Source organism: Vombatus ursinus, unplaced genomic scaffold, assembly GCF_900497805.2.
Source record: "Vombatus ursinus unplaced genomic scaffold, bare-nosed wombat genome assembly UNPS02014775.1, whole genome shotgun sequence".
In the NCBI taxonomy this organism is placed as follows: Eukaryota; Metazoa; Chordata; class Mammalia; order Diprotodontia; family Vombatidae; genus Vombatus; species Vombatus ursinus.
The window spans coordinates 11,987,170-12,058,910 of NW_020954553.1; the positions used below are offsets into that span (position 1 = coordinate 11,987,170).

Sequence of the window (71,741 nt, forward strand, 5' to 3'; positions counted from 1 at the left end):
GAAACCAAAGTCTGGAGCCCAGAGCCTGGCCTGGGACAGCTTTGAGGGTTGGGTGTTTGGCCTGCCTTTCTTTCTTCTTCCTTTTTTAAAAAATGCGACAAAATAAAACAAATCCAAACCCCCAGCGCCTGGCTTGGCTTATTGGGTGAGTTATGCAAGTGTATAAAAAAAATAAAATAAACATTTGAGTTTTCAGCATTTGGGGCGATTTGATTAGCACAGGGATGGGGCCAGCAGCCAGAGAGATGCAGAAGCCAAGGAGACAAAGAGAAGAGCCCTGGAGGACAATGCAGTGGTTCGGTGGGAAGGGGGAGAAAAGAGAGGGAGCCAGAGCGGGGCTTCCTCCTCCCAGAGAGAAGGCTGCTCCTCTTCTCCCTCCTCTCTATTGCCCTTCTGCTGGACAGAGCCCACACCGTGGGACATTTTGTTCTCAGCTGTCCATCTCACAGCGAGGACATTCTCTCCAGCATTTCAAAGGGTCATAGTTCTCCATCCCAGCTACCTCCTGGACAGCATTAAGATCCCCCAAAGGTCATTCTAGCCATCCCTCTGAATCCCAGCAGCATCATAAGCTTACAACATTTAGAGTTAGAAATAAATCTTAGAGATCATCTTTTCTGACCACCTGATTTTACTGATGGAGAAACTGACACCCAGAGAAGGCAAAAACCTTTACTCTACCCAGACCCCCCCACTGCCACCTATAAGGACAGGCTTCTTTCTTTCTCTCTTGTAACCAGGGATAGATTCTGCAGCCTCCATCCGCTAGCTGTTTCTGTGGGCCACCCCCACCCCTGCAAGTCAGGAAGTCCCTCTTAACATCTAACCTAAATTCTGGTAGGAAGGAGGAGAGAGTGAGGATGGTGACTTTGCACAGCTTTGCTTCACTTAAATCAATTCACTTGCAAGTCATGACATTTCTGATGTCAAGAGCCTCTTTGAGAACAAAGGACAAACAACAACAAATTCTGGTGCAGTAAATAGAAAGACTGCTGAATTTGGAGTCACAGGAACTGACTTTGAACTCTGGCTCCATCGCTGTCTGTGTGCCTCTGGGTAAGTCGTTTAACCTCTTCAAATCCTCATCTATAAAATGAAGGGGTTGGACTAGAAGACCTCTAAGGTCCTTTCCAGCACTAAGGTCCAGGATCCTCCCGGCTAGAATTTCAGCCCATCTTTCTTTGTTTGGTCCTTAGCAGGGATAGATTGATCATGATATCCCCATGCCTACTGTGCCAGTCCATAGTCTTTGTCCTCATAACACAAGATTTCGACTTGGAAGCAGTCTCAGAAGACAACCCCTTCATTTTACAGATGAAGAAATGGGCCTGGAGATTAAGGAATTGGACATATTAGGCCATTACTAATTGATCATTTAATTGAATTGAATTTTCCCAAAATAGTACTACTTACTAGTAGAAAGGAGTGGAGCCAATATTCGCACGCAGGTTTTCTTCTGGGGACTATGAGGCATCCCGACTCCAGATCATATATTTAAAGCTGGAAGGTACCTTAGAGGTTATCTCATCCAATCCTTGACTTTTTTAAGTCCCAGAGAAGTTAAGTGATTTCCCCAAGGTCATGTAGCAGTAAGTTGCCCCTCGAGTATGTGACTTCAGAGGTAGAGCTTTTCCCATTGTGCCATGCTATGTACGTATGTGAGGGTGTATGTGAGCATGTGAAAGACAGTTGGTCTCCTACAACATCCTTCTTATTGAATGGGTTGATCCATTGGAGACACCATTCCTACATCCTTGGGAGTCATTCCATTAATGAAAAGACATGAGGCTCCCCAGACCCCAGGCAAAACTCCTCTGTGATCTGTTCATTTTCCCCAATCCAAGACTTGACGTGGGTTCTCCAAAGAGCCTGTAGAAAGGATACTGGCTTCTGAGGGCCCACTTTCTGCACTTAGGTTAGATACTTAACTCTGATGCCAACTCCTTTTGTGTCCTTGGTGAAGTCTTCTCCCTTTGGGGGGGACTCAGTTTCTCTCTCTGTCAAATATGGGCATTGGAACAGAGGATCTCCAAGGTCCCTTCTAGAAGGAACAAAGGATCATAGAAGAGCTCAATGTGCTGATTCTCAGTCCAGGGCTTCCCAAGTTGGGTCATTATTCCACTGGGCGTGACCTGGAGGGTGAAGACTTAAGCAAGTACATTTAAGAGTGTCTTTGTGTTCAAATGAGACATGAATCATAGAACACAAAACGTCAGAGCTGGCAGGACACTTAGAACTCCTCTAGTCCAGCCCCCTCATTTTACAGATGGGGAAACTGAGGCCCTGGAAGAAGGGATTTGTCCAAAGTCACACAGGTACTAAGTAGCAAAGGCAGGTCCAAGTTAGGTCTTCTGTCTCCCAGGCTAGTGTTCTCACAGCATACCACCTCCACTCAACAAATATTTATCGAGATCTTACTATGTACAAGGCCTCCTGTGTATATCTACTCTGACACAAGTCTCCCTCCCAGGACCACCACCACCACAAGCTCTCTGGCCCTCCTTCACAGTACCCTCCCTTCCTCAGGTTGGGGAAGGGGCTGAGGAACTCTCAAGGGCCTGCTCCAATCCAGTTTTTGCTGAGAATCTGGGGGATGAGGAGAAAGAACGGAGAACGGGACTGGAAAGGGAAAGGGGGGTTGGGGATTCCCCGCCTTGTGGGAACAGAGAGAATTAACCCCTCATTGAGTCTGAAGCTCCAGAAACATAAGACACTGAGACAAGCAACAGACACACTTTCACTGGAAGTTTCGAAAAGAGGGGAGAAAGAGATTGAGAAAGATAGAAAGAAACAGACTGGGGAGAGGAGACAGAAGGTCAGACGCACGCTGCCAGAAATACGCAGAGAGAAGAGTAGAAAGATAAGAGATAAAGGCACAATCTCTCTCCCAGAGACAGCAGCTAGCGAAGGGTAGTGAATGATCCAAACAGAGCCCGGGGCGGGGCGGGGCGGGGCCGGGAGGGCGTTAGGGGAGGTGCCGAGGGACAGAAGGGAGGGGTGGGGCACCAGCCCCGACGAGGGTGAGCCTCGGGCTCTGCTCCCTTGCTTGCAGATTGAGCAATTTGGGAGCGGGAGGAGCTGAGCCTAGCAAAGCTGAGGAGAGGGGGCGCGGGAGGCTGGGCGCAAGGGGCTGGCTGGCAGCGCCCCTCGCCCCCTCCCGGCCCCTGCCCGGGCCCCTGTCCCTGTCTTCAGGACTGCATCAGACGGAACAGGACAGCTGGGGCCCAATCATAGTAGGATCTGGGGGATCGCGAAACCAGCCGAGGTAAGGACACCCACATCTCGGTCCTATCTGGAACTGAGAGCAGAGATCCTGATTCTACCTGAAATTGGGTGGGGGCGGATGGAGTGACCAGAGCTTGGCACCTCCTCCCACCAAAAGAGCCTCTTCTCTAGTGGACTGGGCAGCTTGGGAGCCCAGCACTGGACAGATCGGCCTCTCCCTTTGGGTGAGGGGGGTAATGGGGGGAGGGGGCACGTGGGACAAGAACCCCGTTTGTCTCCAGCACCTGCCTTATGGGCCTGAAGCAGTGGTAAGGAGGATAACCAAGGGACTCAGGTGAAGGAATTCCCTATCCCGGAGGCCTCTATCCCTCCATTCCAAGGTCACATTGCCTCAGCCCCCCTTCCCCGCCAAATTCTCTATTCCCATGCTCTCTATCCATTGCCACCCCCCTCCCCATCCTTAACTTTCTTCGGCCTCTGTCCTGGTACTGTTCAGAGGGGGAGCGCTGCGTGGCCAGCTAAGGAATAGAAAGAACTGGAGTCAGGGAGCGAGAGGGTAATTTACTACTCTTTTTGCCTCCTCCCATCACCGTTCCCCCCCACCACTCCCTGACCTACCCCTTGCCCCCCTCAACCCCCCTCCCCCATACTTGCTGGGGACAGAGATGTAAATTGAAACGAGATGAAACCTGGTAGGGGAACTGGGTGGAGATCAGACTTAAGCAGGGACTGGAAGAAGTCTCCTGGGCTTATCTTTTGCTGCGTTGTGGCCACTTGGATCCCAAGGGAGTGCTTCTCCTGGCCCCTGGCTGAAGGGGGAGGGGGCTTCACATGAGTCCTGTTGGGTAGAGAATGTGACCTGGGTTGACTCTGGGTTTGGGGAGGGCCCATGAGAGAAGGAAAGATTTTATTTGCCTTCTACTCCACTTCCTCCCTCCCCCACCATGGGAGGGGCCTCTCCTCACCTTCTGGGTCCCCTAGCATCTGGCTCAGCTCTATCTTAGGGAGACACAAATCTCCCACAGGTCAGGTTTACATTAGGGCTGCCCCCTGCAGCCCCTTTCCCTCACCCCCTGCCAGTCTGCCGAGGTGTAATACATCAGCTCAGGCTGGGCCAGTGATGGGATTAGGCTCCAAACCTCTCCCCAGTGCACAGCCCCCATCCCTCAAGGAGTAAAGGGGAGGGAGGAGAGGATAGGGATGGTTTACATTTTCTGTTTGTATCAGGCTTCCAAGCACCAATTTATCCTGATTGAATTTGCAAACAAGAGTGAAAGTTATTTCAGTCATGTCCCTTCCCCAGCTGTGTCCCTCCCCCTCCCCTCTCCTCCCCACTCCAACCCTAGCTACCTTCTCCCTGACCACAGTGCCCCCAGCTGTGTCCCTTTTCACCCAAGCCACAATCCTACAGCTGTGTCCCCTTCTCCCTTGTCATGGCCCTCAGCTGGATCTCCCTCTTTGCCATCCATCAACCCCACTCCCATACTGTGGGTAACAATCTCTAACTAACACCCCCTCCTTGTATGTTGGGATGAAACATAAATGGAACCCCTGTTCTGGTGCCTCCTCATTCTTCTGAAGATGGCATTTCACAGGGGGAAAGGAAAGGAGGAGGGAAGCTGGGACTGGAGGACTCTCCCACCCCAGGAAGATTAAGAACAGGTGGCACCCTTTGGCAGCACAGTCACCAGGAGCCCTCCAATGAGAGGTTATATTTACAGTGTAGTGTCATGTAAAATGAAGTTTGGGGGCCCCTCCAATTTAGTGGCCTTAGAGCGCAATGTTTATTTATGCCCTTATATTCATTGACCTTCTCCCCCTCCTCATCTTCACTGATAACTGAGTATTGGTGAGAGAGAAGTGACCAACCCCACCCGCCAACTTCCCACTCAATTCCCTGCCCCCTTTCCCTACCTTTAATCCTTCTGCCCACAAGCCATTCAGAGACAAGTCCTTTTAGAAACTGCCCTTTCTGTCTGGACTCACTCACCTGCCCAGCATGTCCCAATCCATATGTACAGGCCCCCAGCTAGTCCCCACTCCCAACCTCCTCTCAGTATAGAACCCAGACTTCTAGGTCACTGACTTCTTCTCTGCCAATTTCCCAGTTACTGCCTTTCTTTGAATTCCCAGTGCTTAGCACAGTGCCTTGCACATAGTAAAGTGCTTAATAAATACCTCTTGACTGAGTGAATGATAGCCATCAGCTGGAGACCTAAAAGAACTCAGGTAGCTTACAAGAAAGTCAGTCAGCTCAGTCCTTCCTCCCTTCTGAGTATGTATTCAGTGGGACTATCATCCTTAATATACCAGGTTTTGGGCATCTTTGAGGATGTTGGAAATTTTGAAGTCTTTCTGCCAGATGTCTTACAGTTATGGAAAAAGAAATCTGGAGTCCTGGGCACCAGCTCTACTAACTTGTTGGGCCTAACTTTCTGTGTGGACATCTTAGCCCGTCTGGTCCTACTCAGTTGTAAAATGAAAAGGTTGGGCTGGATGGTTGCTAGAAGGTCCCTTCTAGCAATAATTCTATGAAACAAAGGCTTCACATCCTGCCCCACCCCCAACCAAGGGTGCATTCCCCTTGCAATCTCCTCCTATACACTCCTGAGCTTTCACCTTCATCCCTATGATGATGATCCCAGCAGATTGTGACCCCCAACTCACTCATGCTTCTGACCATCAATGTGGGAACCTGTCATGCTCTATGGCCCCTTCCAATTCTAACATTCTGTGATACTGTAATTGCTAGGAATGGACTGGGGATCTTTGGAGAGAAAAATAAGTGGCATGGGCAGCAGACAGGATGACTGGGAAAAGTTGAAGGGGCGAGGTGAAGATAGAAGAGCTCATTGGCAGGGAGGTTTGAGTGGATCATTGGTAGGTACTGGGGTTATCACTGGAGGAGTAATTCAAAGGAGCTTCATAAGGTGAAGGAGGTGTTTGGGGGTGACTGAGGATTCCCTGCAGGCTTCTACTGAAATGCCAGACGAGATCCCTCAGCTTCGCATAAACACTCTTCCCAGGCAGCTTAACCACTTGAGCTTACATCGAGCCTTCAAAGCTTGGGTGGGGGTGGGGTGGAGGGTCTTGGGTGAGGAAGGGAGGGAGGTCCTGAACTTCCAGCTAGATAATGATTTATCTCCTCCCCTGGTGGGCTTGGAGAAACTCAGGGATAGGAGAGCTGATTGTCAAAGGTTTGGGGGATGGGAAATCTGGGTGTCTCAGGGCAGGCAGCAAGGCGATGATGTGGAAGTTTAGGAAGAGAAGGAATAGGAACCAGGAGAGGTGCCCTGATCTTCCTGATGGACATTTTTACCTTTGTGGGCTGCTTCGAGGAGAATTTGGGGAAGGAGAGGCCCATCTCAGGGAGGGAAAGACTCTTCTGACAGAACTGTCAGAGAAGCCAGGCTCCCTGGACTCAGCAGGACCCCATCCAGTCCATTCCAATCTAGAGGATTCAGGGTCTAGGGACTCAGGAGACAGCTACCCTGAGTGCTGGACTTAGAATCAGAAAGGCTTGGGTTCAAATCCTTCCTCAGACGTCCATTAGCTTGGGCAAACCACTTAACCTCTTTCAGCCTCTGTTTCCTCATCTGCAAAAAAGGAACAATAATGGCACCTACCTCATAGGATTGGTGTGAGAATCAAACAAGATTTGAGATATATATATATATATATACATACACACACGTGTGTGTGCATGTATATATATATATATACATATACACACGTGTGTGTGCATTTATATGTATGTGTGTATATATATTGCTTCGCAGCTTTAAAGTGTACAAATGCTATATACTTTAAATATGCATAAATATGTTCCCTGAGGGAGACAAGGGTTCAAGCATGAATGTACTAAATTTCCTAACCTTACTAGTAAAGTGACTCCCACCACCACTTGGACTGATGCTAGCCTGGGGCATGGAGAGGAGGAAGGGGCCTGGGCCATGGAGAGGAGGAAGGGACTTGTGGATGGGGGAGGCTGTGAACCTGGGTCCTCCTGCTTCCAAAGTTGACTGTCTCTCTCCTACTACACCACACTACCTTTCAGCTGCGGCATCGTGGGATTTGATTTTGTGAGTGCCCGGGACAGTGCTAGTACAGATGTGTAAAGACCCACGGGAGCTAGGGATTTGAAAAGGCAGAGGTGAGGAAGGAGCACATTCTAGCCATATGCAAAGATGGAGACAGATGAAAAGTCTCCCTCTCTGGTTTCCCTTTTTGGGGAGCAGGTTGGAGGTGGATTCTAACAGCCACCACCCCCACCACCACAGCTCCCAAGCATACAGCACTCTAAGTTTTGCTAGCACTTTCCCTGCATTATCTCAGTGGATTGAGGAGGCAGTTGGTTCAGTGGGAACTGTACTGATTCTGAAGTCGGAGGGACCCGGGTCCCACCTCTCACGCTTACTAGCTGGGAGCCGTTATCCTTAAAAAGGGTTGTTTTGTTGTCCTGTTTTGTTTTGTTTTTGACTCTTCGAAAAGCCACTGTCATCTCAGTGCCACAATGCGGTATCAGAGGAGGACTTTAGGGGAAGAATGGGCAGAAGGGAGTGTGATTAAGTATGAAAGGGTGAGTGTGAATGAATGTGTATGGAAAGGGTTATGTTCCCAGGATGGGCTCAGAGGCTACATAATCAAACTTCCGGGACATAGCCTCTGCTCTGTGGATCCCCATGACTCCCATCCCTTGGCTGTGCTGGGTGGGATGGTGGGAGGAGGGGGTTGATAGGGAGAGAGGAGAGGAAGGGGATGGACTCGGGGCTGTCTGGGTCACTCTGGCCAGCAAAGCTGCCAGGGGGGATTAGCCTAATTTTCTGTGTCGTTGGCCTGAGTGGCGCCTGCTGCCTCTTTTATTCCGGCACAATGGCAGTGGCTGCCCGCCCTGCTGTGTCAGAAGTTTCTGTGCCCCCAGGAAGTCTCACTTCTCTCCAACCTGCCCAGGCCAGAGAGAAGGACAGAATCTAACTAATACCCACAGGGCTGGAGAGCATGAACCCCAAGGAAGGGTGAAGGCTTAGAGATTGAAGGTTTGGGGAAAACAGGTTCACCCTCTTCTGATAGAGTCAGGGGTGGGGGGGTGGAGGTCATCTAGCTTGAACATCCTCAGGGACAGGGAGCTCACTCTTTTTGAAATGCATCACGATATAGTAGAAAGAGCTGTGGATTTGGAATCAGGATGACTTGAGTTCAGATTTCAGGTAACACTAGCAGTGTAACTTAGGACAAATCCCCTGATATTTCTGAGCCTTGGTTTCCTCACCTGTGAACTAGGGCTTAATCATAGCACCTACTTCCTAGAGTCATGAGGATCAAATGAAAAGTGGGAGAATGACATAGTGAATATGAAAGGGGACTTATGGGTTCCAATAGGTTCCAATCCCAACTCACATACTTACTAGCTTGTGTGACCCTGGGCAAGTCCCTTAATCTCTTTGAGCCTCAGTTTCCTCCTCTGTAAAATGGGGGGGAGGTGATTATAATAATTACACCTTCCCATAAAGGTTATGAGATGAAAATGAGCCAATGCATATGAAGTGCTATGCAAACCTTAAAGTACTATCAAAATGTTAATTGACGTTTTTATGGGGCAGTCCATTTCACTGATGCTCAGCTCTGATTGTTAGAAAGTTCCTGCAAAGACTTCCTACCTAGAATGCTCTTCCTCCTGTCCTCTGCCTCTTAGAATCCCTAGCTTCCTCGGTTCAAATGGCACCTTCTCAAGCAACTTCAAGTAACCGTGTCTCCCCTATTCTTTATTTTTTTTGTCCCCTACTCTTTAAACACCTTCATTAGATCCTACAATCCTCTCCAACTACGGTCCTATCTGTCTCTCCTTCCTCTCTTAGCCAGACTCCTTGAAAAATCTGTCTATACCTGCTGCCTCCTCATTCATTCCATAATCCTTCGTAATCTGCCTTCCAACCTCATCTCTCAACTGAAATTGCTCTGTTTAAAGTTACCAATGATCTCTTAATTGTCAGATCTAATGGTCTTGTCTCAATCCTCATCCTTCTTGACCTATGTGCTGCTTTTGCTTTTGCTGACCACCGTTTCTTTCCAGATACTCTGTCTTCTCTGGGTTTTTGTGACACTACTTTCACCTGGTTCTCTCCTCACCTGTCTTCCTGTTCCTTCTAGTCTCCTTTATCGTCTCATCAACCTCATCATGTCCTCTAACTGTGGGAGTTCCCCCAAGGTTCTATCCTATGCCTTCTCTCACATCTCTCAACAATCTCTTAGTAACCTCAACAACTCCAATAAGTTTCACTGTCATCTCTATGCAAATAGGGGCTGCTAGGTGGCCCAGTGGATAGAGGACTGGGCTTGGCATTAGGAGGACTCATCTTCATAAATTCAAATCTAGTCTCAGACATTTACTTAGCTGTGTGACCCTGGGCAAGTCACTTAACCCTGTCTGCCTCAGTTTCCTCATAATGAGCTGGAAAAGTAAATTGCAAACCACTCCAGTATCTTTGCCAAGAAAACCCCAAAATAGGATCAGAGAGCATCAGATGCAACTGGAATGACTCAATAATAACAACTATGCAGATGACTCCTAGATCTATATATTTAGCCCCCTTCTCTCCCTTGGGCTTCAGTTGTTCATCACTAATTACCTGTTGGATATTGCAGACTGGATGTCCCAGAGACATCTCAAACTTAACATGTCCAAAACTGAATTCATCATCTTTCCCCTAGAAACCTCCCTTCTTCCAAACTTCCATTTTAAGGGCAGATCTAACCATGTGACCCTCTCCCCGCCCCCACCTCAATCAACTCTACTGGCTTCCTATTACCTCTAGAATAAACTATATATTCCTCTGTTTAGCTTTAAAAGCCCAACACAGCCTGGCCCCAATCTATCTTTCCAGCATCACTAGACGTTACTTTCCCTTCCACACTTCAATCCAACCAAACTAGCCTTATGTCTGTTCCTCATACATGATACTCCCATCTCCTATCTCCATGTATTTGCACTGGTTATCCCACATGCCTTCAATGTATTTCCTTCTTATTGAGGCCTCCTCTTCCTTCAAGATGAAACTCAAACACCACCTTGTTCATGAAGACTTTCCTGATGCCTCCAACTGTTAGTGCCCTTCCTCTCAAACTATTGTGTTTAACTGTTATTGTTTGGTCGTTTTAGTTTTGTATGACTCTTTATGACCTCATTTGGGATTTTCTTGGCAAAGATACTGGAGTGGTTTGTCATTTCCTTCTCCAGCTCATTTGACAGATGAGGAAACTGAAGCAAACAGGGTTAAGTGACTTGCTCAGGATCACACCACTAGTGTCTGAGGCTGGATTTGAACTCAGGAGTATGTCCTCCTGACTCCAGGCCCAGTGCTCTATCCGTTTGGCCACTTAGCTGCCTCTATTGTATTTAACTGCTTTGTATATATGTATATTGACTCACATTTTAATTTATACTAGACATGTACATATACAGGTACATACACATACATGTGTGTGTATGTATACATATATATGTATATACTTGTCTCTTCCACTAAGATGTAAGGTCCTTGTGTGTAGGAATTTTTTCATTCTCTGTATTTATATCCCCAGTACCTGGCATATGAATGATTGATTTCTTAGTGCCCTTAGATGCTAGTGCTTTCCCCTCTCAGCTTACCTTCTCTCTCCTCTATATGTATATTGTACATGCCTACTTATATACATCTTGTCTCCCCTATTATAATGTAATCTCCTTGAGAGCAGGAACTGTTTTTCCTTTTTTTTTTTTTTAAATATACCCAACATTTAACTATGTGCCTGACACATGGTAAGTAAATGATTGGTAAATGCTTGCTAATACTGTTCTCTAAGCTAAACACCAGCAGTTCTTCTGATCAATCCTTGCACGGCATGGTTTCCAGTCTCACCTTTTCTGTATCTGAGCTGCTTCAAGTTGTCAATATCCTTCCTAAAATGGACTCTGAGAAATGACAGTGATGTTGCAGATAGTCACACCACATCAGCAGAGCCATGACTCTCTCAGATCTCCCTTATGCCTCAGAGTGGACAGTGCTCTGGGGTAGAGGAAGAACTGAGCTGCTCTGAAGGAATAAGGAGCTGGTGTGTACAGCTCCCACCAAGCGCTTGCTTCTGTGGATATCAGCAGCTTTGGTTCCCCGTGTCCATGGTATGCCAGCTGTTCCTAAGAAAATGCCAAGATTTTGGTCCAGGGAAAGGACAAGGCTGAGGCAAGGGGATCTGGGAGGGCTTCATAATGCTTGCTTAATTGATTGATTGATTGATTAAATGCCTCCTTCTCCCCTTTCCCCTTCAGGTTTCAGTTTGGTGTGACTGTGCCTTAATGTCCCAGCAGAAGTTATAAAGCAGCTGTCCCTGGATGTGACGGCGCCCCTCTTCCCATCTCTTCCCCCAGCCTCCGAGGTGGGGAATAGACTTCTGAATTCCCTATGGGGCTGACAGCAGAGCTGGGCCTCCCCTGCCCATTTCCATCACCCACTGAGATTATGGTAGCTGTGAGCTATGGTCCAGCCCTGGGACCCACCTTGCTGACCCAGCTCAGCAGCCACTAGCTGGAGCCAGGTGCCCCCAAACCACGCTGCCTTCAGGGGGCCAGGAGCTGGAGAGTGACTATGCGGCTTGGACTCTTGGCGGTGGTCCTCACTCTAAACTGGATGCATCTTGCTGGCGGCAGCCGAGGGTTGAAGGGGAAGAGACAGAGGCGGAGTACGTAAAGGGCCAGGTCTGAGGTGGCTTGGGGTAGGGGAGAAGGGAAGGACACCAGGGATATCATTTTCTTGGCACAGTTTATCATAACTTAGGATCTTAGATTCATAGGAATCTCAGGGGTCCCTGATGTAGGAATCTTCTCTGTGTTATCCCCAACAAATGGTCCTCCAGCCTCTATTTGAACACCTCCAATGATGGGAAGCTCACTACTTCCCGAGGCAGCCCATTGAGCTGTTTAACAGTTCTGATTAATAAGAAGTTCTTTCTGATGTTGAGCTAAAGTCTTTTCCCCTGTAAACTTCCTATAGGTAGGGTTTCTCTTTTCTCTCTTTTTTTTTTAACCTTTGTGAAACCTATGGACCCTTTTCAGAACTGTGGTTTTAAAGGCATAAAATAAAACACATAGAATTACAAAGGAAATCAGTTATATTGAAATGCATATAAAAAAAATGTTCACAGACCTTAGGTTTAGAATCCCTCCTGCAAGAAAGCATAGCTTAGAGGATAGAGCTGTACTTGGAATCCAAAAAAACCTGGGTCCAAATCCTACCTCTGATACTCATTAGTTTTTTACCCTGGCCAAGCCACTTAACTTCTCTGACCCTGTTTCCTCATATGTAAAATGGAGACAATAATAGCACCTACCTTATAGTGTTGTGAGAATGTCACGAGTTGCTATGTACAAAGCCCTTTGCAAACCTTAAAGTGCTGTGTAAATGCTAGATGCTGCTATTGTTATTCTCCATGCCGTCCTAGTTCAGCCCTCTGTTGTCAAGCACAATGAGGTGGAGCAGCCAAACCTGAACAATATGCTTTGTGGCTTGTCTGATCCTCAGTTTCTACAATCTGTAAAGTGGGATTAATAACACTACCCCTACCTATCTCCCAGGGTTACTGTGAAGAACGTGTTCTGTGAGTTGTAAAGTGCTATCGAAATGGAAACTTATCACTTTCTGTTTGATAGATTGTCTGTAGCAACTGTCCAGTGCTCTGCAAGCTTCCCTCTGTTGCCCAGTCCCTTGGGGAGTTCTTCCCAACTAGTTGTCAACAGAGTACTTGGGACATGCATGTTGCTTTTAATATCAGCTGAAGTAAAGCATCATTAGGGAATTCCATCTGTTAGCAGAAGAGAAGACTAGAGTGAAATTCCAAGTTTGAGAGAAATACTTTTGAGATGTACTTTTCAAATTACGTGCATTGACATTCTTCTCCATGTGCATGCATAAGACTTGGCTGGAGATGCCTTGTTTGTCATCTGATGCTTTCTGCAACAGTTAAGGGAGAAAAGGGAAGCAAGGAAGGAGGGGTCCAGCTCAAGCCAGGGCATTGCCACTGAATAACATTGAACCTGCTGTGTGGTTTCATTCACCTGGCCTTGGTAATTGACGTTAGCCCAAAGACCTGAGTATACATAAGCATGCCTTCCATTTGTTTGTATGTATGGTGATTTACAAATTAAGAAATGCTTTCACTCCCGTTCTCTCATGGGTTCTCACAGTGACCTTGTGAGAGAATGCAGGGCAGGGCAAAGCAAGGATTATTAGCATCCCTATCTTGTGGATTCATAGATTGTCAGAGCTGGGAAGGACTTTAGAACAGAGAAGGTCAGAGCTGGGAGGGACCTTAGCACAAAGAATATTGAAGTTAGGAGAGAATGCAGGACATAAAGTGTCAGAGAGGGAAGGGACCTTAAAATAGAGAATCACAAATGAAAGGAACCTAAGGAACAGAGTGGTATAATGGAAAGAGTGCTGTGGGACCTGGGTTTGAATTCCACTTCAGATACTTAATAGCAATATTGCCTTGGGCAAGTCACTTAACCTCTCTCTGCCTCTATTTCCTCACCTGTAAAATGGGAATAACAATAATAGCACCTGACTAAAGGGGTATTATAAGCTTCAAAGGAGATACTGTGTATAAAGTGGTTTTGCAAACCTTAAACTGCCATATAAATGTAAGTTGTTATTACTACTAACACAGAACATAGAATATAGAAGTATAAGGAACCTTAGAATACAGAACCCAGAAAAGAGATCTGTATGGATCCTTAGAGACCTTCTAGTGCATTAGACCATTTACAGATGTGGAAACTGATGCTCAAAGAAAAGTGTTCAAATTCAGTCAAGAAACAGTTATCAAGCACCTACTATGTGCCAGGCTCTGTGCTAAGTGTTGGGGATACAAAGGAAGTCAAAGGACAGTCCCTGACCTCTAGGAGCTCACATTCTAATGGGGGAGACAACGAAAGGAAGGAAGGAAGAAAGGAAAAGAGAAAGAAAGAAAGAAAGAAAGAAAGAAAGAAAAGAAAGGGAAGAAAAGGAAGGAAAGGGAAGAAAGGAAAGGAAAGAAGGAAAGAAAGGAAAGACAGAAAGTCACAGGGGTCAATGACAGAACTCGGATGAGAACCCAGGCCTCCTGACTCCCAGGCCAGTGCTCTTAAAAGCGTTAAGACAGGTGCCCAGACAGGGGAGCGGGTTTCTTCAGGGGGTAAAAGGAGAACACATCGGGTAGTAATGTTTTGGCTCTTTCAAGGGACTTGGGGGAGAAAGCAGCCGGAGTTTGATCCCTAGACAGTCCCCAGTGGGCTGGTTTCTCAAAACTTTTGGTCTTGTGTATGGGAAGGAGGAGGAGGGTCCCTTCAGCTTTTCCCTCCACCTTTGTGATTCAGACTTCCAGACCTCCAGACAACAACCAGGGGGGTTGCCTTGCTACCCTCGCCAGGCCAGCAGACCAGCTGGGCTCCAGCCCCGGGTCAGTGATATTCTACCTTCTCCTTTCCCCCAGTCCACAATAGAAGTCTCTGCTTCCTAGGAACTAAGACATGGAAGTTGAGAGAAGTTGGGCCCTTGTGATGGGGATAAGGGGTAAGTTCATGTGAGAATTGTAGGCAAGAACTGTGGGGCTGCAGGGGGAGGTAGGAGACACCCTTGTCTTCCTTCTACCCTGGTGCTCCAGTGACCCTGACCTTCTAGGCATGTAAAGGAAAGGGCTTGGCAAGTGGGTAAGAGTTGCTCTCTAGTGACATCTCCTTCCAATGCCCACCAAAGCTTTCTTCAGCATTCCTGAATGGAGGATTGAGCACAGAACTTGGAATCAGGGAGACTTGTGTTTGAATCCCACCATAGCAACTAGTTGGGCGACCCTGGACATATCACTTAACCTCTGTCACCTCAGTTTCCACATCTGTAAAATGGTGATAACAATAGTACCTACCTCAGAGGGATGTTTGAGTAGCAAATGAGATAATGTATTTAAAATGGTTTTTAAATCTTAAAGCACTATATAAGATGCAGTTTATTATCATTAACCATGACATTTGGATTTGTCATTTTCATCGGAGAGGGAAAGAAACTGCCAATGTGGAAACTCCCTCCACTGATCTTGGCAACTTGTCTGTAATGTACATTCTTAAAATAGTTGCTCCATGGGGCAGCTAGGTGGCGCAGTGGGTAGAGCACCGGCCCTGAAGTCAGGAGGACCTGAGTTCAAATCCAGCCTCAGACACATAACACTTACTAGCTGTGTGACCCTGGGCAATTCACTTAACCCCAATTGCCTTAAATACATACATACATACATACATACATATATGTGTGTGTGTGTGTGTGTGTGTGTGTGTGTGTGTATATATACATAGTTGCACCTGAGAGGTCAAGAGATTTGCCTATATTTACACAGTTAGTATATGTGAAGAAAAGAACTCAAATCCAGCCTTCCTGACTCCAAGGTCTGCTTTATAGGGCCCTCTCTCCACTGCACTACAGATATCATTAACCCCATTTTACAGATGAAGAAACTGAGGCTCAGGAAGGATTAGTGACTTATCTAGGTCAGATATCTGATAAGTGTCAGCAGTGGGATTGGAACCCAGGTTTCTCTGACTTTAGGGCCAGAAACCTTTCCATTATACCGTGTGGCTTCTCTTGAGATGAATGACAAACGGTCTCTGTCCCCAGTTTATTGGGGCATGGAGGTAAGCAGATTAAATATGTATGTACATAATTATATCATGTATTAGCAGAATGAGGGAGGAAGAACAACTAGATTGGTGATCATAGCAATATGGGTAGCTCCCAGTGTGGGAATTCCTTTCACAGATGCAGATTGTTGACTTGTCTATAATTTACAGCCTTCGAACTGGAATGGACTTTAGAGGTTGTCCACTCCAACCCCCTCACTTTACAGCGTAGGAAGCTTGAAAGTGCCTTGATGTAGTAAACAGAGTCTTGACTTGGTGCCAGGAGACCCTGGGTTCAAATCCTGCCTCAGATATTTGGTAGGTATGTGACCCTGAACAATTAGATTGTAAGCTTCTTGAGGGCAAGGATTGCCTTTTGGCTCTTTTGTATCCCCAGCACTTAAACACAGTGGCCAGCACATAGTAGGTGCTAAATAAATGTTTCTAGATTGATTGATTAAACAAATGGCTTGACTTTTTTTTTTTTTTTTGGTGAGGCAATTGGGGTTAAGGAACTTGCCCAGTCACACAGCTAGTGAGTGTTATGTGTCTGAGGCTGGGTTTGAACTCAGGTTCTCCTGACTCCAGGGCCGGTGCTCTATCCACTGTGCCACCTTCCTGCCTGCTACTTGACTTTTCTGTACCTCAGAGGTCTCATCATCCATAAAATGAGGAGGTTGAATTCAACAACTTCTAAGTCTCCTTCCAGCTACAAATATATGCTCTGATAACTTGGAAGTAAAGGAACTTGCCCCTGATCACACAGCCAGGATGTATCAGAGGCCAGGATTTCCACCCAGAGCTTCCTGACTCTGAGGCCAACCTTCTGTCCTCTATGCCGATCTCCCTCTCTAAGTGCTATAGCTAATGTTCCCCTACATTTGTCACTGGCTTGTATGATTAAAAAAAAAAAAGTACTGGCCAAGCCAGGGAAAATACCAAGCAGGTTGGAAATCCCGGACCTGGCAGAAGTCTGAATACCAAGTTTTAGGAGAGCAGAGGAGGAATGAATGGGAGGGAGGGGCTGGGCCCCGGCTATGGCCTCCCTCATTCCAGGACAATCTGTCTCCAAGGCATTTGCCCTTCTTTAAGAATCTGACCTGGCTTTAGCCCCTCAGCACTGAAAAGAGTATTTCTCTGACTGATCCTGAAAACAGTACCAAGCAGATTTTGGAAAGAGGAGATGTAGGAGAGAGGGAAGAGAGCCAGGTCTTTTAGGACTCGGGAAAGGAGATTCCTACTTTCTTAAGAATTTTTACTCTGTGGTCCCCTGCTCAGACTCTAGTTGATGCAAGGGCCTGGGTTCTCTCTCTCCCTACCACCCCATCTTTCACCGTCTTTTTATCATGGTGAAAGAAGAAGCATATATTTTTTTAGGGCTGGAAAGAAGCTTAGAGGTCATCTAGTCCACCCTGTCCCCCTGATTTTACAGCAGAAGAAACTGAAGACCAGAGAAGTTAAGTGACTTGGTCACAAAGGTGGCAAGTGGCAAAACCCTAATTCAAACCCAGATCCTTTGGTTACAAAGCCAGAATATTTTCCATTATACAGTGACGCCACCCTGTCTGTGGATGGTTGGGTTTCTTGACCTAGTTTTGTGGCATAATGTCTTTGTCCATAACAGGATGAGGACTGTAGTGGAGGAAAGATTTAAAAAAAAAAATCATGGCACAAGGGAAATATCTGTAAAGGAGTGGTCCTTTAGGACTAGAAAACTGTTGACTTTGTTTAGGCTTTCCCCATTTTACAGGAAGAGAGTGAGTTCTCTGTCCTTTGTGGCTTTCAAGCCAAGGCTAGGGATCTACATATTGGGGTGGTCATAATTTGGTGAGGAGTTAGCTTAAAGGACCTCGGAGGTCCCTTCCAGATGTGTGATTCAGTGCTTCTAAGAAATCCTGTTTCTCCTAATGGAATGGAGGTAGGGAGGAGAGGGAGGGAATAGGAAGGCTAAAAGGTGATAAGAAGATACTAGAGGCACCCATAAAGCTGGACTTCTTTTTTTCCTTTTTCTGGAGGCAATTGGGGTTAAGTGACTTGCCCAGGGTCACACAGTTAGGAGGTGTTTCAAGCTGTATTTCAACTCAGGTCCTCCTGACTCAATGCTCTATCTACTGCACCTAAAGAAGCTAGACTTCTTTAGATGACCAAGTGCCTGGCCATGAGGGCAGATGGAGCAGAGAAGAGCAATGTGTGATCTTCACTGAGTGACTGGTGAGGGTAGGAGAACAAGGGGATGAGGAGATCTGTTATAGCTGTTCTTTGGGGGTTAGGAGACAAACCACCACCTTCTGTTTAATTTAATCCCACAAGCATTCATTAAGCTATCAGAGCTGTCACTGGGGCTCTGGCCCAAGGCAGAGAAATTTAGAGAGCACTGACCCTATTTGCCATCCTTTGGCACCTAGAAACAATTGAGTTTAGCATCTAATTAACAAGAATCTTTACTTAACGTAGGAAGGTACCAGATGGTATATTTGCTTCTAGCAGCAGCACCCCAAGGGAGCTCTTCCCTACTCCCCTCATCCCCCAACTTCCCCATGGTATTTGAGAGTATTTCACACCACTGGTCCCGAGTGCAAAAATTGTTAGTCATAGGCTCTCCCTACTAAGTGCCAAAGTCTGTGCTCAGCGCTGGGAATGGGAAGATAAATATAACCCAGTTATTGCCCTCATTAAGCCTACAATATAACAGAGGGGATGTTGCATACACAGAAATAATTATATAATAGCGGTAATCACCAAGCCCCCACTTCCACCACATGCTCAGGCTCCAAAGAGCATGTGCAGAGCTCAGTCCAGCTCCATGAATGAATACCCTTTAAAGGTTTTGTAATTCCCCCATTACAAATGTAATATAAGGTGGAGTGCAGTAAAGGAGAAGGAGATATTTTGGTAAAATGTTCTAGAAAACTTTGAGGAGAATGTTTTCAGTTGAGGGGAGGGAATTTATAAGGGAAAGCTACATGGAGGTAGCAATTGACCTGGGCCTTGACAGAAGAGGGGATTTCAATAAGCAGAGATGAAAAGGAAGGTGCAGAGATGAGAGAAGGGATAAGACTAGGGCTGAGGTGTAATGCAGGCTTGCAGATAGCTGCTGGCCCAGAGAGAACTCCTGACAGTCCAAGGGAGGCAGAATGTTGATTGGATTTGCCTGTTTCCCTTTTAGGTATGGGGTTGGGGAGCTAGGGGTGCTTCTCTAGCCAGGGAGAAGGGAGTTATTCCAGTGCTGTTTACCATCTTTGCCCTTATCTCTTCTCTTCCCCTTCCCCTACAGTCAGCACAGAGGGAAGTCAGGCCTGTGCCAAGGGCTGTGAGCTGTGCTCGGAGGTCAACGGGTGCCTTAAGTGCTCCCCTAAGCTCTTCATCCTGCTGGAGAGGAATGACATCCGGCAGGTTGGAATCTGCCTGCCATCCTGCCCATCTGGATACTATGATGCCCGCAACCCTGATATGAACAAGTGTATCAGTGAGTGGGGAGTTCAGGCGGGGGGCTGGGAATGGCTCTGAGCTAGATCTGGGTGGCTTCAGTCCCAGGACACTTGGCTCCATGGCCTGCTGTCCCATGGCTAAGTCAACAGGGCCAGTCCCATCCTTGCAGAAGTGGATGATTAAAGGCAACATGGCATCATGGAAAAGACCTTGGATTTGGAGTTAGAAACCTTGGCTGTGAATCCTGGTTCTGCTACTTACTGCACTTATTACCTTGGGCCACTTGACTCTCTGGGCCTCAGTTTCTCCATCTGCAAAGTTCAGGATTGGAACTTGTTCAGTCATTCAGTTGTGTCCAACTCTTTGTGACCCTATGGACTGTACTATCTGTGGGATTTTCCTGGCAAAGATACTGGAGTGATTCGCCATTTCTTTCTCTAGTAGATTAAGGCAAATGGAAGTTAAGTGACTTTCTCAGGGTTGCACAGCTAGTAAATGTCCGAGGATAGATTTGAATTTGAGTCTTCCTGACTTCAGGCCCAGTGCTCCATCCGCTGGGCCACCTAGCTGTCTAGGGTTTGAACTAGATGATTCCTAAGGTCTCTTCCAGACATTCTTTGTTCTAAGGTTCCTTTTACCTGTAACATTTTGTATTCTATGTTCTAAGATCTCTTCTTCCAGATCTGACATTCTAGATTCTAAGGTCTCTTCCAGATCTGGCATTCTGTGTTCTGTGTTCTAGTCCCACTCAGCCCTGACATTCTAAGTTCTAAAGTGGAAGCTAGAGAGCCACTTAGTAGTGCTGGTCATAATTTGATGAAGGGTTAGCGCAGATGACATTCTATGTTCTAATATTCCTTCTAGCTCAGATATTTTATGTCCTAAGGCCCCCCTCACTTCTGAGATTCTGTGATCCTTCCCAACTCTGACATCCTATTCTAAGGTCCCTTCCAGCCATGACATTCTGTATTCTAAGGTTCCTCCCAGCTCTGACATTATGTTTTCTAAGGTTTCTTCCAGCACTCACATTCTAAGGTCCCTCTCAACTCTAGAGTCTATGAATATGAGGCTTACTTCCTCTCTGGAAGAATATCTGTGGATATACCATTAGAAGTAGATGCTGAGGACTAAGCATGCAAGAAAAAAGAAAAGATAATTTTTAGTCTTACACATTTTGTGAATTCTCTGCAGCACATATTTAATCTCTTGCTAACTCCCTCTTCCTCTGTGTGGGCACTCCTTCTGGGTCTCTGAGCAAAGGCAGTCCTCCAAATGCCAAAAATGTAAGCTTAAAATTAGGAAGGTAACCGCTGCCCTCAGACTCTCTAAGAGGAATGATTATACCGAGTGATTTTGACATTCTCGAACCCTAGGGTTCTTAACCTGTTTTTGTGTCATGGACTTCTCTGGCAGTGTGGTGAAGCCTGTGAACCCCTTCTCAGAATAATGTTTTAAAATACATAAAATGAAATACATAAGGTCACTAAGGGAACCAATTATATTGAAATACAATTATCAAAATATTTTAAAATATTCCTGGACCCCCTGAAATCTACCCATAGGCCCTTTGGGTAGTTTGTAGACCCCAGGTTAAGAACCCCTGCTCTAGGCCATGGCTCATCTCTACTTCCATAGGGATAACTGAGAGCCATTTGTGATTATGTTCCTCATGGCTCCAAGCCAATCATTCACTCAGTCGACAAGCATTTATTTATTTAAAATAATTTTTTTTATTAATTTTGAACTTAAATACAAAAGAAAAGATAAAAAAAGAATATTTCCATGTACACAGCAGAACATAAGCAATGTTTCAATATAAAACAATAAATTTCCATTTCACAAAAACATGATACCTTTGTTTATTTTAAAAAGGAATTTCTTTCTTTCTTTTTTCTTTTTTTTTTATTAATTTATTTTGATTTATCAATAATCACTTCCATATGCTTTTGAATTTAAAATTTTTCTCCCCCTTCCTCCCCACCACCCTCCCCAAGATGGCGCATAATCTGATATAGGCTCGCATATTTTCATATTGTTGTAAGTAAAGATTAAAACCAACATGAGGAACCATCAGAAAGAGGAAACAAAACTCAACAGAAGAGGAAAAAAAATAACAATTCGGCTTCCATAGTTCTTTCTTTGGGTGTGGATAGCACTTTCCATCACAAGGCCTCTGGAGATGTCTTAGATCCTTGTATTGCCAGGAAGGGTTAAATTTATTAATATTAGTCATCACACAATGTGACTGTTATTGTGTACAATGTTCTCTTGGTTCTGCTCACTTCACTCAGCATCAGGCCATACAAGTCTTTCCAGGTTTTTCTGAAGTCAGCCTGTTCATCATTTCTTATAGCACAATAGTATTCCATCATATTCATATACCACAACTTGTTCAGCCATTCCCCCATTGATGGTCATCCTCTCAATTTCCAATTCTTTGCCACCACAAAAAGAGCTGCTATGAATATTTTTGTACATGTAGGTCCTTTTCCCATTTGTGTGATCTCTTTGGGATATAGCCCTAGAAGTGCTATTGCTGGGTCAAAGGGTATGCACAGTTTTATAGCCCTAAAAGGAATTTATTTAAAAGGAATAGCAAGTTGTACATAATAGTTCTGCAGTTTCAGGTGCAATCGTCTTTTTTTCTATTCTACTTTGTTATGGAAAAGCTTGTTTTATTTCCTAAATTCTGAATAAAAATAAAAAAACACAAGCAAAATCTAATCCACCAAACATTTATTAAGTGCCTACTATGTGCTAGGCCCTGGGGATATAAACACAGAATGAAAGCCAGCCCTGCCCTCAAGAAGCTCACACTTTACTGGTGAGTAGAGGAAGCGGGGTATAGGCATGTGTGTGTGTGTAAAACCGTGGGGTTAGTTAGGCTTCCTGGGCAATGCCCCTGCACCATCCCTTTCTAACCTATAACCAGAACAGACCTGGAACAGCTCATTCATTAGTAACCAGATGGAGAGGTGGAGAGAACAGGCCCCAGGTTGGGATCCAGATGGGAGGGACCATCTCTGTGTGTAGCTATCAAGGCCAGGGAGGAAGGAAGTGAGAAAACAGGAAGCATCCAGACAGGGGCAGAGGCTGAAAGAGGTAGAGACATTGTGACTGCAAGACAAGAGGGATAAGTGAGGAAGATATCTGAAAGGCTTTATGAGCCCCCCCTGCCCCAACCACACCCTTAGCTTCCTACCAAGGACCCCAAATGTGTTAGAGTGGTTGAGATTGGGAATCACCTGCTGGAAAGTAGGAAGGCTATGAGACTGAGTGATGTCCCACCAGGACTTTGGAGAGCAGAACCCTAGGCTTTCTGCCTGCCTTGGACTGGATGGAGGACGAACTGAAGATCCTTGACCTTGACTATTCCTAACAACCTGGCAGTCCAGGGCAGGACTGGAGGGACCCGGCCCCTAGCCCCGTTGGGAAGAAGAAGGTTGTAAGAGTCACTGCCTGTGCTCCCAGCCAAACCCTGCCTTGCTCCCTGCCCAATACTTCGAGGTTTCTAGGAACCTAGGGAGGGAGAGCTGGCCCAGAGGAGACCGTCACCAGGGCCTTATTAATGCTGGTCCCCAGGGTTAGGCCCTGCCAAAAGAAGGCATAGGGAGGGAGCCTGGAGCCCATTACATCCAACCCCTTCCCCTGAATTTTACAGGTAAGGAAACAGGCTCAGAGGGGAAAGAACTTACCCAGCTGATAAGTGGCAGAATTAGGACTTGCTTGAACCTTGTTGTTCAGTTATTTCAGCCGTGAATGACTCTTCGTGGCCCCATTTGGGGTCTTCTTGGCAAAGATCCTGGAGTGGTTTGCCATCTCCTTCTCCAGCTCATTTTACAGATGAGGAAACTGAGACAAACAGAATTAAGTGGCTTGCCCAAGGTCACACAACTAGTAAGTAACTGAGACCAGATTTGAGCTCACAAAGATGAGTCTTCCTGACTCCAGGCCCAGCACTCTCTACAGTTCTCCTAATGTCCAAATGCAGTGCTTTTCTTGCTCTGGTCCACTGTTCCAAGAGATGGAGTGAGGATTGGGGGTGGGAAACAGTGAGTAGTGTAGGACTTCCCTTTCCCCATGGAAATAAAGTGAATTTGCGCAGCTAGAATACCCAGAGGGCTTGCCTGTCCCCCACTCTCTCCCCTCAAGGGCATGGGAGTGGGAGCCCTTGACCCTTTAAGCCCTTCCAGGGTCTCTCCTTCCTAAAGACTGAAATCCCCATCCAAACTGCCCCCTCCCTCTCACGCCCATCGTTTATAACCTTATCTGGCTGCAGACATTCCTCCCATCAGTCAAGAAGCATCTATTAAGCACTGACGATGGTAATGCCCAATTTCTGGATTGGAAAGGGGGCAGTATTAGATTATAAGGCACAAGGTCATTGGAGTAGTTAAAGGCAATGTGGTGAAGTAGAGAGAGAGCCAGTCTCAGAGTCAGGAGGACCTGGGTTCAGGTTCCATCTCTGACACATAGCGGCTGTAGGACCCTGAGAAAGTGGTTTAACTTCTCAATGCCAAGTCAAGTCTCTAAGACTGTAAAATGAAGAAAAGGCCCTGATCTCCACTGGCAGAGGGAGTTTCTTCTCCCTCATTAGTTTCTTTGAGAACAAGAACTGCCTTTTGCCCTTTCTGTATCTCTAACACTTGGCACTATGCCTGACACATAGTCAGTGCTTAGCAAATGCTTGTTGACTGCCTGGAGCAAGGTTTGGAGCCAGATAAGGTTAAAAGGCATGATGGGTGAGTGTGTGTTTATAAGGTGTGGAGAGACTTGGACTGATGGGCTCTCTGCTCTGTTTCTTTCCACAGAATGCAAGATTGAGAACTGTGAGGCCTGCTTCAGCCACAATTTTTGCACAAAATGTAAGGAGGGCTTGTACCTTCACAAGGGCCGCTGTTACCCAGCCTGTCCTGAGGGCTCCTCGGCGGCCAACAGTACCATGGAATGCAGCAGTCCTGGTGAGGGAGTACTGGGGAGCTCTGGTACTAAATGGGGGGGGGTGGAATCTGGAAGCCTGAATCCAGAGACCATAGCTCTGGCCCCATGGGCCCTGAAGATGGGAAGGAAGGGTGTGGGAAAGGGGAAGAGCCATATGTCTCAGGGTACCAGGAGCCAGGAGCAATGCTTTTCTCAATTTTGCCCCTGTCGTTGTCCCTAGCACAATGTGAAATGAGTGAGTGGTCCCCATGGGGGCCATGCTCCAAGAAGAAGAAGCTCTGTGGTTTCCGGAGGGGTTCAGAAGAACGGACACGTCTTGTGCTGCAGGCTCCTTCTGGGGACCGTTCGGCCTGTCCCAGCACTAAGGAGACCAGGAGGTGTACAGTGCAGAAGACTCCGTGTCATGATGGTGAGCCTCTGCCCCCAAGATCCCCTTCCTCTATTTCCTAAGACCGCTCTCTATTTCCCCAAGATCTCCAGCTGCTTCCCCAAGCTCCTCCTCTCATCCTTGGCCCCTGTGGATCCCAGTTCTCCGTTTTGGGTTCTCAGGCTCTCTTCAGAGGGAGCCAATTCCTCTTGTGCGCTCCCGATCATCATAGCCACTCCTGGAGACATTGCCTGTGCTTCCTCTGCTTCTTCAATCTCCTTGTGTATCATTCATCCATTAACTATTTATTAAAGTTTGCACATTACTTGTGTGCAGAGCACTTTTCAAACACCTTAAGAGAGCAACCAAGTTCCATCATTCACCAGCTGCCATATTCAAGCCCCCTCTATAAACTCAGCCTCCATCTCATCCTTCCTTTTCACGCCTCTGCATGTCTATAGATAATCCCCCTTACGTGAAACATAGTCCCCCCCCATGTCTGCCTTCTGCCTGTTTGGTTCTTCTTTGCCTCCTCCATACTGGGCACCGGGGAAAAGATAAAGTTTAGATAATACATGATTCCTGTCCTCATGAGACCTGCAGTTCAGTAGGGAGATAAGACACCTACACAGATAACAATGATACACAATATTACACAATAAATACACTACTAAAGTGCAAACAAACCAATGAATCAACAAGTATTTATGAAGCTCCTACTATGTGTCAGGTGACAGAAATAAAATGGCCCTTGTTTTCAAGGAGCTTATATTCCATTGGAAGAAAGAACATGAACATATATTGTTGCTGTTCAGTCGTTTCAGTCATGCCTGACTCTTTGTGACCCCATTGGGGTTTTCTTGGCAAAGATACTGGAGTGGTTTGTCATTTCCTTCTCCAGCTCATTTGACAGATGAGGGAACTGAGGCAAACAGGGTTAAGTGCCTTGCACAAGATCACACTGCTAGTAAATGTCCGAGGTTGGATTTGAACTCAGGTCCTCCTGACTACAGGCACAGTGCTCTATCCACTGTACCACCTAGCTGCCCCATGTACATATAGGTATATGCAAAAGATACAAGGTGATTGGGGGTTGAGGGGATCAAGAAAGACCTCATGGAAAAGGTGGTGCTTGAGCTAAGTCTCTTGAAGGTGAGTTCTAAGAGGCAAGGTAAGGAAGGATTGCATTCCAGGCATGGGGACAGCCAGTACAAAAGACTGGAAACCAAAAAAGGAGTGCCATGGTATCAACCTGGCTATGAAAAAACAATAGCCACATTTGCATCTATTTATCGCTAGGTGGCACAGTGCATAGAGTGCTGGACTTGGAGTCAAGAAGACGAGTTCAAATCCTGCCAAATAAGACACTTACTGGCTGTATGACCCTGAGCAAATAACTTAACCTCTCTCAACCTCAGTTTCCTCACCTGTAAAATGCGGATAATAAAAGCACCTGCTCTTTTAAGGATCAAATGATATATCATAGGTAAAATGCTTTGTAAGCCTTAAAGCACTATATACATGTTATTACTATTATTTACATAGATCTTTATACTTTTCAGAATGCTTTACACATATAATAGTGTACAAACATTATCTCCTCTAAGGTTAAGGGGGAGGAAAGTGGCATGAGAAACCTACGTAACCTACATAATCTCCATGGGAGCAGCGCAGTGCTATTTCCAGTCCCCTCTCAGAATCCCTAATCCTTTTGACAGGTCCCCAGGCTTGTGCATGAGGGTCCATGGGGATGTGGGGTGGGTTCAGGGCTCAAAAGGCAACATTATTGAGGAAGGATGACCCCAATCCAGGACCCCAGGCTTCTGGAAAAGGGAAGCTTTCACCTAGAAGTTTGAGCCATTGTCCTGAGAAGAATATGTTCGAAGGAGCAGCTAGATGGCAGAGTGGAATAGAGCACCAGCCCTGGAGTCAGGAGGACCTGAGTTCAAATCCGGCCTCAGACATTTGATGATCACTAGCTGTGTGACTATGGGCAAGTCACTTAACCCCGATTGCTACACCAAAAAAACAAACAAAAACAATTTAAAAAAAGAATATGTTCGAATATGGAAAGATGGGGTGAGAATGGATGGTGGGGAGGAGGAGTTTAATCATTTGAAGGAACTAGAGATGTTTAGCCTGGGGAAGAGAGGACTTAGGGGAGACATAGTGGCTATCTTAAAGCATCTGAAGGTCTGTCAATTGAAAGAGAGATTAGACTTGTTTTCTTTAGCTCTAGAAAACTTAAGCAAGGAAGGAAGGATTTAAATGCCTATTCTAAGTACCTTACAAATAGTATCTCATTTGATCCTCACAACAACCTTGGAAGGTGGGTGTTATTATTATCCCCATTATATAGTTGAAGAAACTGAGGCAAACAGGTTGAGTGATTTGCCCAGGGTCACACTGCTAGTCAGCGTCTGAGGCCAGATTTAAACTCAGGTCTTCCTGACTCTAGGTCCAGCATTGTGGTGGGAACTGCAGACAGATGGATTTTGATTCACTGTAAGGAAACTTCCCAACAATTGGAATTGTACAAAACTAGAATGAGCTACCTCAGTAGATACTGAGTTCCCCATCACTGGAAGAATTCAAGCCAAAGTTGGACAACCGTTTATTGAGGACATTGTACAGAGAATTCTTTTATGAGGATGAGCTGGACTAGATGGTCACTACTGGGTCCCCTTCTAGTAAAACATTTTGTAATTCTTTGGGTTTTCCTGGAGCTATGGGGAAATTGTATCACACAATAAAAGATTAAGGAGGATCAAAGGAATTGGGAAATGAAGACTTAGGGGGGAAACATGGTGGCTGTCTGTAAGTATCTGAAGGGCTGTGGTGGAGAAGAGAGATTGGACTTTGTACTTAGCCCCAGAACTAGGAGCCTTGGGTGGGAGTTGCAGGGAGGCAGATTTGGGCTCAATTCAAGAAGACATTCTAACAGTTGGAGCTCTCCCAGAGTGCAATGGGCTGCCTTGGTAGATCTTGAGGCTGAGGCTGGATGACCACTTGTCAAGAGGCCATAGGAAGAATTCTTCATCCAGTATGAGTTGGAATAGAGGTCCTCTGAGGTCCCTTCCAGCTCTGAGATTTTGTGATTCTGTGACCCTGGCTTAGCCAGAGGCCATATAATTCCTGGAAGAGAGATGCTCTGTGTCTTCATGTTTCTTCGTAGGCCACCCCTGCCTGGCTGGAAAGCCAGCTTCCCCTGGGCTTTGACTCTGGAGCCCAGATGGGCCAGTTGGCCTCTGGGCCCTCTGCTTCTCATTCTCAGAGCCCAGAGGGAGGACCTGGCCAAGTTAAGGCAGACTGTCCCTGCCAGGCCCTAAGGCTGCATATGGACACTTTGGATTGCCCCATCAGGGAGCATTGCTAAGATGTTTAGATCTATGTTACACTAAAAGAACAAGGAAGAAGGTGGTGTTTGTGGATGTACAAGAAAAGAGGGGAGAACGAGGAGTCTCTAAAATCATTTGAGAGTCCCTGTGTTAGAGATGGGCAGTGGATAGAGCACTGGGCCTGGTGTCAGAAAGACCTAAGTTCAAATCTGACCTTAGATACTTACTAGCTGTGTGACCCCAGGCAAGTCACTTAACCCTGTTTGCCTCAGTTTCCTCATCTGTAAAGGAAATGGCAAACCACTCTAGCATCTCTGCCAAGGAAACTCCAAGTGGGGTCACAAAGAGTCGGACACAACTGAAACGACTGAACAACACGTTAGAGTTATTCTGGAGGACCCAGGAACACAAGGCTGACTGCACATGACTGCTTCACACATTCTACATTCCAGGCAGACTGGCCTTCTTGCTGTTCCCTACGCACAGCCCTCCATCTCCTATGCTGACTACAAGGGAGATGTGAACACAAAGAATGAAACAGTCCCAACCCACAAAGTGTTCCCATTCTAAACGGGGAAAACAAGGATGTATATAAGTGCACACTATGTAAAGAGAATAAATGCAAAGTCGCCTAAAAATGTAGTTTGGCAGGAAGGAAACAAGCATTTATTAAGCACCTACTATATGTCAGGCATTGTGCTGAATACTTTACAGGTAATACTTCATTTAAAGGTCACAACAACCATGGGAGAGAGGTGGTATTATTACCCCCATTTTACAGCTGAATAAATCGAGGCTAAGAGAAATTGCCCAAGGTCACACAGCTAGTAAGTATCTAAGGCCAACTATGAACTTGGGTCTTTGTAACTCCAGGTTCAGCACTTTATCCACTGGGTCACCTAATTCCCTCACAGGGACAAGGAAGAGGCAGGAGGCACCAGGAGTGAGAGAAATCAGTAAAAACTTCATGTAAGGCACAGTGGATAGAGTACCGGCCGTGGAGTCAGAAGGACCTCAGTTCAAATTTGGTCTCAGACCAGACACTTGATACTTACTAGCTAAGTGACTCTGGGCAAGTCACTTAACCCCAATTGACTCACTAAAAACAAACAAACAAACAAAAAACTTCATGTAGAAAGTAGTTCATGAGTTATATAGAGAGGGACAGACAGAGACAGACAGACAGAGACAGAGAGATGGGCAGAAACAGAGAGAGACAGACTGATAGAGACAGACAGACAAGCAGAGAGACAGAGAAAGAGATTATTTAAAGGGCAGGTAAGAGGAGAGGACAGTCTAGATATGGGGAATAGCTAATGCAAAGTCATAGAGACAAAAGATGGAACGCCATGGGTGAAGAAGAGAAGGAATGCCAGTTTGGCTGAATTGAAGAGTCAGGAAGAAGAGTAATGTACAATGAGACTAGAGAGAACCCATGCCCGGGATGCTCTCCCTCTTTACTGCCACCTTTCAGATTCACTAGTTCCCTTTCAAATTTTCTTCTTACACAAGGCCCATCTTGGTCTTTCTAGGTGCTAGTACCCTCTCCTCCCTCCCCACTACAGCTGCCGAAATAATTTTGTATGTGTATGCTTGTATGTATCCATCAGTCAGTCACCATGCTTAGTATGTAAGGGTTATGTCTACGTAAGTGCTTACTATGTGCCAGGAATTATACTAAGCTCCTTGAAGGGAAGGAATTTTTTGTTTGTCTTCTGAGCACCTATCTCAGTGTCTGGAACAAGGTAGATGCTTAATAAATGATTGTTGAATGAATAGAAGTTGAAAGGGACGTCTGTCAGACCAGAGGTGTGCTAGACCCAGCTCTAGCCAGCTTGCCGCTAAATTTTCAGCTTAAGCATTAGGTCTTGGAAAGGAGCTAGGTAACATCCAAGGATTAATCTGTTGCTTAGTTGGCTGTCTTGACATAAGAAAGTCATGGGGAAAGTGTTAGCAATGCAAATTCCACTTTGAAAAGTGTCCTGCATACATTTGTTTTCGGAGTGCTACCTGCCACCCCTCACAGGAATGAGAGCACCAGTTATCTAATGTTGGAAACTCTTCTTCAGACCAGCCTAAAAGATGCTTCCTTGTACCACTCTACCCCTGCCTCTGCTCCCTCTTAGATTACAGACTAGTCTGTACAAGGGCCCTTCAGACACTTAGAGATAATGCTGATTTCTCCCCCTTCTCCTCCCCTTTTCTGTTTCTTGGCTAAACAGTCCTCAGCTTCTCCTTGGTGCTCTTGGAAGGCTGTCCATTTCAGGGCCCCTTCTGGCTGGCCTTCCTGAACTTCCACGATGGCTCCCTATTTCCTTTCCTCCCTCCCTCCTTCCTTTCCTCCCTCCCTCCCTCGTCTCTCCTCCCTTTCTTTTCTGTGTCCAGGGCCATCCCTGTTGCTTGCCTTCCTCTCTGAGCTACCTTGCCCTCCTCCCTCCTTTCTCTCTTCCCTCCCTCCCTTCCTCCTCCTCTCCTTGTCTTGGCCCAGGGCTATGCCTACTCGCTGCCTGCCTGCCTTCCAGCCCCTGAGCCTCATCACCTGCCAGAGCCCTGGGCGAGGCCTCTTGGGTAATGTTTCTTGATGTTCCGATTCTAGGACAGAAGAGACGGAAGGATGGGCAGGGCCGACGGGAGAATGCCAATGGGAACCTAAGCAGGAAAGAAAGCAAGGAAGCCCGCCTGGGCTCTCCTCGAAGGCGAAAGGGACAGCAGCAGCAGCAACAGCCTCCATCACAGTATGGAGGGACCGAAGGTCCCATCACACCTGCTGCCTAGGGACGACTCCAGGCCTTGGGCCCTGGAAACAAGAAGCCAACGCTGCTACGTATATGAGAGCTTTACTGAACTGGAGTACTGCTGCAATACATATTCACACACATGTACACATCCATGTACACGAGGCATGTATGTGTATGCAGAGATGCATACATAAAACGCATCTATAAAAAGGCAGACATGTACTCACATACTTCTACAAACATACCTTGTACATACAGACATAACTCATAGACATGGACATACCACCACTCACCTAGAAAAGGCAGACGTGGGCCATACCCATGCTCACACAGACATACCATACAGATGTAACTCATAGATATGCACACATGTGCAAACAACCACCCACCTAGAAAAGGCAGACATGCACTCACAAACTCGTTCTCATTCATACAAACCATGTGTGTGCAGACATAACTTACAGACATGCACATGTATACACACATACACTCAAAAAGGAAGGCATGCATCCATCTATGCACACATCTGCATATGCAGACGTATACACATGGATGAATATGCCTATAAAGACAAGCTGGCAACCAGGTGTCTACACTGGACAGACAAGCATCCATATACCCCTCCATATGTGTTAGTTACACATACGAACAGACATTCGGAGACAAATAGACATGTACATGTATCCACATGCCTCAGACCTACGTGTGTACCCACATACATCCTACCGGACTGTGGAGCACATGCTTCTAAAAGCAGGACAAGGGAAAGCTTTCAGAGCCACTGCAGTTCCTTGGAATTGGCTACATGCAGAGGTGAGGAGGGCACAGAGGGAGGCCCCTTCGGCTCCAGGCAGAAGCTGAGCTGAGAACGTTCATTTCAGAAGGTCCCTCGAAAGCAATTTTTTTGGGGGAGAACTTCCCCAGCAGTGACCAGTCAGCCAGCCTGAAGTGTGAGGGCAGTGATGTTGGCTGAAAAGACAGACAGGGCTGGGCTTGACTGTCAGGTGGAAACCAAGGGTCCCTAGAGGCTGGCCCAGGAAAGGCTCACCTTCTCCCTCCCCTGTCCCATGTTTCTGGATGTAAGACTTTCTCTTGGAAGAATTTATGTTAAATGTCCATGGTATAATGTCAGGGGAGACCAGACCCTGAGAACTGCTTAAAAATTTATTTCAAATTAAAAAATGAAAACTACTAGCCATGTTCCTTTTCAAGGGTGAGAACAGGGGTGGGGTGAGGTGGGGGAGAGCAAGGTAAACTGGCTGGAGGCAAGACCAGGTCTCAGGAGCTTTGGGCAGATTCTTAGAAAAGGGAAGAAGAAAGGAAAGGAAGCCTGTTGAAAATTAGAGGGCAGTAACTAGCTTCTCTCTGTCCCCTCTTAGGAACCATAATAATTCATATTTATACAGACATTTAACATTTATGAAACGCTTTACTTGCTTTACTTCATTTGAGCCTCATACTAATGCTGAGGCAAGTATTATAGATATTCTCACCCCCATTTTACAGATGGGGAAACTGAGGCTTAGAGAGGTTATGTGATGAGGCCAAAGTCATATAGCTAGTAAGTATGGGAGGCAGGATTTGAACCAAGGTCTTCTTAACTTTAAGTTCAGCACACTACACTCTATGCCATACTACCTACCCCTCTGAAAAAATGGAAGAGGACTTGAAATGAGTTATAAGGAAAATGTTCTTGACTGTGAAAATCCTAGAAGGTAAATGTGAAGAGGCACCTCAGGCCTCTCGTTGAACCCATAGGTGAACAGGTATCCCCATTAGAGGCAGCTAGGTGGTGCAATGGGTAGGGTTAGATGAGATAATATTTGTAAAGCACTTATTACCTGGCACCTAGTAGATGCTTAATAAATGCTTGTTCCTTCCCTCCCTCAAGCCCTGGGTCTGAAGTCAGAAAGACCTGAGTTCAAAAGTGACCTCAGACACTCTGAGGGGCTGAGGCCATAGGGACCCTAGGCAAGTCATTTAACTTCTGTCTGCCTCGATTTCCTCAACTGCAAAATGGGAATAAAAGTAGCACCCACTTTCCAGGATTGCTGTGAAGTTCAAACAAGATAGTAATTACAAAGTGTTTAGCACAGTGCCTGGCACATAGTGGGTTCTTAACAAAATAAGTGCTTGTTTCCTTCCTTCTTTCCATCATAACAACTTCTTGACAAGGAATCATCCAGCCTTACCTGGAAGATTTCTAGGGGTCAGAAACTCACCACCTCCCAAGACAGCCAATTCCACTTTTGTTCAGCCCTGTTTGTTAAGAAGCTTTCCCTTCCACAGAGATCAAGTCTTTCTCTCCATGACTTCCCCGCGTTGGTTCTTCCTTCTTTTGCTTGCCGGCACTATTCCCTCCCCAAGTCTTCCCTTTACTAAATGGATCAGAGAATTGGCAAGAACCTTGGAGGGCATCTAATCCAACCCTCACCTGATCAGGAATGGTAGGTCATAGATCTTCTAACTTTAAATCTATGATTCCCCTGACCCCTTGTTCCAGAGCTGAGAAAAAACTCAAAGGGCATCTAGTCCAACCTCTTTATTTTACAGAAGAGGAAACAGCGGTTCAGAAAGAGCAAGTGATTTGCCCAAGGTCACACTAGTAGTATCAGAGGTGTGATTTTGACTTCAATCATCTGAATCCTGAGCCCGTGTGCACTATCCTCCCTTTGGCCATCCCTAAGATACAACAACAACATAATTCATCCAGCCTCTCCTTGAAGACCTCCAGTGATGGGAAGCTCACTCTCTCTGCAGAGGCAGCTCACTCATCCCCACTTTGGACAATCATCATTAAGCATCTTTAGATCCTCCAACCAGTCTCTGCAAGGCAGGGCTTGGAGTTCCCTTGAATGTAGAATAGGTTGTGAAGATCTTCAAGAGGGTAGACCCCTGGGCCTCCTTGTGAAGTGGGGTGCAACACATTGTGTTGGAGGCAGACATATGGAAGAAATAACAATTTCAACTTTCTCCTGAATTTCCTACCTTACCTATTTCTTTGCTCTGTAAGCCCTTTCGCTACTGACCAGAACTCAGAGTGTAGGCTAGAACTTGGTCTGGTCTATCCGCAGGCAACTGAAAGGTGACCGGGGCTAAGAGGGCAGTTAAGTGGTACAGTGCTGACCCTCAAGTCAGGAAGACTTAAGTTCAAATCCAGCCTCAGATACTTTACAGTTGTGTGACTCCGGATAAGTCGCCTCATCTCTATGTGCCTTGGTTTCCTCATCTGTTAAATGGGGCTAATAATAACACCTACCTCCCAGTGTTGTTGTGAGAATCAAATGAGATAATAATTGCAAAGTACTTTGTAAACCTTAAAGTAATATATAAATGCTAGTTAATATTATTATTACTAGATGTTATTCAGAATAGGGCAGCTAGGTGGCGCAGTGGATAGACTGTCAGGCTCATTTTCCTAATGAGCTCATAATGATGAACTTATCCTCAAACCCAATACCCTGATGAATTCATCTTCCTGTGTTCAAATCTGACCTCAGACATGACTAGTTGTGTGACCTTGAGCAAGTCACTTAACCCTGTTTGCCTCAGTTTCTTCATCTGTCAAATGAGCTGGAGAAGGAAATGGCAAACCCCTCCAATATCTTTGCCAAGGAAACCCCAAATGGGGTCAAGAAGAGTTAGATATGACTGAAACAACTGAACCACAACATTATTCATCAGATGCTTGAAATAGATGTAGGTCCTAGTCCCAGCTCTACCATTAACTTACTACATGACTTTGAACTCTGGGCCACCATTTCCTCATCTGTAAAATGAAGGTTTTGGACTTCTGGGACTAAGGACTTAGCAAGGAAGTAGTTCATGTGAAAAAAACCAAAAACCTAGGGATTTTAGTTGGGCAACAAGCTCAATATTAGTCAACAGACTGCCATGTTAGCCAAAAAAAACAAATGCATTCTTGTTACATTAAGTCAGGCACAGTGTTCAGAGCCATGGACATAATGGTCCGGCTGTAATCTGCCCCAGTCAGACCCCATATAAAGTACTTTGGCCAGTTCAATGAGCCACATTTTCAGAATGATATTGACAAATAGGAGCTTGTCTAGAGGAAGATGGTTAGGATGGTAGAGATACAGGGCCATGACTTTTAAGATGAAGTAAAGGAACCAGAAATATTTAGCTTGGGTAAGAGAAGGTTTGGGGAGAGAAGCTAGCTGTTGTTATAATTAAAAGGTTCAAGAGACATAGTTTCTGGGTAATTTAATAATTTTATCAATAAGGCCAGCATGTTTATTAATAAAAGATGGTCATGTGGCTGTCTCTCTTAAACAAAGATAATTATGGCAGCCGGTTTAGAGTTTATATACCCTTCTAAGAGCAGGTGTTCCCCAGAGTGGAAATCCATCTTGATTGGTTTACAATTAATGAGAGAATGAATATTACAATGAGGGGCTGAGAGTGACATCATGTCATTCTTGGACAGAGAGACTATCTCTATACCCAGGCCACCCCCAGCCTTGGGCAATTTAGACAAAAGGGTCTGTCTCCACCCAAGCTTGATTGAATGGAATTTACCTTAGACTAGAGATTCCTTGTAAAGTTGGGTGGAATCAGATGGAGGAGGTTAACTCAACCTTCAGAGACTGAGGTCTTGAAAATAGAAAAAGGGGAGACTCTGAATCTCCCCAAATCATTAATCACTTCTCTCACGGTCTTCAAATATTTTGTGTTAAATTTGTTCTATTTAGCCCCAAAGAGCCAAATTAGAACTTCATAAATTCAGATTTGAACTATATGCAAGTCTAATATTAAAAATTATTGGTGGAGTATACCCTTTACCCCCTCACTGAGGGGGATTCACACACATAGCCAGACTGGGTTCACTCCTGCTGTAACCTGAATTACTGTAAGAAAGCTTAAGCTCCTTTTCTCACATTCTTTGACTTTTTACTCTCCCCCACCCTACACCCCTGAGGAAATACTACTGAGGGATTAAGTTTGACTGCTATGTAGAGTCCCCACCAAAGAGGGGAACAGAAAGGTACTAGGTGTACAATATGAATCAGGTAGGGGACAGGTATTTATTTCCCATGCACAAAAAGAATGCTAAACACAAAATACTCAAGTATATAATGATAGAAAGACTTAAAACAGGATTCAGTAACTTAACTTATAACTACTGGTCTACTTTTCTAAGAGACTGAGATTTTAACCTCATTAGAGCATAAAGTAGTTTGTGAAGACACTAAATAGGCGTTGTTAAATTTCACCTCGACTCTGCACTGTCCCCTCAAAGTCCACGTCTTCTGGCCAGCCAGGCTCAACCTTCTTGTTGGTGGTCATTTTATCTGATGTAGAAACTTCCCCTTCTGCCAGTCAGTTCTACTTAATGGACACAGGACAGGCAAACCTTTCAAAATCACAAGGTCTCCCCAGAGCCTGGACAAGTCTATCTCAAAATTAATGTTTAGTCATCTATATTCAGGAAAGAAGCACACAATAGAAGAGGTAGCTAAGACTCTGAGATCCAGTCTCAGGCTTGCCTAGGCAAGGATATGCACTCTAGGTTCTGTGAGACCCAGGTCACAGTAAGGGTGACACCCGCTTCCTCTCCATCACCTCTTCTCATCTGGAAGAGTCAGAGACTAAAAGGGCCAGAGTCACTCCCCTCTTAAACACCTGGTGGGTCATCTGCTCTTCCTCACCATCCCCAAAACACCCAAGCATGGAGCTGTCACATATGCTCAGCTGGCAGTAGGCAGGGTATTTCTTTGCACACCCTGTTCAACTCCCCTGTTATTAGAGGGGAAAATTCCTAAGCATTAGAGCTATCCTAAAGGGAATGGGGTTGGAAAATAATAGGTTTCCTCCCTAGAGGTCTTCAAGCAAAAGCTGGATGGCCTCTTTTCAGAGATGGAGTGGAATGGATTTCTGTTCAGATACATTTTGATCTAGGTTGGGGTGGGGAAGCTGCAGCTGAGGCTACATGTGACTCTCTAAGTCTTCAAGTATAGCCCTTTGACTGAATCCAAACTTCACAGAACAAGGCCACAGGTTCCCCACCTCTGGTCTAGGTTGTCTCCTGCAACTTGGTGATTCTATTTAACCAAATGATCTGTAAGTTCTTTCTAATTATAAATTCTGTGCTATCTTAGATCCCATTGTTTCTTATTTTGTCTCTTCTGCCTTTCTCACTTTCTAACATCCCTCTGTTTCTGGCTATTTTTCTGTGTCTATGTTCCTTTTCTTTGGCGGGGGGGTAGGAAGGGATTAGAGGGGAGGAGGCAAAACCTAGGTCTTGTAATTTCACCAGGGCACCATAAGGAGCTGCCTTCTTCTACCAGTGCAAGTTGGTCCCTTCAATGCCACTTAGTTTTAGAAAGTTGCCTGAGGGCACTGAAAGGATGAGTGACTTGCTCAGGGTTGCAAGGCCAGTATGTGGCAGGGGTAATACTTGAACTCAGGTATCATTGACTCTGAGGCTGGATCTCTATTGACTATGTCAAGTTGTCTTTTTCTATGTTTCCCAAGTTTAAAAAAAAATGACCTGAGGAAAAAAGTTCAGGGAAGAACCAGTTGTAAGTAACTTTCTCTTCTCTTTTCTCTCTCTCTCTCTCTCTCTCTCTCTCTCTCTCTCTCTCTCTCCATCTCTCAGTCTCACTCTATCTCTCTCTCTCTTTTTCTCTCTCTCCATCTCTTTCTCGCTCTCTGTCTCTGTCTCTCTCTGTCTCTCTTTCTTTCTGTGTCACTCTGTCTCTTCCTGTGTCACTGTCTGTCTCTTTTTCTCTCTCTTTCTGTCACATCCTTCCTCCTCTTTCAAGCATACTGAATACTAAAGCTGTAGGTGACTAATGAGAGGAGAAATACGATTGTGGTTTAATGTGATAATTTAGACTTCTGGGACTCTGAAGGGAAAATTGTACTAGATTTGGAGTCAGAGGACCTGCGTAAACCTTAGGCAAGTCATTTCTCCCTTCTGAGCCTCAGTTTCCTCATCTGTAAAATAGGGGAGTTAGACCAGGTGATCTTGAGGTCCCTTCTAGCTCATGGTCCATTCCTGGGCCTCCCCTGGTTCTCTCATCCTAATGCCTCAGATCCTCATCTACAAAGTGGGGAGCTGTTTCATCCTCAAACCCAGCACCCTGGCTCTCAGCTCATGAGAAGAGGGTGAATATGATTGGTCACCCAGGTTTGATCTCACATCTTTTCTGTGACTCCATTCTCACTTTGTCATCCTGGGTCAGGTAGTTTTCTACGCTATGAGATGAGTTCGAGGATAGGGTGGGGAGGAGGGATAAGGTACAGAGGGATCTGAACACCTGGCCCAGGCATCAGGTGCCTTTCTGTTTGAGGCCAGAGACAGAAGGCATTGAGGATGGTCCAAGGACAAGGCCCCCTGCCTGGCTCAGAAGCCCACACCTTGATGTATTTTCCAGTTCCAGCAAGTACTAGGAAGAGGGAATCTGTGTCATAGATTCTTTCCCCTTCCCCCAGGTTTTCGGCAACAATAACGCATGGTTTGGAAGTGGCTGTTATCTGCCCACAGTGTTATTTGGAAAATGTTAGTTTTTTCTTCCATGGTTCCCAGCGGATTGCACCACATCAAAATGCTGGCGTTTCTGGCTACCTTACCCGGCTCTGGTATGTTCCAGACCAAGTCCCCAGCGAATGGACTTGTTTTCCATTTCAGTCTTTCAGGAGATGGGAATTTTTTATGTTTTGGGTTTGCTTTTGTTGGATTTGTTGTTTTTTGTTTTGTTTTGATGTTTTTTTTTCTTTTTAAATTGTTGGAGACAATGGACAGGGAGAAAGTTTAGGACAGACATCAGCTCTCTGGCCCCCTGACACGTTTCCATAGTGAAGGTCAGTGGCCAGGGATGTCTCTGTTGTCTCTCCAGCTGCTGGCCATGCATCTGTTTAGATGGGGCACATCCAGGGACCCCGGAGAGGGTGTGGGGGCAGAAGAAAACAAGGCCCAGGCAAAAACAATAGTTTCTAATTTTACTGCCTAAGTGGATTAATTGCAAAGGAACCAAATTAGCCTGGCCCTGAACACTTAGCCAAAAGGAAAGCACAACCATATCGGAAGGACTATGCTCTTGGGACCAAAGTCTGGGTTTGCCAAGCACACAGCAAGCACCTGCTTGGGGGGGGGGGGGCTGGATTCATGCTCTGTAGACCTCGTGGCCCTCCCCAGGGAAAGAAATGCTACAGGGAGCTGAAGGCTTAGGCCACAAATCAAGTCAAGTCAACAAATATTTATGAGGGGCTTACTATGTGCCTAGCACTGTGCTAAGCACTGGGAGTACAAAGAAAAGCAAAAGCAGTCCCTGACCTCAAGGAGCTCACATTTTAGCAGTGGAGACAACATGAAAATATAGGGGGTCAGCTAAGTGGTACAGTGGATAGAGTGCCAGGGCTGGAGTCAGGAAGACCTGAGTTCAAATGCAGCCTCAGACACATATCTGTGTGACCCTGGGCAAGTCATATAGTTTCATCACCTGTAAAATCGGGCTAATAATAATACCTACGTCCCAGGGTTGTTGTGAGAATCAAATGAGATGATAATTGTAAAGTGCTTAGCACAGTGCCTAGCACATAGTGCTATATAAATGTTAGCTATTATCATCATTATTATTATGATGATGTACATAGAAGACATACGATAAATTAGAGAAAACTTCAGAGGGGAAGCATTAGTGTGGGACAGGGACAGGGTGAGGAGGAGAAAGGGACCGGGATAGACTTCTAGAAAAAATGTAGGATTTGAGTCGAGTCTCGAAGGAAGTCAGGAGGCAGAGATGAGAGAAATCATTCCAGGCATTGAAGGACAGACAATGAAAAAGTATGGAGTCTGGAGACAGTGTCACACACAAGAAAGAGCAAGGAGACCAGTGTCCAATGCGGAAATATGGCTTGTCTCACTGCAATATATGTATTGATAACTGAGGTTTCGTTTTTATTTTGTTCTCAGTGGGTGGGTGGAAGGGAGAGAAGGCAAAATCTTGCTGATTAAGAAATATATGTGTGAGTGTGTGTGTAATTTTTTTTTAAAAGGTTAGTGTCACCGAATCATAAAGTACACGGAAGGGAGTAAGAAGATTAGAAAGGTAGGAAAGGGCCAGGTTGGGAAGGGTTTTAAAAGCCAAACAGGATTTTATATTTAATCCTGAAGGTACTAAGAAGCCGCTGGAGTTTGCTGAGCACTCCAGACCTCCTTCAACTTCAAGTTTGGTGACGCAGTAGAAAGTTTGTTTTGTTTTGTTTCCTTTAAACCATCTTGATGGCATCTTGGATGAAACCGTAGAGGATGAGGGAGAAGAGCAGAGGGCATGATGATGAGGATGGATAGTTAGGACCTTTTCTTCTCCTTTCCTGAGGGCTTCAGGGCACCTCTAGCTGCCCTTCCTTGGTGGTGCTCAGAAAATTGAAATGAGGGCCAGTTGTTGGGGGGATGAGAAGGAGGTGCTGGTGAGGGAAAGGTGGGTCAGATTCTGCCCTAAAGCCTTTCAAGAGCTTAAGTAGGAAATTGCAAAACACATCTACTTTTTGAAAAGAGAAAGTATGTGAAAAATGGTTCCTCCCTTATCCTCCTGGGGCTTGGTGCATGGAGGTGGGTGAGATGGATTCTTGGCTGGAGCCAGACCTGTGTGAGGAGGAGGGCATAGCCAAGCCCCTTGGGGCCCTCAGGTCACAGCAGCAGCCAACCTCTGGTTATTGATTATTGTTATCAGCACAAGCTTGCTCCATCCCTAGGCGAGGGTCATCAGGGCCCAGGGAGAAGAAGTCTGGACTGTCTGCTCTCATTCATGGTTCAAGCTTTTTTTTTAAGAGTCGACTTCCGAGGGGCTCGCACCACAATCCAGTCTGTATCACAAGTTGCTGATTAAATACTTGGAATGTGGCCAGGTGGAGCCAGGCCTGTCCATAAAATGGGAGGCATTTTGGCAACTTCTGAAGCTCCTGGCACCCTGTCTTGGCACAGGCCGGCCTCTCTTCTTCAAGGAGTGGCTGTGGGCTGCATGCCATCACACTTTCCTGGGAAACATAGAAGAAAGTTAAAGTCAACAATGTGCTCATCCCCAAAAGGAATAAACCTGCCTTTCAGGGCAGGGGAAAGGAAGGAGGAGAGAGAGCTGGGAGCAGAGGGGCTGGTGGTGGAGGGGATGCCAAAGAAATAGCTGATCCTTTTGTAAGCCTATCAGTCAATCATTCAACAAGGATCTACTTTCTGCCAGTCACTAGGCTCAGGGCTAAGGATATGGATATGGAGATAAAAGTGAGACAGTCCCTGATTTCAAGGAGCCTACTACAACCTGCTGGGTGCATGCAGCAATCATAGTTTTAGAGACAGAAGGGACATACGATGTCATCTAGTCCATTGCCCTCATCTTGCAAATGAAGAACAGCCGTGCAGACAGATTATACCACACAGATACTCCAGTAAATGGCAGAGCTGAGATTTGAACTTGGGGCCTCTGATTCCAAACTGTCCACCTTTTCTACTATACCATGATGACTTGTGTGTTTATAGTTATGCAAGCACAGGATATCTACACAATAAATACAAAGTGATTTGGGGGTGGGGACACTTAAAACTTGGGGGATCAGAAGAAGTCTCTTAGAGGAGGGGGCGCTTGAGCAGAGCCTTGAAGTGGGCTAAGAGTTTTGAGAGGAGGAGTTGAGGGGGGGAGCTTTCCAGGCATGGGAAAACAGACTGTAAAGGCCACAGAGTTGGGAGATGGAATGTTATATATAGAGAACTGCAAGTAGGCCATCTGGGTCGAAATTTAGAATGTGTAAGGGGAGCAACGTGTGATTAGCCTGGAATGATAGGCCGGAGCCAGGCTGCGACGAGCTTTTAATGCCAAACAGATGAAATTGGTTTGTGTTGGCTTTTTTCTTTTTTATCCTAGAAGCAACAAGGAGCTACCGGGACTTCTTGAGCAGGGGAGTGATGTGGTCGGACTTGCACCATACGGATAACCTTTAGGCAGCTGAGGGGAGGATGAATTGGAGCTGGGAAAGGCTGGATGCAGGCAGACAAATTTGGAGGCTGTTGAAAGAGTCCAGGCAAGAAGCTATGAGGATCTGACCTAGGGTGCTTATAGGGATGCTGGAGATGTTGAAGGGTCATACACCTCAACACTTGGCAGCTGACTAGGAGTGGGGGGTCAGGGAAGGGAAGAGTTGAGGGTAACACAACTGAGTCACTGGAAGAATGATAATTCCCTGGTGAAAAAGGGGAGCCTAGGAAGATTGGAGAGTCTGCGGGTTTGGACGTGTCATATTTGAGATGCGTGTGGGACATCCAGGTTGGAGATATCTAGTGGCCAGCTGGAAGTGCAGGACGGAAGCCACAGGGAAAGATAAGTAGGTCTGGGAATCATCTGCCTGAAGATGATCGTTGAATCTGTGGAAGTCCTTTAGCCACTTGGCTAACTGCCTGTGTCTCCTATGACTGGCATTAAGGCACGGTGGATAGACTGCTGGTCTTGGCATCAGGAAAACCTGCATTCAAATACACCCTCTGGAGTTTAATAGCTGATTGTCCATGGGAGAGTCACTCTCTGAGTCTCAGTTTCCTCATCTGCAAAATGGGGATAATAGTTTCATCTACCTTACAGAGATATGCGGATGAGAATGAGATGATGTGTGGAAAGTTCTTTGCAAAACCTAAAGCTACACACACACACACACCCCCACACACACACTCACACACACACACTCACACATGCACACGCACACGCACACACATCCAAGTTATTGTTGTAACCCTGGCAGTGATCCTCCCTACTGGGGCGCTGGAAGCCGTAGGAAGTGGCCTGGAAACATTCCTCTACCTGCTCTGCTGAGCCCAAGTCAGCCTTGTGCACTACGTCAAGGTCCACTGTCCCCATTCAGCCTGCCTTGGGTCTGTGAGTGCTGAGGCACCAGGATTTGAACAAGGACTTGAACAGAAAAATAAGACCGCTCCCCTTCTGGGCTCCACCATTTTAATTCATAGACCTGTCACATTAGAATTTAGGTGAGTTGGCATTGCCAAAATGTGGGAAGGAGCTCTGATTTTTGTCTATGGGAAGCAGTAGAAAGAGTGCTGTATTTGGAGCGAGAGGACCCGGGTTCAGATCCTGGCTCTGACACTTAACCACCTTGGGCAAATCCTCAAACTCCTTGGGCCTCAGTTTCTTCCTTTGTAAAATGAGGGGGTTGGATGAGACATCTCTGAGGTCCCTTCCAGCTCTAGATCAATTCTCCTGGAATAGAGCATTCACTTCATAAATAACAGAAATAATAACCAACATTCACATATCACCTACTGTGTGCCAGGCACTGTGCCAAGTGCTCTATGGTTATTTTCTCATTTGATCCTCACAACAACCCTGGGAGGTTTTGTTCAGCGCTGTCTGACTCTTCGTGACCCCTTTCAGGGTTTTCTTGGCAAAGATACTGGATGGTTTTTGCCATTTCCGTCTCTAGCTCATTTGACAGATGAGGAAACTGAGGCAAACAGGGTTAAGTGACTTATCCAGGGTCACACAGCTAGTAAGTGTCTGAGGCAGATTTGAATTCAGAAAGATAAGCCTTCCTGACTCCAGGCTCTATGTGCATTATGGCACCACCTAGCTACTTACTCTGGGAGGTAGGTGCTATTAATACCCCCATTTTACAGATGAAGAAACCGAGGCAAACAAAGGTTAAGTGACTTGTCCAGGTTCTCCTAGCTGGTAAGTGTCTGAGGCCAGATTTGAACTCAGGTCTTCCTGACTTGTCCCCTTGGCATAGTAGGATAGAGAACCAACCTCAAAGCCATGAAGATGAGTTCAAATTCTCTCTCTGACACATATTGTGTGCCCAAGGCATGTGGCTTAACATCTCAGTGGTCTAGGCAACCCACTAAGAAGATAGTAAGGACAGAAGGTGCTGACCTAACATGGTAGAAGGAATTTCCTCACTTGGGAGTTCCCTATGCTAATGAAATTACCAGTCCAGTCCTTCTCTGCTATTTGCTAAATTATTTGCAGTCTGTTGCCCTTGACCTGAGGGACCCCCAAATGCTACATGCTCCAGAATGTTTTGACCTCAGTCCATTGTTGATCCTCTCATAAAAGAGTCCAGAGGTGCCCATACCTGAGGTCTCACAACAGCCTATGATGTAAGGAGAAGCTAGAGCAGGTTCCCCGACTGTCCACTCCAGAGTGGGCAAGGATGAAGGAGAACAAGGAAGCCTGTTAATATCCAAGTTACTGGAGGAGGCAAGAAACAGCATGGCATAATGGAATGAGCTCTGGATGGCTAACCAGAGAATCTGGATTTGAATCCTGACTCTGCTAATTAATTGCTCCCTCTTTGGCAAAGATCTACATTAGTCAATATCTAGTCAATAGAGATTTTGGGAAAAAGAAATAATGGTGATACTTCAAGGAGCCAGAGTTTCACTGATGTGGATCCACCTTCTACTAATACAGATAGCAAACCTTCTGTGACTCGGTAGACAGTCTTTAAGACATGCTGCAGCCAATGTATGTATATGTGTGTGTACGTATATATGTATGTATGCATATGTGTATAGGTGTATATATACACATGTATGTATATGTATGTGTGTATACATTACATACATACATACATATATATTCATCTTGAGTACAACCTAGTTTGATGGTATTGGGAGAATACAGACCAGACTGTGATTTCACTAGTAGAAAGGAAACTCTATCAATGCAGCTCATTCTCTGCAACATATAGTCTGCTGCCTAAGTGGCTTGTCCAGGGTCACTGAGCCAGGATGTGTCAGAAGCAGAATGTGCATGCTGGTCTTCTTAACCTCAAGTCCAGCTCTCTGCCCACTAAGCCATACTGCCTCTTTTATTATAATAGCTCACATTTACATATTTATTCAAGGTTTTCAATGTTCCTCATAGAAGCTCTGTTAGATCAGTCAGGAAGGACAAGTATTCCTAGGTCCATTACAGAGAAGGAAAGTGAGATGCAGAGAACAGATTCAAATCCACTGTGGCTACTAGGGGGCACAATGGACAGGGTACTGGGCCTGTGATCAGGGAGATCTGAGTTCAGACCCCGCCTCAGACACTTACTTAGCTGTGTGACCCTGGACAAGTCACTTAATCTCTCTCTGCCTCAGGTTTCTCCTCTGTAAAAATGGAAAAATAATAGTGCCTACCTCTTTGGCTTATGAAGATCAAATGAGATAATATATGTAAAGTATTTTACAAACCATAAAGCACTATATAAATGCTAACTCCCAGCATCATCCTATGATTTTTTTTTTAGGCAATTGGGGTTAAGTGACTTATCCAGGGTCACACAGCTAATAAGTGTCAAGTGTTTGGTCTGAGGCCGGATTTGAATTCAGGTCCTCTTGACTTCAAAGCTGGTGCTCTATCCACTGTGCCACTTAGCTGCCTCATCCTGTGATTCTTTAGAGAGCCTAAGTGACATGGGTTATAGAATTTTGGAGCTAGAGGATGACCTTAGTCCAACCTTCTTATAGGACAGATGAGGAAATGGAGGCCAGTAGACATTAAGTGACTTGCCCAGGGTTCCACAGCTAATAGATATCTGAGACCAGATCTGAACTCAGGTCTTCCCAACTTCATGTCCAGGCCTCTATCCCCTGAACCAACTAGCAGCCTATAATTTGAGGTGGGAGAGGGAACGTCCAATGGAGCTGAGATATAAGAAGATGGCAATTAGGGATCACGAAAGGCTCCCCAGGAAGGTGACTCCTGAGCTGAGCCTCTAGGGAAGCTATGGGATTCTAAGACATGAAAATGAAGGGTAAGTTCAAATTTAGTCACGGTGGACAGCCTATGCAAAGTCTCAGAGAAGGGACATGGGATGCCATGTTTGAGAAGCCTCTACTAGACCAGTTTATATGGAGAGGAATGAATATGAAGGGAATGAATATGAAATAAATTTGAAAAGGCAGGTAGGAGCCAGAGTGTGGAGGAAGAGTTTGTATTTTAGATCCTAGCTGCAGAAGGAAATTCCTGAAGGCTCTTGAGTTGGGCAATGACATGTCCGTACTTGGCTCTTTAAAATATTATTTGGGGATCCAAGATGGCAGAGTAAAAGCAGTGACTGTCTTGAGCTCTCTCCCAAAGCCCTCCAAATACCTGTAAAAAAATGGCTCTAAACAAATTCTAAAGCAGCAGAACCCACAAAAAGACAGAGTTAAACAAATTTCCAGCCCAAGACGACCTGAATGGTTGATGAGAAAGGTATATTGTGCCAGGCGGGGAGAGGAACATGGTTCCAAGTGGGCGCTCAGGCCTCACTGAACCTGGAGCAGGCCTCAGGCAGCTGTGGAGGTTTCCAGACTTCTCAACCTACAAACACCAAAGACAACTTAGAAGGTCAGTGGAAAAAGTCTGTGACTGTGGTGAAAGAGAGAAGAGCAAAGCTAGCCCCAATCCCTGAGCTTGGCCCCGGGGCGGTGGCTGCCTCCTGAGTTTCAGGCCCACAGACTGAGAGAGAATCGAGTGGCTGATCAGAAGGGGATTGCAGGGATCTCTCTCCTGGTTCAGGACTCTCTTGCTTTGCCCATGCTTGGATCTGGGTCACAGTGCTGAGTGGCGGTCCTGGGGCAAGGAAGAGTGCTGGCATGGTGGAGCTTGTGGTGGTGGTGGAGAGGAAACCTTCCTCACAGTTCCAAGACAAAAAAGAGTGCTTGTGGTCACTCATAGACCAGAGCACAGGCCAGGAAAAGAGTAAACACCTCACCCTTGATCATATCACCTTGGAAGAACTGAAAATTTACAGGTCCCTAGAAGTATCTCTGAAAACAGCTGCACAAAACCCCCGAAGCTTGGGACAGTACATTCTCCACACTGGAAACAGACCCTTACCTTAACAAAGAGTTTAAAATTCAAGTAATTGATTGAGATCATGAGCTAGCAGCGCAAGAAGTGTCAGACTATATTATCTTACTTTGGTAACAAAGAAGATCAAAACATACAACTAGAAGAAGACAATAAAGTCAAAGTTCATACATCCAAAACCTCCAAGAAAAATATGAATCAGTCCCAGGCCATAGAAGAGCTCAAAAAGGATTTTGAGAAGCAAGTAAGAGAAATAGAGGAAAAACGAAGAGTGATGCAAGAAAATCATGAAAAACAAGTCAACAGCTTGCTAAAGGAGACCCAAAAAAAAATACTGAAGAAAATAACACCTTTAAAAATAGCCTAACCCAAATGGCAAAAGAGGTCCAAAAAGCCAATGAGGAAAAGACTGTGCTAAAAAGCAAAATTGCCCAAATGGAAAAGGAAGTCCAAAAACTTACTGAAGAAAATACTTCCTTAAAAATTAGAATGGAACAATTGAAAACTAGTAACTTTATGAGAAATCAAGACACTGTAAAACAAATCCAAAAGAATGAAAAAATAAAAAACAATATGAAATATCTCATTGAAAAACCAACTGACCTGGAAAATAGATCCAGGAGAGAGAATTTAAAAATTATTTGACTATCTGAAAACCATGATCAAAAAAGAGCCTAGACATCATCCTTCAAGAAGTTATCAAGGAAAACTGCCCTGATATTTTAGAACCAGAGGGCAAAATAAAAATTGAAAGAATCTGCTTATCGCCTCCTGAAAGAGATCCCCAAAGAAAAACTCCTAGGAATATTGTAGTCAAATTCCAGAGTTCCCAGGTCAAGGAGAAAATATTACAAGCAGCCAGAAAGAAACAATTCAAGTATTGTGGAAACACAATCAGGATAACACAAGATTTAGCAACTTCTACATTAAGGGACCAGAGGGCATGGAGTATGATATTCTGGAGGTCAAAGGAGACAGGATTACAATCAAGAATCACCTACCCAGCAAAACTGAGTATAATCCTTCAGGGGAAAAATGGTCATTCAGTGAAATAGTGGACTTTCAAGCATTCTTGATGAAAAGACCAGAGCTGAATAGAAAATTTGACTTTCAAATACAAGACTCAAGTGAAACATGAAGAGGTAAACAGGAAAGAGAAATCATAAGGGACTTATTAAGGTTAAACTGTTTACATTCTTGCATGGAAAGATGATATTTGTAACTCATGAGGCCTTTGTCTGTATTAGGGTAGTTGGAAGGTAAAAATTATATGTATATATACAGATAGATAGATAGATAGATAGATAGATAGATAGATAGATAGATAGAGGGGACAGGGTGAGTTGAAGATGAAGGGGTGAAATCTGGAGAATAAAATTAAGGGGTGAGAGAGGATTATACTGGGAGAAGGAGAAAGGAAGAGGTAGAATGGGGTAAATTATCTCACATAAAATAGACAAGAAAAGGCTTTTACAGTGGAGGGGAAATGGGGGAAGGTGAGAGGGAATGAGTGAATCTCATTCTCATAGGATTTGGCTTAAGGAGGGAATAACATACACAATGGGTTATGGAAATCTATCTTACCCTACAGGAAAATAAGAAAGGAAGAGGACAAGACAGCAGGGGGTTGATAGAGGGGAGGGCAGATTGGGGGAAGAGATAATCAGAAGCAAACACTTCTGAGGAGGGACGGGGTCAAAAGAGAGAATAGAATAAATAGGGGTAGGATAGGATGAAGGGGAATATATTTAGTTTTTCACAACATGACTACTATGGAAGTGTTTTGCATGACTACACATATATAACCTGTATCAAGTTGCTTGCTTTTTCAGTGAAAGTGGGTGGGGAGGGAGGAAGGGAGAAAATTTGGAACCCAAAATTTTAAAAACACATGTTAAAAAAATTGTTTTCACATGCAACTGGGAAATAAGAAATACAAGAAATGGGGTATAGAAATCTATCCTGCCCTACAGGAAAATAGAAGGGGAAGGGGATAAGAGAAGAGGAGTGAGATAGAAGGGAGGGCAGATTAGGAGAAGGGGTATACAGAATGCATGCCAGCTAGCGGTGAGAGGAGGGATGAGATGGGGAGAAAATTTGGGACTCAAAATCTTGTGGAAGTGAATGTTGAAAACTAAAAACAAATTTTAAAAATTAAAAAATAAAATAAAATAAAATATTATTTGGCAACTGGGTGGAGGATGAGAGGGGAGAGATTGGATGCATTAAGACTATTTAGCCAATAGGCAACTATTGCAATAATCCTAGAGAGAGGTGATGAAGGACTGAATTGAGGTGGTGGTGGCCACATGAGTAGAGTGATGTTGTGGAGGTAAAATCCACTGGACTTGGCAGTGGATGGGATAGAAGTGAAAAGTTAGGAAACACTCTGAGGTTATAAACCTGGGTAAGGATGGTGGAGCTCTCTAAAGAAATAAGGTAGTTTTGGGGCAACTAGGTGGCACAGTGGATAGAACTCTGGCCTTGGAGTCAGGAGGGTCTGAGTTCAAATCTGGCCTCAGACCCTTGACACTAGCTGTGTCAGCCTGGGCACGTCACTTAACCTCGATTGCCTCACCAAAAAAAAAAAAAGAAGAAGAAGAAGGAGAAGAAGAAGAAGAAGAAGAAAGAAAGAAAGAAAAAGAAATAAGAAAGTTTTGAGGAAGGGTAAGTTGGGGTGTGTGGAGGTGAGTGATGAGTTCCATTTTGGATGTGCTGAGTTTGAAATGCCAATGGGACATCTTGGTGAAAAGATCTAAGAGGCTGTTGGTGGTGGAGTTCAGGGGGAAAAAAAGATTAAAGCTGGATATAGCGATCTGAGGGTCATCAAGATCATTTAGCCAATGAGGTCTGATGAGATCCCCAAGAGCCAGAGTAGAGAGAGAGAAAAGAGAAGAAGGTCCAGGAGAGATCCTTGAGGAATGCCTGTACGTAGTAAGAAGGACATGGGTAATGGTAATGTCATGCTGGCCTAAAATGATCTCCCTTCTTCCCCTCCACCTTTTGGAATCCCTAATTTCGTTCAAGACTTAGCTCATGGCCCAACTCCTACTCAAGGCATTTCCTGATTTCCCCAATTATTGGTTCTCTCCCTGCCAAATTATTTTATATTTACTTTTCTCTGTATGTTTTGCCCTTCTTCCCCCAGTAAGATATAAGCTTCCTGAGGGCAGGGGCTGTTTTCATTTTTGCCTTTGTATCCCCAGCATGTAGCAGGATGAAGAAGACACTTAATAGATGATTGGGGAATTATATTCAGCAAAGGACACTGAGGAATGGGCAGATGATTAGGAAAAGAGCCAAAAGAGGATCGTGTTCCAGCAGCCAAGGAAAAAGAGAGCCCCCAGGAGAAACAAGTAGTTGCCAGTTTCAGAAAGTGGAATGAGCACTGAGAAAAAGGACATTAGACTTAGCCGTGGAGAGATTATTGTTGGTGGTGTGGAGAGCAGTTTCAATAGAGAGGCAGATTGCGAGGGCAGTTGAAAGATGAATGGGAGAAGAGGAACAGAGACAAGAAGCATAGGAGATGCTCTCTAAAAGTGTGACCATGAAAAGGAAAAGTTAGAAAACTGAAGAGGGCTGTCAGGGTCAAGTGAGGATTATTTTAAGGATGAAGGAGACCTGGCAAAGGTGAAGGAGAAGGGAGCGAGCTTCCAGAGGAGACAAGGGGAGAAGTGATCAAGGGCACAAGTAAGCATTAGCTTTGGCAAAGAAAAGGGCTGTCTCTTCTTCAGAAAATGGAGCAAAGCATGAAAGAATGAGGGATGCTGTCTGGGAGCTTTGCAGTCAGGTGTAGGTGAGAAAAAGGAACCCAGAAAAATAGGCTCTATTTTCTTAATACACTAGGCAGTGGAGTACTCTGCTGAGAGGTTATAGGGGACCTGAGGAGAAGAGAAAAGGAATGTGATCAGTGTAATACATAACAGTGTGTAGTGTATCTAGTCAGAAAATTTGTGTGACTTTTTATTTGTTTATATATATATATATATAGTATAGCCTCTATTGAATTGCTTGCCTTTTCAATAAGGGAAGAGGGCAGGAGGGGGAGGGGGAGGAGGGAGAGAGAGAATTTGGAACTCAAAAATTTTAAAGGATGAATATTAGAAATTGTTTTTGCATGTAACTGGGGGAAAATAAAACATTAAATTATAAAAAATAAAAGATATGCATTTTTCTAATCATAGGATCATAGATTCAGAGCTAGAAAGGACCTTAGAAGTTATAATGTTGTTGTTAATTTTCAGTTGTTTCAGTTTGTGTTACAGTCTTTGTGACCCTATTTGGGGTCTTCTTGGCAGAGATGCTGGACTGGTTTGCCATTTGCTTCTCCAGCTCATTTTACAGATGAGGAAACTGAGGCAAACAAGGTTAAGTGGCTTGCCCAGGGTCACACAACTAGTTAGTGTCCAAGGCCATATTTGAACTCAGGTCTTTCTTGGGTTTATCAAACCCTGGGATGCTATGTTCAACTGAGTTGCCAGCTCCTATCCAAAGCCTTTCCTGATCCCTCTTCCCTGGCTGTTAGCATTCTCCTCTTACTGGAATTATTTTGTATGTCTTTGGAGATTCTTTGTGTTTGCTTCACTCAGTGCATGGTAGGAGAGTATGATAGTTAATCTGGGCCGTTACAAAAGTGAGCATGTTGGTCAGGGCTCATGAGCTGTCATCTTATGTGGGTAGTTCTTGTCACTGGCTTCACAAAGTCCTGGCCCCTGAAATAAATATTGCAAATGTTTCGTGGGAGAAAAGTTTAGAACAGGCCTGCACAACATATGGCCAGCCAAAGGATTTCAGGCAGCCTGCAAAAAATGTAGAGCTACCACTGAGCACTCTCCTATTTGTCATGTGGTGACCCGCAGTGACCAACTTTAGTTGGTCTGTATCTAGTCTAACCTATCTGTGGCCTGGAGAAGTTTACAAGTTGTGCCGGTCTGGTTTGGACTATAAATTTGTTTGTAAACTACAACAAAGGAGGCTGCTGGGAAATTTTGAGTAGAATCGATCCATAAACCAGCAAAAAGCAGTGGTGGGAAAATGATATTTACAGAGAATTTAAGGGGTTAGATGAAGTCAGATCATCCCAAGGGCATTTAAGGCCAAAACTGAAAGGAGAGCAAACAGATAAAAGATGGAAAAGATCAAGTCATACGTCTACACTGGCTGGGACAATCCCACTTTGGGATGCTGCAACATCCATAAAACAAGAAGCCTCCAAAGAAGTGGAGGCCAGCTCAGCTCCCAACCCCAGAATCCAGAATCACTATAATACAGTGGTCACTATCCACCAGAGTAGGCTGCCCTACACTTTCAGTCTTCCCAATTACTTCTGCACAAGGTCTTATAAATTCAGGTGGAAAGGACTCATGAACTGTTGGTGATGAGATCAGGCTCGGGGGCTTCTGGATCTGGAATGATCTGAAGATGCACTTTCTGGGCATTGTGAGGTTGAAGAGCAGATGGGTATGACCAGCTGTTGCAAGGACTAAGTAGACAATACAGAGAAGGGAGAGGTACAAGAAAAAGAAAACCAAATTCTACTGGTCCTAGAACATTTTCTCACAGAAGCAAGGTAATAGAGACTTTCTGGCTGCCCATACTTGAATGAAGGAAAAAGTTCAATGAAAGCTGGCTAAGAAATGGAAGAGTGAGGGGGCAGCTAGGTGGTGCAGTGGATAGAGCACCAGCCCTGAAGTCAGGAGGACCTGAGTTCAAATGCAGCCTCAGAACAAACACTTGACACTTACTAGCTGTGTGACCCTGGACAAGTCACTTAACTCCAATTGCCTTAAAAAAAAAAAGACATTAAAAAAAAAAAAGAAATGGAAGAGTGAACAGAACCAACTCCATCTGAAGCCATACAGGACAGTGGAGCCAAAAGTCACCATCTGATACACAAACATCACCAGCAGAACACAGTCAAAGAGGTAGTACTACTAGAAGGTAGCTAATATTGTGGACTGGAACACCAACAACATATAATGAGAAAGACCTTGAACCTGAGGCAGCACATTTTGGGGGGCACGTATGCATGAGTTGGGGAGAGCCCCAAGTGTTAAAGATATTTACAATTCCTCTTAACCCCCCCCAACAAACCAACATTTCCACAAATACTGCTTGTCAATTTCTCATGGACACAAATAAACTCACATCTCTGTTGTTCCCCCCTCTCTTCTTTCTCTCTTTCTCTCTAGAATGTGTACGGTATAGCCTTCTGACCAAGTCTTCACCTGATTTCGCTACACATTTGTGGACCTTTGCATATCTGATTTCCTGGAAATTCTTTATCCTCAAGAGCATGATTCTTAGTTCTTTCCTTAAAAAAAGAAAAAAAAGAAAATTTCTTTCTGTCTTTATCTTTTCTTTTGATTAACAAAAATTTATTTTCTGTCTCTCATTCACCTACTTATCAAACAATAAATAAAATAAAATGAAATTGTCACAGCAAATATGCATCGTCCAATGAAATAAATTACCCTATTGACCATATCCAAAAATGGATGTCCTACGCTGCATTTTAGGTCCATTATTTCTCCAACAAGTGATGGGTAGCATACATGTTTTGTCATTGCATTGATCAGCTTTGTATTTTTTTTTTAAACTCTCTCTTTGTAGTCATACCTTGACCACGGTTTTGCACACACACATCTTGGCCAACTGACTCCAAAAATCTTTTGCTATGGGACAGCATTGGAAAATAAATATGGCTAACATTTATTATATATTATGGGCAGCTATGTGGTACAGTGGATAGAGCGCCAGGCCTAGAGTTAGGAAGACTCAGCTTTCTGAGTTCAAATCTGGCATTAGACACTTACTAGCTGTGTGACCCTGGGCAAGTCAGTTAACCCTGTTTGCCTCAGTTTCCTTATATATAAAATGACCTGGAGAAGGAAATGGCAAGTCACTGCAGTACCTTTGCCAAGAAAACAGCAAATGTGGTCACGAAGAGTCAGACAGGACTGAAAAATGACTCTACTCAACAACATTTATTATTTCATAGTGGAGTGGGTGAAAGATTGGGGAGCATAGAAGACCTGAATTTGAGACTTGAAATTCATGGTCTCTAATAGTTCTGAGTCTTGGGCAGCAGCAAATGATTATTGTGGTGATTCAGCGCTTGGGCGGTGAGCTGAACTCATGCTCAGTGGTATTCCTGTATCTCAAAATGGCAGGTTAGGAAGCAAGCCCAGAAGATATCCTGGAAGTAAGCACTCATGTCTCCTGTGTCTTGGCTCTGCTATTTACCTGTTGTGTGATGTTGAGCAAGTTTCCTCATCTACAAAACAGGAGTAATAGCCTCTCTACTATCTACCTCCTGTAAAAATCTGTTGTAAAGATCAAATAATATAGATAAAATGACACATAAATATCAGATTTCTCTAATTTTTATAAGGACATCCTTCAGAGGCCATAATTGTTATTACTCCTTTCTCCCCATTTTTATTTCTTTAAAGAGAGAAACCAAAGGCTTTGGTGGCAGCAGAGTCAGAGGAGAAAATGACATATCAGCACCCACGTGGAGATGTACATATATGTGAGGGGAAGAGCCAGGGATTCCCAGGGGTCATGGAACGAAAGCCCAAGATGTAGGAATAACTTTTGCTGTTGACATTTTTTGGGTGGGACAGGGGAAGCAGGAACTGCTGAAGCCTGTGGGTACCGCACCCACAGGCACCTAGGATCTCTTGATCTAGAACCAGGAGGATTCTTTAGGCTCAGGGTTTCCTAGTTTTTGCAAGTATGGGGACCCCTTTTAATGTTGAAAAATTTCTCCAACCTCCACATGATAATACTTGTACTATTGGTAGTTATTAGTTGAGAAAATACATAATGGTGAAAAGCTACTATGAATTCAATAATACTTTTAATTGATAGAGCATTAGAATTGGAATCAGAAAGACCTGAGCTCAGATCCTGTCTCAAGTACTTACCAGATGTGTGATCCTAGGCAAATTACTTAACCTTTTGCAACCTCAGTTTCCTCTCCGTAAAATAAAGGGATTGGGGGGGGAGAGAGAGGAGTCAAACTTTATTGACTGAGAAAATAGATAACTTTTAATAGTATTTTATCTTTTCCGTTTATATGTAAAGACAATTTTTGACATTCATTTTTTAAAAGTTTTGAGTTTCAAATTTTCTTCCTCCCTCCCCTCACTCCTCTCCACATCCTCTCACCCCTTCCTAAAAAGGTAAGCAATTTGATATAGGTTATATATGTGCAACCATGCAAAACAGAAAATAGATAATTTTTAAAAATAAAATAAAATATCAGGGGACTAGACTCAACAACCTTTAAGGCCCCTGTCAGCCTCTAAGTCTTTGATCCTATGATAATCACAACAGTATCTATATACATTTACCAAATAGTAATATATGCTTATGTGAAATAATATTCAACCCACAAAGCTGATATTTGTTTATTTATCATACTGTCTTGCTGCATGTTTTGTTAATAATAAAGATTGAAATGATTATGATTAAATTCCCCTAACCCTGAAACAAACCTGTGAGCCCACAGTGGTCTATAGCTCAAGGACACAGTGGATAGAATACTAGACCTGGAGTAAGGAAGGCCTGAATTAAAATCCAGCCTCAGATATTTATTGACTGTATGACTTTGGGCAAGTCACTTATCCTCTGTCTGCCTCAATTTCCTCATCCATGAAATGGGTACAATAATAGCATCTACCTCCTAGGGTGTATGTCTCTCTCTGTCTCTGACTCTGTGTGTGTGTGTGTGTGTGTGTGTCTGTGTGTGTGTCTCTCTCTGCATGTCTCTCTCTGTCTCTCTGTCTGTCTCTCTGTGTCTCTCTCATTCTGTCACTCTGAACCTAGAAAACTTTCCAGCTAGTTAACAGGAGCCTAGAGCCACTAGCAGCCTACTAGAGCTCCAAAGCTTTCAAGTACCCGACCTAAGTCTCCCCTGAGATCTTTGAAGAACACAGCACCTAATACCTGGAGAAGGCAAGTGTAGGACCTCAGAGAATATAAATCAGAACCAAACAAAGCCAGATATTCCTTCCAGAGATTCACAGAGCTTAGCCCCAACACAAAGTTCCAATTCAGGGAGTAAGGTAGGAAGAATGAGTAAACAAAAAAAACCTCTCACTATAAAGAACTATGATGATGACAGGGACACCCAAGACATAAACCCAGAAGAAAAGATTTATTCCAAAACATCTCTACAAGCAAAACCTCAAAGAACAACCCAGCTTGGATACAAGTTGAACTAGAATTCCTGGAAGAAATAAAGCAAGAATTTTAAAATGACTTTATAAATGAAATGAGTGGACTAGAGAAAAGATTTGGGGGGGAAAATGAGAAATTTGGAGGAAAGACTTAGAAGGAATAATTAACTAAGAGTGTAATATAAGAGGTACAAAATCTTACCCAATCAACAGACTCCTTGAAAATTATAATGGACCAAACAGAATTTAATGACTTCATGATACAATAAGAAATATTTTGAAAAAACAAAATAACTGTGGAGGCAAAATGCATCAATCAAACCTTAATTTTAAAAAAGTAAAAACTACTTTCTTGAACTAGAGAAAATAGTGGATTTTTCTCTCTGTAAAATGAAGCAAATAAAAATTCTTGGTCAGTAATCTCTCTGTTGCTTGGGAACAAAGGTTATCCACCCACTCCCTCCTCCACATCCCAGCCTAAAGTCTTTGTCTAGGGTGGGATTTCATTCTGAGTCTAAGCCAGCATAGGAACACAAGGGACAGAGAAGGCCCCTCTACAACCCCTTCATCTTGCTGGGTAGAATCAGCCCCCAAGGCAGGACTGACCCTTCTAACAGAAGGCTCTCACTTGCTGGACATGATTTGAGATCTGGTTTCTGGAGCTCACTTCCATGTCCTTTAAAGTCACATTATTTTCTAGAAACTCTCCAAGATATCTTGTTAACTATTTTTTTAAGTGTTTTCCTAAGGAAAGGGGGTGGTAGGGTGGACAGGAGTGCCAGGGGGTTAAAAAAAATTGGTCTCCTGGGTTTAAAAATCAAAAGTCTGGCTTGACCGATTAATATCAATTTTAATAGGAAACACACTGATACTGAGGGAGACAGCTTTGAGTGGGCCTCTAGCCCTAACACAAGCTTAAACAATTACCTACAATTTGGACCTCTTTTTCAAGTTCTCACATTAGTGTGTGTTCTGGACCAATTTTCCCAGGCCCAAGCCAGGAACCTTGGCTTACACAAACCAGACCCAAAATTAGAGAGCTCTCTAATAGCGCCTTGGAAAACTCATGTTGGGTTTTAGTGTGCTCAGAAGGGCCACAGGGATTCTGAGATATCTCACAGTCAGTAAGAGTGCTGCTGGTTATTTTGTCAGAACTTGATCTTAGGGAGCTTTTTGAAGAGCTCCTTAGCCGTCATGAGAAGCTGGCCAAGACTAATAAAGGCTATTTTTCTCCCAACTTCACAACCCTGACCAGACCAAATAATAACCTATGGGGGAAAAAAGTCTCAATAGTCCAGAGTTGAACTCTCCAGCATGTCTTCTTCAAAAGAGGTAGCCAAACATCCCCGTGGCCTGCTATAGCCTTGAATACAAACACCCCAGTGGCATGGAAAAACTCAAACGTCCTTGACAGAGAACCAAGGGATACTGGCCCATGAAGCCCCAATTTACCGGCACCTTGTTATTCTTGTATCTGCTTGCAAATGCAAACTCTTGGCACTTATCTTTCCTGACAAAAGTTTCTCCCCTCTGTCTTCCTAGGGATAAGAAAGAAGAGGGAGGGAGAAAAGAGAGCCCCGAAAATGGACACTGAGTGTCAACTTCTCAGCTCTGTAACAGCTCCAGAGTCTCCTGCCATGGGACTGGGAAAGTTTCTCAGGGGCATGGCTCCAAGCCTCAGCCGGAAGGGGCCAGTTCATCATTAAATTGTTAAAAGAGAACCATAAGGGGAATACACTGTATGAGTCTAAGCTCCCAGCTATACTGGAGATGTGCACACCAACAAGCTGGCCCTAATTAAGAGCCAATGGCCTGATAGTGGAATACTGCCCAGGGATGATGAGCCTCTGGCTGCAACATAAACATCAAGGCACCGAGGACAAAGTCAAGACATGCATTTTCAGAGTTGGTATGTGTGTATTTTAGTCACTACCATAGTCTTCCTCTCCAAGGATTCCAAGACTCTCCTGAGAAAACAGAAGGGGAGGGGCAGCTAGGTGGCAGCTAGGTGGTGCAGTGGGTAGAGCACCAGCCCTGAAGTCAGGAGGACCTGAGTTCAAATCTGGCCTCAGACACTTGACACTTATTAGCTATGTGACCCCAAATAGGGTCACCAAGAGTTGGAAACAACTGAATCTATTGAACAATAATAACATGTACATAGCGTAAACTTTAAGGTTTTTAAAATGCTTTAGATATATGGCATTCTAGGAGCACATTGATTCTGACTCTCATTTGCAGATCATGTCTCTTGGAGCTTGGCTACTCCAGGTTCAAGATATGCTTCTGCATCAACATTTTTCAAACTATAGCTCAGGAGCCCCCACTGATGCATTTACCATTCAGTAATCAGTCAGAGGACATAATTATTTCAATGCAAAGGCATTTAATGAAATAACGTAATCAGAAGATGTTACAATAGAACATTATCCCTGAAAACTTAGGGAGCACTCTCACAAAAACTCCCCCTGCATCAAGCAGAGAAAGTAGATACATATAGAAGTCATAAATAGAGAGGCACACAAATAGTAAATGTGCATGACTATGGCGTGGGCAAGGAAAGGATACATATCACCTTGGGTCTAAGGCCAGTGAAGTCTTGGTACTGTTCCTCCTGACTTGGATCTTACAGTCTCTGTTAGATACTGCTTCCTGGGTTGCTGCTAGGTGTTGCTTGGTTGTTTTTCTTCATCACCTACACTTTCTGGTTTAGCTAAAATCTTAGTGGATTTGTGCTCTAAGTAGGACATGTGCTAAAACCATTAGAACTATCTTTTTCTTACTCTGAGAAACAAGAACACTAGAAAATTTTCTCCCTTTAAAAGAAACCTCAAACCCAGAAATTTGTTAAATTGAAATTAGCCACGAAGCAACTCTCAAAGTTTCTTTGCTAGAAGGCTAGATTCCAAGGTCATTCTATCTCAGGGATGAAGAATCTCTCATTCTCTACAAAGAAGGTTGGGATTCAAAAACCAATGACCTTGAATACATGCAAGCACATCTATACTATGGCCAGGTGCTTCTGCTGTAAGATGCCATTGCTAGTAGTGGGAAGAAGAGAGAAATCCCCTCCCCTTTTGCTGTACTCTGCAAGAGGCCCAAGAGAAAAGGTAAGGAGTGAGTCCTCAGTGGCTCAGTTCTCCCCAAATTGACTGTCCTGTGCTTAATTTAGGTTGGGAGGTGACGAATCTCCTCCCAAGCATCAGGATCCTAACTCCAGACCCCAAACTCTCTTCTCGAATCCCTCTACTAGAGTTGGTTCCCCTATTTTTAAACTCTCATTTTCTCCTATTCATCCACATAAAGGAGTAGGCAAAGAAAAGGAACCAAGTCAGACCATAACCAGGTTATAAATCTATTTTCTGCCTACCATCAAGCATATTTCCTGACCCTTATATATGCAGACATAATTACTCAAAGTCTGACAGTCTTAAAGCTATAAACGGGCCATTCAAAGAATGGTAAAGTCTAAAAGGGATTTGGCTCCAAACTCTTACATGATCTTTCATATGTGATACTTGAACTCATTTGATCCTCATAACAACCCTGTGATGTGGATGCAATTGATGTAGTGGAAAGAGTACTGGATTCACAGTCAGAATTGGGGTTTAATTACTGCCTCTCCCACTACCTAGATGACCTTGGACAAGTCACTTTACCTCTGTGGGCCTCAGTTTCCTCATCTGTAACATGAGGGAACTGGGTGGCCTCTAAGGTCCTTCCTGCCTCAAATCCATGGGGATAATCTATCATCATCCTCATTTTAGAGATGAGGACACTGAGGTTCTTAGAAGTTAAAGGACTTGTCCAGGGTCACATAATAACAACAAACATCTGAGAGAGAATCTGCTTCCAATTCTGGAGCTCAATGCACTATGATACACTTAGTAAAGTTAAAATGGTGTTGTGGCCTCTGTAGCAATACCCCATGTTTTGCTCTAATCAACCTTTAGCTTTGGTTTTCCTCAAAAAGGTGATATCTTTAACCAGTTAAAGTTGAAGTCTTTTCATCCAGAGTCTTTGAATTCTATTAAATGTGATCATCAGAGCAAATTTGAGTGAACATCTAACAAGTGTGGAATATTTCAGATAGCATTAGACTTTTGTGATTTGTTGACTGGTTTGCTAGGTTTTTGTCCTTCTCTTCTTCCTTTTAGGAATTATTTGTCATAAAAGATGGCACTCTGGGAGGGTGTAGGAAAAGACATATGGGGGAAATTTAAGCGATATAAAAATAAACTATATCAATAATACACATATATGTGCGTATGTGTATATGTATGTTTGTGTGTGTGTGTAAAACTGTGGTCACTTGGGACAGGATTACAGGAAATGTCCATTAGGACAAAAGGAAAGACTAGGGCAAGAACATATTAAGAGAAGAAAATAAATAGCTAGTATATGTATAAGGCAGCTAAGTGGTACAGTGGATAGAGTGCTGGGCCTGGAGTCAGGAAGACTCATTTTCCTGAGCTCAAATCCAGCCTCAGACACTTGCTAGCTATGCGACCCTTGGCAAGTCTTTTAACACAGTTTGCCTCAATTTCTTCATCTGTAACAAACTGGAGAAGGAAATGGCAAATCATTCCCGTATCTCCGCCAAGAAAATCCCAAATGGGGCCATGAGGAATCAGATATGACTGAAAAGAGACTGAACCTGGACCTTTAGGTTTGCAAAGCACTTTACACATTTTATTTCATATGATTCTCTCAACAAACCTATTATCCCCATTTTACAGATAAGGAAAATGAGGCTGATAGTGGTTTAGTGACTTGCCTACATAGCTAATGATTCCTTCCTCACTGGCATGCCCGCAAAATCACAAGAGCTACAACTAGACAGGACCTTAGTAATCTTGACACACTACAGAAGCCCAGAAATGGGAAGGGACTTGACCATTGGTCAACAATGGAGTAAAGTATTAAGAGTCTGGTTTTTAACCGAGAACCATGCTTTGGACACTCAGACATCAGGAAACACTATCAACATTTTTTTTTTTAAATTGTGTTTAGCTAAAAAAGTGGTTCAGGCCCTAAAGAATGGAAACTTCCTGAGCACAGGGACTGCTTCATCTTTAGCTTCATGTCCTAAGCACAGCTCCAGGAATAGAGTTGATACTTAATAAATACTTGCTAATTAATTGATTGAAGAGAAGAAAGGGCCAGGCCACAGCCACGCCAGACTGATCACCCTTAATCATGGCTGATTGCTAACTCAGGTTCAAAATTGAAGACAATTTTTGGAGTTCAGAAGAAGCCACAGCAAAGGGCCGGGAACTATAAATAGAGGAGAAAGTTAATACCGTAAACCCAAGTGGAGTGCGAAAGAGGAGAGAAATAACCCTCCATATCATCTGGGAAAATGAAACTCCTTGGCAGGACTTCACAACAGCCTGATTCAAAATTTCATAATGAAATTATGTCTCTGATCAAAGACCATATGAGCTCATGAGCTGATTTTTGCCATCCGTGTTTATTCTGTTTTTGTACCAATTTGCAGCATTGGACAGTACTTTAACCTTTCATCTCTCTGGGGCTAATCTATTATGATTTTGATTCTGGGGATCAAAAAGTGTTTTGGGGGAGTTTGAGAAAATACCAACAATCCTTACAGACCATGAAGGTGTCCTAACATTAGGTATTGAAGGTCCTCTCAATATCAGCATTAGGGTTAGGACCTTTGAACTAGGGTTGAGTTTCATCTCAGCTCTGTCCTTGACCTTGGGAGAACAAGAGAAGAGAATATCTTTCCAGCTTATGTCTGGGATTTGGTCTGGTTTTGCTCTAAGAGGAATGTTTCTAGGCTCAGGTACTAGGTTTATTTGTTTTCTTTTGGACACAGGAAAACAAAGCACCAAATCCCCCAAAATGAGGGTGCCTCCCTTCGTAAAAAGTTATTTGTTTTTACTAAATAAGCTGTAACATAGGCCCAAATTTGCCCTCACCCTGGCCCCACACTCCTGCTCAACAACTTTTTCTCTGGGCCTATCGTACACACAAGGTATACTAAAAGATGGTGGGGGCAATTTGAGAACAAAGACATCCTAAATTCTGAAGAAAAGGTAGATAGGAGCCAAACTGTGAAGGGCTTTAAATTTCAGACTGAGAATTGGAGGTGCCAGGGATAAAATTCTGAGCAGTCAATACCTTTTGCTTTGGCCGTTGCAACCAGCTACTTCAGAACTGGTCCTTGCTGGGGCTTTCCTTGGTGCGCAGCTTCAGGCATGACACATTTCATAGAATTTGTAACTGGAAGGGACCTGGTACAATGCCTCCATTTTATAGATGGGGAGACTGAGGCCCAGAAAATGGACATGATTTGCCTGTTTCCTAACTTCCTCTGAAACCTCAAATCCATGGAGGTAGGATTCTGTTTTACACTGAAGGGGAATGGCCTGATGTCCTAAGATTCTCTGGCAGAAAGTAGCTTAGCACTCATGGAATCCACTTGACTTTTTCCAATTCAATTCAAAAAGCATTTATTAAACACTTACTATGTGCAAGGCACTGGGTCAGACACTGGGACAACGAGGATTTAAAAAAAATGAAGCAGTTTCTTACCTTCAAGAAACATATGGTCCATATTCTATTAGTATGTGTGTGTGGGGAGGTAGGTGGGTGGGTAGGTGGGTGGTGTAGGGGGATGTAATATGCATTCAAGAAAATTCTAAGTAAACGACATGCATACAAGTAAGTTCCAAGTAACAGAGTTTCAGTTTAAAATAAAAGTCAGTTTTCAAAATTAAGTAATACTGAGTAATTTCCAGAGGGAGAGGGTGCTTGATAGGGGAGGGATAAGAACTGGAAAGGTGTTGTGTAGGCAATAGCTATGTTTGGAAGGAGGCTGAGGATTCAGAGGTAGAAGTAAGCAAGTAGAGCATTCTCTATACAGGAGACCATTTGTGGCAAGGAGCAGGGAGACGGGATGTCATGGGTTGGGTATGGCAATCAGTTGAGTTTGACTAAAATGGATAGTGTATGATAAGAAGGAAAAGCAAATAAGGATGAAAAGGTAGGTGGAAGCTAAATTGTGGATAGTTTTAAACATTTAGCTGAAGATTTTGGATCTCCTTCTAGAGGGAATAAGGAGTTTTTGCAATAGTGTCATTGAAAGAATGCTGGATTTGAAATGAGAGAACGTGGGTTCAAATCCTGCTTCTGTTAGTTCCTATTTGTCTCAGGCAAATCCTTTAACTTCACTGTTTCCTTAGCCTCAGTTTCTTGTCTGGAAAATGAAGGAGCTACTTCATGTTGGCAAAGGTGATAAAACTTGGAGATAATCAGTGTTGTGTGGTGATAAGACAGCAATACTGATACACTATTGCTGGTCTAGACATTCTGAAAAGTCGCTTGGAATCATGCAGGAAAAGTTTCTAAATTATTCATATACTTTGTTCCACCAATCCTCCTAGTAGGCATTTACTCACAAGGGGTTCGAGGACAGAAAGAAAATTTTTAGATGTACTAAAATATTCATAGCAACATTTTTTTAATAATTGCAAAAAAAATGGAAACAAAGTATCTGCTGATTGATGGAACAAAATGAATGTAATAGAATACTATCATACCTTAAGGAATGACAAGTAAGAATTCAGAAAAGCCTATGGAAGAATTTTATTACTTGATAAGAGTGAACAGAACCAAGAAAACAACATCAGGGTGCCTGGTGTGGTGCTAGGTGCTTAATGTTTGTTGGTTAATTGGTTGATGCACACAATAATGCAAATGAAAACAATACTAAAAGGATTTAAGTCAAATACAATGAACAATGTTGGTCCTAGAATGGTGACTGATGTTAAAAACACATTTCTGTCCTAAAACAGTGAATCAAAATGGAAATGCTACACGCTCTTTCGGTTTCAAACAATATATCAGATAGTATTATTTAACTTTTTCCCCCTTTTATATGTGTGTGTGAATGGCCTGGAAGGTGCTCTGTTTGTATCACAAGTGATGGGTGGTGGGAAGTAACTTTTCTATAAAAACAAAATGTGTTAATGAAACTCTTTTTTTTAAAGAAGGGAGTGGAAGAGAGGATCTCTGGAGTCCTTCCCAACTTCGATATTCTATGTTGAGGGCTCTTGGGCCCCTTCCACTTTGGTGTTTCTTCTAAGGTTTGTATTCTGAAGTCCCTGCCCGCTAACATTCTAAGTTCAAAGGTTCCTTCCACCTTTGACAGTTTATGTTTTTAGATCTCTTCTACCTCTGGTACCCTCACTCCAGACCACCAGCCCAGCCCTCACAGCCATCACCCAGGGAAGCAGCTCCTGTGGCGAAGAGGCCAGCCAGCCCAACTGCTGGTCAACTAACTGCTGCTCATAAGGCGAGCAGGCCAGATGGACTGAAGAGGGAGCACGTGGAAGGAGAGGCAGGAAGCATCATGTGCCAAGAAAATCAAACCAATAACCCCACCTTGGCGACCATCTCTCTTCACATCCTGATGGGGACAGCCCAGTATCCTGAGCCTCCAAGCCTTTGGAATAGCAAACTTCCAGAAGCATCCCCTGTAGAGATGCAGTCTGGCAACTGTTTCTGTAGGATGCTAAAGGCATAGCGGCTAAAGATTCAGAAAACAAAGTTCTTGTTACCAACCTTGGGGCTGTCAAACGGCTTTACATCAGAAACTGAAAAGTTTTTATTTGTGGAAATACCATTGAAGAACGGTGTTACCATCAACTTTGCCCCTTCACCCTAAGACCAGGAGACCTTTACATCTGACTTGCAGCTGAAACCTCCCAAATGTGCAGCCTCCCCTTTAGAAAGTGAGCACCTGGACAACAAGGACCGTCTTTCTTCTCTATTTGTATCTTGTGTTTGCTACAGTGCTCTGTTGGTAGTAAGCACTTAATAAATGCTTTATCTATTCATTTATTCATTCATTCTGAGGTCCCATGTAATTCGGATATTCTATACTCTAAAGTCCTTCCTTGTTAGCTCTGATATTCTACATTTTATGTTCAGAGTACTCCTGAAGCTAGGATACACTTGAGCCAGTTTGAACCATGCGCATTTAGACCTTAGAAATCAGCAAATATTTCAAATCAGGTCTTGATTTATTGTTTTATTTTCTGTACATAAGAAAGGACGGGGCAAAATGTTCATAATGCAGATTAGACTTAAAAGTGCATGGCGGCAACTTTTTTTTCTTCTGAGAGATGGTTGTTAAGTATTAACCAGCACAGATGTTCTGCATCCTAAAGATCCTCTCAAGCTCTGAGGTCCCTTCCACCTATGGACGTCCCACCATGTACCACCGCCAGTGCTGACCACCTCTCCTAGTCTATGTTGTAAAGACCCTTCCAGCTCTGACCATTTATGTTTCATGCGCTTTCTAGCTCCAACATTCTAGATTCTGGGTTCTACGGTCCCTTCCAACCCTGACATTCTACCTTTACTTCCAATTACTCTTTTATTGGTTCATTTATTGATTCAATGGGGATTTGTCAAGCTCCTGCTATGGGTGAGTCCCTGTGCTGGTGTTTGGAGGCACAATGCAAAAGAATAACGAGCAAAAATCCCCACCTGGGTCCTGCCCTCGGGGGCTCGATGGGGGCCCAGGGTGGCGCACAGACGCAGAAATAAGAAAAATGTGAGCAGAGGGAGTAGAAAAGGAGGGGAGAGGGGCGCCCGAGGTCCCAAGCCTGATTTAGCGAATGGGGGATTTTAGAGAAATGACAAACGTCAGCTTTAGGTAAGGAAAATGCCTTCCACGAGGGTGGGCAGTGGCCAGGGGAGCAGGGGCGGAGCCCGGCACGAGGCCGAGGCTCGGGAGGCTGCGCAGTCGCCACGTGCTGCGGAGCTGTGGGGGTGGGGCCCAGAGGATCGGGCCGACCTATAAGTGAGTGCGAGCTGAACGTGCGCATGCATCCGCCGGCCGGAAGCAGCTGCGGAGAAGAGGAGAAGAGGGGAAGAGGGGAAGGGAGTCGCGGGCATGCGGGAAGTGACGTCTTTCCCGGCGCGCAGGGGTTGTCGTGGTGGTTGCTTCACTCCTCAGGCAGTTGCCGGCTTAGGTCCCGAACCCAAAACTTGAATCCCAGTATCCCCAGGCTCCGGCCTCCGACCTGCCGGCAGGATGGTGAAGCCCAAGTACAAAGGACGGAGCTCCATCAACCCGTCCACCTCCAGCACAAACCCGGGTATGGAGGCGGGGGGAGACCAGGGGAAGGGGGAGGGGCGGAGGAGGCTCTTGGTGCTGCAAACTGTGGGGAAGGGAGCCTGAAGGGTGATGGGATGGGGGAGAGGGAATGGCCTCGCGTCTCAGCCAGCGTGGGGGACGGGGGAGCGGGCTAGCCTGGTGTTTCGGGAAGGGCCCTGGGACTCCTGGATTGTCGATCCAGGGCTACGCCGGTCATTAGTGAGCGACCTTGGACAAGTCATTCGCCATAGGAGGCGAGTGGAGTGGGGATTTGGGAGCCCGAGGACCTGGTTTGGGCAAATCGCTCTCTGAATTCAATTTCTTCCACTGTAAAATGAGAGGAAGGTGGATTTGATGACTTCAGAGGGTATTTTCAGTCCTAAATCTGTGAACTCCATAGTCCTCAGTTTACCCATCTATTAGATGAGAGGGCTTAGACTTGATGATCTCCAAGGTTCTGTGGATGTAATGGTATCTGGCTTTTATTATGTATTAACTAAAGTTGTATTGATGGCTGCATAGGTGCATATGATTTCATTGGGGTGGGAAACTTGGAATTGAGGAACTCCATCCACCTTTGCAGATTGGAACTAGTCAGTAATTTGCAGCCTTAAGGAGTTGCTGTAGGGGACTCTAAAGGGTCAAGTGACTCACTTGCTTTTATATAGTAATGTTTCAGAGGTGGGACTTCAGCATATTCTTCCTGACATCTGGCTCTAAAGAGCTTTCAGCTTCTTAAAACCGTAAGTTTAGACTCTAGGTAGGTAGAAATGGTACGGCACATTTGGGCATCTCTAGGTTGTAAACTGAGTAGAATTGCAGAGGGCAGGGCTTTGAAAGTGGTGACTAAACTCCCAAGCTTCCTTCCTGTTGAGTATTAGGGGGTGGATCATTTGATACAGTCATTTAAGTTTCCAGCTGAAGGATTTGACAGCAGAAGTAGGAACAATGTGTGCAGATTGCAAAGGCAGGTTTTGGCTGGATATAAGGAAAAACTTCCTAACAATCAGAGCTGTCCAAAAGTAAAATAGGCTGTCTCAAGTGGTAGTATTCTTTTTCAGTGGAGATCATTAAGCAGTGATTTGAAGATCTGGGATCATTGAAGTAAAAATTGAATGACAGTTTGTTGGAGATGCTGCAGAACAAATTCCTGTTCAGATAACAGGTTGGACTAAATGATCTTTGAGACTCCTTCCAACTCCATGATTCTCTACTTTTGTGACTTCCCATCTGCAAGTTAGATGGGTGTTAAAGCAGGATAAGTTGATGTTTTAGCCTCCTATGTTTAACAATGGCTTGTACCTACTTTGGATTTAAGCAACTCAATAGGAAAAGTACAGTAGATCTGGTCCCTAGCATCATTCCCCTTTTTTAGTACCCTTTAAAAAAACATCTCAGAAGCTACAGAGACATGGGTCATTTAAAGCAAGAGATTATGATGTTTACTGTTGTAGTAAACTTGGTGGTTTTCACTTGTCATGTTAAATTTGTTTACTGTGAAGACTGTAGAAACTGTAATTGCAGCATGGCAGTCTCTTTGGAAGAGTTCATCCATAAATGCAGCTTCATTTCACTCATAAAATCTTGAGTGAGCACTGGAAAAGAACTTTGAGACCATCTAAATCCAACCCCCTCATTTTTACAGATAAGACACAGCTGAGACCCAGAGGTAGAAAGCCGGCATAGACATTTTACAATTATTTAGTATAACAGTGTTGTGCATCTTTGGATCTAAAATGTCGATACATTCTTAGAAATATTGACTTTAAGAAAAGCTGTATAATTCGGAACTGTGCCATAAATATTTTCTAATATTTTCTGCATGCCTTTTGACCTAGCAATACTACTGTTAGGTGCATACTCCAGAGAGATCGAAGAAAAAGGAAAAGGTCCTATATGTACAAAAATATTCATAGCAGTGCTTTTTGCAGTGTCGGAGAACTAGAAACTAAGAGGTACTTATCATCTGGAGAATGGCTGAACAAATTATGGTATATAAATGTAACTGTACTATAAGAAATAAGGAAAGAGAAGGTTTCAGTGAAGCTTGGTAAGATTTGTATGGACTGATGCAGAGTGAAGTTAGTAGAACCAGTAGAACAGCTATACCATAACATCAGCATTGTAAAAACCAACAATTTGGAAAGACTTAAGAATTCTGATCAACAAAATGATTGATCATGATTCCAGTAGACCAGTGACAAACTACACTAGCCACCTCCTGACAGAGCAGTGATGGACAAATAAGCAGAATAAGACACACAATTTTGAACATGGCCACTTTGGGAATTTGCTTTGCATGACTATACTTACTTATTTTTATTTTTCTTTCCCATGGGAAGAGATTAAAAAAAATGCTTGATAGTTGAAAAAAGTAAAATTTAATGGAAAAAAAAAAGGCTGTGTACTTGAAGAGTCCATGAGTGGGATAACTAAGAGAGATAGTAAAGTATTTTTTCTGGAGATTTTATAGAGAATAGATGTTTTTATTTCAGTACTAACTGAAAGCGGGGGAATAAACAAGGTGACCTTTGATGGTACATTTATTCGAAGTTTTTCATTATTTTATAACACTAACAATATTTAATGATTCTGGAAATCCCTGATTTCTCATTTTCTTGAGGAAGTAATGTAAGCTAGAGATGACCAAGCAGAAAATAATACATTGAAGATATTTAAATCAAAATTAAATCAGAAATAAATATTTCTCTAAAGTATTTAGAACCAAATTAACCTCTTTGATTGTATTGAAGAACCTTTGGGAGTTTTCATCAAATGTTAATAATTCAACTTATTGAGACCAAAGTCATTGAATATTAGAGCAGAAAAGGATCATAGAGATCATATAACCCAGCTCCCTCTTTTCATAGTTAAGAAATAGAGATCTGTTTAGGGTGAAGGCTCTTTACCTTCCTTATGCCATGGACCACTTTGGCAGTCTGGTGAAACCTAGGAACCCCTGCTTAGAGTCATATAGTGTTTGTTTTTAATTCTAATAGAAGGAACTTCGAAATCTAAGTTAGAATTCAGTGAAAATAAATATGTAATTTTTTCCCCATCCTAGTTTATAGACACCCCTCTCCCCCTTATATCTAGTAAATAATTGGTGTATCTCAAGTTAAAAATCCATGATTTAGGGGAACTAATTGATTTTCATGAGATTACACAACGAGTTAATAGGGAGAAGGCGAAAAGGAAGGGAATAAGCATTTCGACAGTGCCTACTATGTGCCAGGCACTATGCTAAACACAAATATTATCTCATTTGATCATCACAACAACCCTCCCAGGTAGGTGCGGTTATTATCCCCATTTTATAGTTAAGGAAATTGAGGTAAAGGTTAAGTGACATAGAGCAATTAGAACTGACAGGTCTCCTAACTTTTCACTTCAGTGCTTTTGGGGAATTTTCCTCAAATGCAGTTGCGTAATTCAGTCTCTAGTTTTGGAATGCACGATCTGGAGAGGTTCTTAGAGATTGCTTAGGCCTACCCCTATTGAAGGATAAGAAGGTGATTTAATACTAGAAGGAATGGAATTTAAGAAAACCTAGAAAGGACAAGCTGCGTCCTTGATAGCATATGATTAGGCTAAAAGGAAAGCTAATCTTTTGAGAGGAAGAGGCTGCTGTTTCACAGAAATGTTCAATTGACTTATCTGGTTTTCAGTGGGGTATAAGAAGTGACTTATTAGTTGGACAGTATGCCATCTAACTTTTTTATGTCTTAGATCGAGTAAAAGGAGCTGGGGGTCAAAACATGCGGGACCGGGCAACAATTCGGCGCCTTAATATGTATAGGCAAAAGGAACGAAGGTGAGCTGATATATATTACAGCCTTACCAAATCTTAATGCTTTAAGTAAACCATGTTTTGACATAAATAAAATCTGTAGGTTTTCAAGAATTACTTTGAAATCTTTCCAGCTTTATACTATCATGGTGTTAAGTTGAAAGACAATAAATATTTTTGCTGATGGTCTTATAGGTAAGAGTTTGTTAACTGCCAGATTGAAAATTGATTTTCTTTTAACAGAGAATATGGAAGTATTGTTTTAGAACAGCCAAAAGCCCTACCTCCTTTCTACCCTCTTAATGTCAAATTTTAAAATGAAAAAATTCTGACACTTGGAAAATAGTGGCTGTGATTCTGCTGAGGCAGCCTTTACTACAGTGACTTGCTGAGTGTGGCATTTTACTAGCTGGTCCTAAGTTGTTTGATAATTAGATTCTCTGTCCATTCTTAAAAAATGCATTATAACCAAAATTTTGATTAAATCAGTCTGCCTTAGTCACTCATTTTGCAATTTGGTTTAGAATTTTGAGTTTTAGCATAAGTCAGCCACTGCTTAAAATCCATTTAAACCAGCCCAGCCTGTACCAAAAATATTCAAGTGTGTGATTTCTTTTCCCCCTGCCTCCCCTCCAAGTACACAGATTATAAATCAGCACTGTTGACTATTCATCCAAGAGAAATCATTATTTGCTGCTTTCTCACAAATGGGTGTGTAAATGGTTCTTTGGCCATCTGATTCAACTGAATGAGACACTTTGCTCACTGAAATTTTCATTATTCGTTTATCTTTCAAAAATAAAGATTCTTCGGTCATCGGTGAATCGTACTTTTTCATTGCCATTTGACTTTATTTCATGAACCAAAATCTATTTCTTCATTTTAGAAACCGTCGTGGTAAAGTAATTAAACCTCTACAGTATCAGTCATCAGTGTCTTCTGGCACAGTGGCAAGAGTGGAACCTAATATTAAATGGTTTGGTGAGTATTTGTATTGTCCACCTACTACTCCATTTGTTTTATGAATAATGCATTAAGTGCTGGATAGAGTAAAATATTCAGGGTCTCTGGTAGCAGTAAATGTTTAGTTAGATAGCATAGTTCAGGGCCCCACAACTAGGAAGAACAGTGAAATGATTGACTTTGAGATATGATGGTAGTATTTCATCTGCAACTTATTATTTTAATACATGATTGTTGCTCATTACGTAAGTCTTCTAGAAACACATTTTTAATGACATGAAGAGCCTTTAAAACCTTTCTGGTTTTTGGTTGGCTCGAGAGGTGGTTGTTGATGTAGACCCATGGCTATAGTATTACTTTGACAGACTTTGACCATGTTAGTCAAAAAATTATTTGGTCTAAAGTTCTTCAAAGTTCCTTTTTTTTATTGACTAGATACAGACAGTGTTGGCAATAACAGATCTCATTGATGACTTTCAGTGAAGGAATAGTCCAGTCTTGAGTTTCAAAGCTTCATACAGGTTCCATCTTGAAAGTCTACCCTCATTATCATACTTCCTGCCTGCTAGTGGTGTTTTTTAAGCCATTACTTAGCATATGAGGTATTACTGACATAGCCAGACTTCCTCATGTGTGAAACAGAGCAGCTTATCCCTGCTAATTCCCTTGCTTGAGGGCCAGGGACCCTGGAGTGTGCCTTTAGAAGAATCTTGGTCTCTTGTAATGGGATGCCTCTTTGCATAACAGAGCGGGCTATAGAAAGTTCTATTCTGAGACCTGAATTCTCTAGTTATGCGTTTACATTGCATGACCATGGTTTAATTGCATAAGATTCCTTAGAATTTAAGACTTATATGATATCTGTCCAAAGGAAGTTTAGTGTTTGTTTTACTTTGTTCCCTTCCATGCATATATTGATTTAAAACATCCTGTTAACAGTCCTTAGTAATTCTTCCAAACCTTTACATACTTGGGGATAGTAAACGTGACACTGTACTGAACCTCTGTTTGTTTCATGCTTGTTGGCCTCCTTCTGATTGAGTGCCAGTTCTCTTGCCAAATCTATCAGAAAGGAAATTTGTCAATCCCAACTCCATTCAAAAGGATGTTTATTTTCTAGTTTCATCCCCACTGATATCTTCTTC

The 71,741-nt window shown here is 44.0% G+C and overlaps 2 protein-coding genes across 2 annotated transcripts in view; both read left to right on the forward strand.

The window, feature by feature from the left end:
- Positions 1-3,144: 3,144 nt before the first annotated feature.
- On the forward strand, positions 3,145-31,887 carry RSPO1 (R-spondin 1). The gene is made up of 6 exons (XM_027864624.1): positions 3,145-3,265; positions 11,528-11,937; positions 19,173-19,364; positions 24,139-24,288; positions 24,489-24,677; positions 30,570-31,887. The coding sequence occupies exons 2-6, from the start codon at positions 11,844-11,846 to the stop codon at positions 30,746-30,748; spliced, it is 804 nt and encodes a 267-aa protein (XP_027720425.1). The 5' UTR covers positions 3,145-3,265; positions 11,528-11,843; the 3' UTR covers positions 30,749-31,887.
- A 33,750-nt stretch (positions 31,888-65,637) lies between these two features.
- GNL2 (G protein nucleolar 2) overlaps positions 65,638-71,741 on the forward strand; it is a 23,154-nt gene continuing 17,050 nt past the window's right edge. The window contains exons 1-3 of the mRNA XM_027864689.1: positions 65,638-65,844; positions 69,573-69,657; positions 70,520-70,614. Of these exons, the coding sequence (XP_027720490.1) occupies positions 65,781-65,844; positions 69,573-69,657; positions 70,520-70,614 (244 nt within the window). The 5' untranslated portion in view covers positions 65,638-65,780. The remainder of the gene's footprint in view (positions 65,845-69,572; positions 69,658-70,519; positions 70,615-71,741) is intronic.

What these genes read in the sequence shown, in the direction of transcription:
- RSPO1 (XM_027864624.1), top strand. Translation starts at nt 11,844, where the DNA reads ATGCGGCTTGGACTCTTGGCGGTGGTCCTCACTCTAAACTGGATGCAT. An exon ending in GGGGAAGAGACAGAGGCGGA is followed by an intron (nt 11,938 to 19,172) that starts GTACGTAAAGGG and finishes CTTCCCCTACAG; the next exon opens with TCAGCACAGAGGGAAGTCAG. An exon ending in TGATATGAACAAGTGTATCA is followed by an intron (nt 19,365 to 24,138) that starts GTGAGTGGGGAG and finishes TTCTTTCCACAG; the next exon opens with AATGCAAGATTGAGAACTGT.